General features: G+C 49.4%; 1 protein-coding gene across 1 annotated transcript; it reads left to right on the top strand.

The window, feature by feature from the left end:
* The first annotated feature begins 21,079 nt into the window (after positions 1-21,079).
* On the top strand, positions 21,080-71,048 carry NGEF (neuronal guanine nucleotide exchange factor). Its single transcript, XM_031651716.1, has 14 exons — positions 21,080-21,360; positions 22,064-22,206; positions 28,653-28,951; positions 53,787-53,947; positions 55,645-55,694; positions 55,769-55,962; positions 57,263-57,331; positions 61,021-61,095; positions 63,806-63,895; positions 65,069-65,232; positions 65,902-66,057; positions 67,106-67,185; positions 68,543-68,647; positions 70,070-71,048. The coding sequence occupies exons 1-14, from the start codon at positions 21,254-21,256 to the stop codon at positions 70,258-70,260; spliced, it is 1,884 nt and encodes a 627-aa protein (XP_031507576.1). The 5' UTR covers positions 21,080-21,253; the 3' UTR covers positions 70,261-71,048.
* Positions 71,049-71,587: the final 539 nt, after the last annotated feature.

Raw genomic sequence — 71,587 nt, 5'->3', positions numbered from 1 at the left:
ACCTCAAGTGACCCACCCACCCCAGCCTCCCAAAGTGCTGGGATTACGGGAGTGAGCCACCGTGCCTGGCCAAACTTGATTGTTAATCCATTTCTTTCCATCAAAGTGCTGCTTCTTTAAATACTTGTTTTCCCTTACCTCCAACTTTTTTTTTTTTTTTTTTTTTTTAGACTGAGTCTGGCTCTGTCGCCCAGGCTGGAGTGCGGTGGCCGGATCTCAGCTCACTGCAAGCTCCGCCTCCCGGGTTCACGCCATTCTCCTGCCTCAGCCTCCCGAGTAGCTGGGACCACAGGTGCCCGCCACTTCGCCCGGCTAGTTTTTTGTATTTTTTAGTAGAGACGGGGTTTCACCGTGTTAGCCAGGATGGTCTCGATCTCCTGACCTCGTGATCCGCCCATCTCGGCCTCCCAAAGTGCTGGGATTACAGGCTTGAGCCACCGCGCCCGGCCCTCCAACTTTTTTAAAAGAAAAAATTTTAAACATACAGAAAAATCAAAAGATAGCACAATAAGCTCCCACATGGCCTCAATCTAGAGTCAAAAATTTATTAGCTCCTCGCATGTTGGCATTCTCTTTTCTCTTTCTCCGTCCTTTATTTCCCCTAAACTGTGTGAAACTAAATTGCAGACATCATTATTCTTCACCCCTAAATACCCAGCACACAGCTTTTCAGAATAAGGACATCCTTCTATATAACCACAGTGCCATTATCACACCTAAGAAAGTTAACGATCGTTCTATATTTAATATCCAGGCTGGTCGAGCGTGGTGGCTGACACCTATAATCCCAGTTACTCTGGGATTGTCTGAGGCAGGAGAATCACTTGAACCCAGAAGGCGGAGGTTGCAGTGAGCCAACATTGTGCAATATACTCCAGCCTGGGTGACAGAGTGAGACTCTGTCTCAAAAAAAAATACTAATTTTATATATATATACACACACACACACACACACACGTACATGGATAGATACACACACATACACAAATGTATCTCCAGGCTATATTCAAATGACCCCATGGCCCCCAATTGTCCTCAAAATGTCTTTCACAGCTGGTATTTGTGAATCAAAATTTGGTCATGCCACTTGGGCCATATTGAAAAGATTGAATCAAACTCTAAATGCCCTGACTTTATCATTACACATTCTACATAGGTAACAAAATATCACATGTACCCTATAAGTATGTGTCAATACCTTTTTTAAAAGATGTAGTCAAGTTTCAATCACTGCGTTTGTTGGTATGCTGTCTTTAGATTCCTGTAATCGATAATGGCCTCTTCATCTTTCTTTTTCCATGACTGACTCTTTAAAAATACAGGCCTATCACCTTGTAGAATGGCCCCATTGTGAATTTGTCTGCTTCTTGTTCCTTTATTAACTTGTTCCTTTATTCCCTGTGTTAACTTGTTCCTTTATTCCCTGTGTTAGTCTGTTCTCACACTGCTATAAAGATACTACTCGACACTGGGTAATCTATAAAGGAAAGAGGTTTAGTTGACCCACAGTTTTACGTGGCTGAGGAGGCCTCAGGAAACTTACAATTAAGGCAGAAGGTGAAGTAGACATGTCTTACATGGCAGCGGGTGAGGGAGAGTGTGTGAGAGTGCAGGAAAAACTGCCATTTATAAAATCCTCAGATCTCGTGAGAATTCACTCATTATCATAAGAACAGCATGGGGGAAATCGCCCCCATAATCTGATCACTTCCTCCCTCAACAGGCGGAGATTGCAGATCCTTCCCTCAACATGTGGGGAATACAATTAGAGATGAGATTTGGGTGAGGACACAGAGCCAACCCATATCACGCCCTATGTCTCCTTTCAACTGGGAGTTGCGTCTACGCACTTGATTGGATTCAGGTTAAACATTTTCAGCAAGAACGCATCCAGGTGATGTGTACTTCAAGCTGCATCCCATCTAAGGGCACACATGTCAGCTTGGCCCATTATTTCTGATGCTACGTTTGATCATTTGGTTAATTTGGAAGTTGCCAGATTGCTCCAGAGTAAACGTACAATTTTTCCTTTTGCAACTAATAAGTTATCTGTAGAGTGATGGTTTGAGACCGCACAAATACACTCTTTCCTATTAGCCTTTCAACCAATGGCTTTTAACATCCATTATCAATCTTTCCTAAATCAACTCTTACATTGTTGCAAAATGGGAATGTTCTAGCACTCCTCATACTTACATTAGTTGATTTTCTTCTGTGAAGAAGACCCTTCCTTTGTTTTGTGGTTTGTTTTCTTTTGTTTTTGAGTATGACTGTGGACTCACGGTCATTATATTTTTAATTCAATGTGTTTTAATCCATGATTGTCATATTCCTTCTGAGGCTCAAACTGTCACATAGGAGCCCCTCCCAGCTGGCCACAGTGTCCCTTGACATCTCCCCAGCTGTCTTTGAACACTTCCTTGCTTTCAGACACAGCATGCTTTCATATGCTTTCTGTATCTCGGACATGCAATCAGCCATTTTTCCATGGAGCCCTAGCTCCATTTAGTGGAGAATGGTGTTTAGAAACCAAGATCTGGGCACTAGATGTGTTCATTACTACTGGTACGTCACTGCTTCTAGGACTATTCAGCAATCAGAGCTAGGAAATTGTACCCATATATGTGTGTGTGTGAATTCACATGCATATCCTAATTCCAGTCCTATACACAGTGATGGTTACTCCCTGATTCTGTATCTCACTTTTCTTTTTTTGAAATTTTTTTATTTTTGTAGGTTATTGGGAAACAGGTAGTGTTTGGTTACATGAGTAAGTTCTTTAGTGGTGATTTGTGAGATTTTGGTACACCTATCACCCGAGCAGTATACACTGCACCCAGTTTGTAGTCTTTTATCCCTCACCGCCTTCCCAACCTTCCCCCCAAGTCCCCAAAGCCCACTGTGTCATTCTTATGTCTTTGCATCCTCATAGCTTAGCTCCCATTTATGAGTGAGAACATATGATGTTTGGTTTTCCATTCCTGAGTTACTTCACTTAGAATAATAGTCTCCAGTCTTATCTAGGTTGCTGCAAATGCCATTAATTCATTCCTTTTTGTGGCTGGGTAGTATTCCATTGTGTATATATATTGCATATATATAGCATATATATTGCATATATAACATATATAGCATATATAGTGTATATATTGCATATATAGCATATACTTTGCATATATTGCATATATATATATATGTTCACAGTTTATCCACTAGTTGATTGATGGGCATTTGAGTTTTTTGCAATTGTGAATTGTGCTGCTATAAACATGGGTGTACAAGTATCTTTTTTGTATATGTTGCTTTTCTAACAGTGAGAACCAGGTCCTCAACAATCAGTATGTTGTGAGACATTGTTCTATTCTACAAATGCACACAGAACAATTTCAGAATGACTCCACCTGTGCCGTAATCAGCAGTAAATCTATTGTCTTGGTCGCCAGGGCTTCCGGAACAAAGCACCACAAACTGGGTGGCTTTTAAACAACAGAAATTTGCCCTCTTGCAGTTCTGGAGACGAGAAGTGCCAAAGTAAGACATCATCAGGGCCACACTCCCTCTCAGAGCTGTGGGGAGAAGCTGCTCCCCGCCTCTCTCTGGCTTCTGGTGGCGGCTGGCACCCTTGGCACTCCTTGGCTGGCAGATGCCTCACCCCAAGCTCTGCCAATGTCTTCACATAGCATTCTCCTTTCTCTGTGTCTGTCTGTGCATCCAAATTTCCCTCCTCTCATAAAGACACCAGCCATTGGATTACGGCCCACTCTAATCCACTTCAACAAGGATCCTATTTCCAAATCAAGTCACAAGCATGGGTACCGGGGTTAGGACTTGAGCATATATTTTCACGGAACACAACCCACAACACCAGCTAAACAAAGTGTAAAATTTATCTCTTTTTTTTTTTTAGTCCTAGAATAGACCTCAGTCAGGGTAGAAAAATAGAGTACTATGTTGAAAAATTACTTGAACTAAATATTTTTTTCCTGTGGGGTTATGTTATCAATGACATAATCACTTGGGTTCATTTGTTTTGGTTTATTTTCAATTCTAGAGTTTTTTTCATGCTTTTAGATTTCTTTTATTTGAAGCATAAAAAACATGTGCGTGACTTATAAGTCAAAACTATAGGCCGGGCGTGGTGGCTCATGCCTGTAATCCCAGCAATTTAAGAGGCCAAGATGGATAGATCACCTGAGGTCAGGAGTTCGGGACCAGCCTGACCAACATGGTGAAATGCTGTCTCTACTAAAAATAAAAAATTAGGTGGGTGTGGTAGTAGGCACCTGTAATCCCAGTTACTTGGGAGGCTGAAGCAGGAGAATCACTTTGAACCAGAGAGGTGGCGGTTGCAGTGAGCCGAGATTATGCCGCAGCACTCCAGCCTGGGTGACAGAGCAGGACTCCATCTCCAAAAAGATACATATATATATACTCAGAAAAGTCTTACCCCTAGCCCAACTCTGGAAGTAACCATTTTTATTAATTTCTCTTTTTTTCTTTCCTTATTTCTTTTTGGAAAAAAAAGAAGTGTGTATATAATTGTTTCACTTCCCTTTCCATCATTAGCTCACAAAAGTAGCACACAACACAGATACTCTGTCCTTGGCTTCTCTCACCAAAGGTGGGAAATCACCTCCTTTCAGTCCCAACACACCTTCTTCATTCTTATGTCTGCAACGCCATAGCACTCCCTTGGGTGACTATACCATGGTTTATTCAACCAGTCTCCTTAGGAGGGGTATTTAGGTTGTTTCCAATATGTTACTCTCAAAAATAATGCCACAATGAATAACTCTGTCTATATCTTTTTCTTATTTCAGAGTGTGTGTCTGCAGGGCAATTATTAGATGTGGCGTCACTGGGTGGAAGGGTAAATGCACTTGTAGTTCTTTTTTTCTTCTTTTCTTTTTTTTTTTATTTTTTTCCCAGACGGAGTTTTGTTCTGTCACCCAGGCTGGGGGGCAGTGGTGCAGTCTCAGCTCATTGCAGCCTCTGTCTCCTGGGTTCAAGCAATTCTCCTGCTTCAGCCTCCCGAATAGGTGGGATTACAGGCATGTGACTACCACACCTGGCTAATTTTTGTACTTTTAGTAGAAATGGGGTTTCATGATGTTGGCCAGGCTGGTCTCGAACTCCTGACCTCAGGTGATCCGCCCACCTTGGCCTCCCGAAGTACTGGGATTACAGCCGTGAGCCACCATGCCGGCCTGCACTTGTAGTTCTATTAGTGTCAAATTCCCTTCCCTATGAGGTTGGATAGTTTTGTTCTCCAATCAGGAATGTATTTCAGTGTCCGTTTCCTCTGAGTTTTAGTTTGGTAATCACAAGAGATTTCAACCTTGAAAATGTAGAGCATTCCACCTTTCAAGCAACTATACAATCAGTAGAGACAGCACAGGAAGTACAGAAATTGAGGCCCTGGCTTTAAGGAAGGGACAGGATATATTCTCAGGAGTTTTCAACGAGAAGAAGTTTCCTTTTGTTGTTCTCTTCTGTCATTGCTCTGACTCATGCCTGTGGAGAAGGCTCCCTATTCTCCTGGTAAGAATCTATCACTTCTTAACAGAAAACTCAGCTGGTGACAGGTTACAGACTCTTTTTTTTTTTTTTTTAAGAACAAATGCTAATTTCAAATAGAAACCTGTATTTCTGGCAAGACTTTCCTCTGAAACCCCCATAAAAAAAGAAAGGATGGAGAGACCTATTAAGAGCCATCTATCTTTTTAGCCAAAGCTAAACAGAGAAGCAGGCCTAGACAGCTCGCTGACTCTGTGACAAATAAAAGCTACTCCAAGGGCTGAGCAACATTTTAGAAACAGTAGCAATTTAACATGCAATCTTCACTGCATGGAAAAAATGAGACACGGCTTTAAAATTAGAAAAAGCAGCTGCAACTGGTCAGTTCGGGGGAGGGATGAATAGTAAGTGAAAAAAAAGAAAAAAAGAAATTTCACTTCTCTGCGGGTAAACTGATATCCCCCCTGGAAAATAATGGTACTACTTGAGCTCAAGGCACACTCATCACTTTTCCTTTTTTTTTTTTTTTTTTTTTTCTTCTTGAAATGGAGTCTCACCCTGTCACCAGGCTGGAGTGCAGTGGTGCGATCTTGGCTCACTGCAACCTCCACCTCCTAGGTTCAAGCGATTCTCCTACCTCAGTCTCCCAAGTAGCTGGGATTACAGGCGCGCGCCTCCGCCCCCAGCTAATTTTTGTGTTTTCAGTAGAGACGGGATTTCACCATGTTAGCCAGGCTGGTCTCGAACTCCTGACCTCGTGATACACCTGCCTCGGCCTCCCAAAGTGCTGGGATTACAGGCGTGAGCCACCGTACCCGGTGGTACACCCATCCTTTAAGGGAGTAGGAAGGAGAGAAGATTTACATTAATAAGTGAAAGGAAAAGGGTCTGGAAGATGTCCCTGTGACTATTTATCAAGAGAAGTCCGACAATCCCTAAAGAATGTCGACGTGCTTTCAAGCTTCCCCCAGATCTGCTGATTCAGCAAGTACGTAGAAAGCCTCAAAAGCATACTAGGTGCTCTGCCCCTCACAGCGACAAGTGGGGCAGGCTCACTCAGGCCAGGTCCTGTCTCTTTGCCCAGTCTAATAGGACAGAGTTAACTTCCCAATAAAGTGACCAGGGTTTCTGATAGCCCAGATGAAGTGCTCCAGGAGACCTAAGAGTGAACAAACACAGCCAGCCACAGGATGGGATGGGGGACTTCCTGGAGGAGGTGGCATTGAGCCAGTAAAGGTGGGATGCAGCCATGCAGGAGGGCAGGGAAGGGCTTGTGGTGTTAGGGAAACCTGCCTTTGAGTGGAGGTGGTGATTTCTTTGATGACTCATCTGATGGGACTATGGCTTCTGTTTAAAAGGAAGAAGCATTCTGGTTAGGACTTGTATATGTGGATTTCTGGAAGGAAAAGGGGAATTTCTGGAAAACGGACTATTTTTATAACCAGGCAGATTAGAATATCAGGTAAGTGCTTTAATTTTGACGATGCCAAGAAGTAATTTACTGTAAAATTTGAATTCGTGATTCTTTGCAATATGAAGAGCTCTTGCGGAGGTAGATTTATGTAGTGAATTGCGGTGTTTTTCCCCCAAATAAATCTGGAGACTACAAAGCAGCCCATCATTTTCAAGTGGACCAGGCTCCCTATGGCTATGTGAACGCTTTGAACCCATGCTCTAAATTTATGCGCATTAAGGGATTGATGTTGTTTCTTAAAGTAACTTCCTCCCCTCTTATTACATAAGTGACACATTTATGGTAAAAAAAACACGTATGAGTAAAAGTGAAACCGCCTTTGCAAAATGATGACTGAGACAGTGAAAGAGAGCTAACTTAACTGACTCCATCTTGCTTCTAACCTCCAAGCTGTCCTTGTTCATTCCTGGGCGTAGGCTGAACTAACTTTGGGAGAAACTTATTTTATAGTTTATAGCTTAAACAAAGATGGTAACAGCCCTTTCCCAAAGCAGACCTCCTTCTTGCCTGGGGACTAGACTGCCTTTGTAGGACTAACATTAGCCACAGATTAGAAATTATGGTTCAGAAGTCATGCAACTGGAGGTTACAAGATTCTGACCCTCCCTAAACTGCTCCTAAGATCAGTGCTTGAGATATTTGCAGACCCTGCACTTGATGGATCAGCTGCTCCCACCCAGATCAATAAACTGGCTCATCTGATCCTGTGGCCCCCCACCCAGGAAATGACTGAGCCCAAGAAGACAGCTCCGACTTCCTATGATTTCATCTCTGACCAATCAGCACTCTTGGCTCATTGGCTTTCGCCCACCCACCAAATTATCCTTAAAAACTCTGCTCCCTGAATGCTCCAGGAGACTGATTTGAGTAGCAATAAAACTCCGGTCTCCCGCACAGCCAGCTCTTCCTGAATTACTTTCTCTATTGCAATTCCCCTGTCTTGATGAATCGACTCTGTCTAGGCAGCCAGCAAGGTGAACCCCTTGGGCGGTTACAAAAGGAGGAGAATTCCCTTAGAATCCAACCAACCAGCAACAAGTACTATGAAATATTTTTGGTGATCAATCTTCTAGTCCTTTAAAAAGTATATGTGCATGCTTAAAATTCCACATATAAAAGTCTATTTATAAACAAAGTAAGAGCACACTACCATTCCAGTTTTGCAATCTGCTTTTTTATTTAAAATACTATGGATGTCTTTCCAGATTATTAAATGTTCTTCTAAAATAATGTTTAATGCTGTAGTATTCCATTTGAGAAATATGTGATCATTTAAATAGTCAATCTATTATTGGACATTAAATATTTCCCTGTTATAAATAACACTGTGAAAAACTCCTTGCTGCTCATTTTTTTTTGCACAGACTCTCAATAGTTCACTAGGATATATTCCTAGAAGTAGAATCTCTTTGCCAAAGAGTATGAGCATTTGCAGATTTATGATATGCGTTGTCAGACTGCCCTCTGAAAGGTTGTATCCATTCACACTCCTGCCCCCAGGGGCAAATGACAACTTCCACACTGTGGTGACCTCCATGCCTTGGCGACCTCCACACCTTGGCAACCACTGGCTGTTCATTTTCAAAACTCTTTGATTGATGTGTTTCTGATACGCTTTTGAAATACAGTGTTTTTCTTTATGGTGATATTCATTTATTGTGTGCTAATTTGTACGGTGCTATCACCAGTTTCCTTATGAGATACTCTGAAAGAGAAATATTAATCATAGTGAAAAGCTATGAATTCTTGGGAAGAAAGGAATTCTGTCAACATTACAAAGTCAAGGACCCAGAAACAAGCATTTCAGTGGCACGTCACACCTGTATCTCAAACATCTCTCCTAGAGGGACCCATCCCTACCCGAAACACTCGTCTTCTAATGAGACCTCAATTCTTTGGGTTTTTTTTGTTTTTTTTTGAGATGGAGTCTCACTCTGTTGCTCAGGCTGGATTACAGTGGCATGATCTCGGCCCACTGCAACCTCCGCCTCCCGGGTTCAAGTGATTATCCTGCCTCAGCCTCCTGAGTAACTGGGAGTACAGGCACCCACCACCACACCCAGCTAATTTTGTATTTTTAATAGAAACGGGATTTCACCATGTTGCCCAGGCTGGTCTTGAACTCCTGACCTCAGGTGATCTGCCTGCCTCGTTCTCACAAAGTGGTGGGATTACAGGCATGAGCCACCGTGCCCAGCCGAGACACCAAATTCTTGAACAATTAGTCCTGGTAACTCAACAAAGAACATTCTACAGGACGTTAAGGGCAAGGTAGTTGTTTCTGTTTCAATAGGAAATGTAAAGTTTTCATATTACCTACTAGCTTTTCATTATGGAAGATACTTTTCCAAAATCCAGTCATTTGTAATTTTCAAGGAACAATTTCTAATTATTAAATACATGCTACTTCTTTAAGTCTACTTTGTTTATGAGTGAATATTTTTCTTTCTTGTTTCATAAAGTTTCGCTCCATTTGGTTAATGGTTAAGGCAATGCATTCTCTGTTACCATAGTGAATGCATTTTAGCACTAAATGTAGGCTACTTAATAATAATAATATCACTTTCTATTTGTTTAGTTAACTTACAAATTGATCTCACTACATTATATATAACTATATAGTTTATGAGGTGATTTAAGATGAATAACTCTGAGTGCAAGGAAGTGGAAGTGGGACTATTCATTCCTTTACAGTTTGAGTTCCTTTCTTTTCTTTTTTTTTTCCTTTGAGACTGAGTCTTGCTCTGTCACCCAGGCTGGAGTACAGTGGCGCAATCTCAGCTCACTGCAACCTCTGCCTCCCGGGCTCAAGGGATTCTCCTGCCTCGACCTCCCAAGTAGCTGAGATTACAGGTGCCTGCCACCACACCCAGCTAATTTTTGTATTCTTAGTAGAGACGGAGTTTCACCATGTTCGCCAGGCTGGTCTCGAACTGACCTCATGATCCACCTGCCTCGGCCTCCCAAAGTGCTGGGATTACAGGCGTGAGCCACCATACCTGGCCTAGTTTGAGTTGTAATTAAGAATATAAGAGCCCTGTGCCACAACCAGACATCCAAATTATGTGTACCTAGGCAACTCCTGATCTCATTCACTTCAAATTTCACCCTCAGCATATCCAAGAAATTACACTATTTATTTCCTTTTTTTTTTTTTAAGACAGGGTCTCACTATGTTGCCCGGGTTGGTCTCGAACTCGTGGGCTCAAGGATCCTTCCAAGTGATCCTTCATCTTGGCCTCCCAAGGTGCTGGGATTACAGACATGAGTCACCACACCTGGCCTATAGTATTTACCCCTTAGGTGCTCCTTGCTTCAGGATGCTTCTATTGGTCGAAAGCCCACAGCCAAACCCCCAGACCCTATGTATCCCAGGATCCTTGGTTAGGAATATTCCAGAGAAACCAGTATCTCAGGATGTCCCTCGTTTTCCAGTTTCAGATAAACACATAAGCATCCCGGCATCTTATCCACGAGTTATCTGGGGCAGCCTGTTTTAGGTAATTCGTTTCCATGAAGGCTATTTCTATAGTCTGCATCTCATAATTGGTGATATGGCTGCAATTTGTCCAAGCCTTTTAAGGACACACGAACCACCAAAATGCTTAGGAAATTCCAATGTTTCACTAGCCAAGCAACATCCTCCAGGCTGCTTCTAATGCCCAGAAACAGAGCAAAATTCTTGGCCATCATCTATTTTTGATTCAGAAAATGTATTCAGCATAGCAATCTCCAGTCTTCAGCAATTAAGCCCTGAGATGATGGATCTGCTTCCCATGATCATCGAAACTCGTCCAGTGCTACCATCTCTCCTTAAAGCAGACGAGGGTTTGTAGGTGTCTCCTGATCTCTCTGGCCTTTTCCCTAGTTAACCAAAAGCATGACCGTCCACCAGAGCAACACATCCCAAAAGAACAAAAAACATTCCTCACTTCACTAAAACACTGAATCCAGTTTTGATGGTTTTTTTGGACTCACAAAGACAGATCATAACTAGCTACCTCCTCCAAGCTTTAGGCACCAATCTCAGAAACCATTACCTGCTAGTTCCTAAAGAGATCGGTTGAAGAATCATCACTGACCCAAGACACACAAGATGGGATACCAAGCAAATGCTGATGCTTCAGTCAGTAACTGCAGAGAAGAAAGACTCACACCAAGGGCATGGCACCACCGAGTCCACTGGCTTCCCCGTATTGACTCAGCTTCCCCTTCATGAGTCAGCCCCTTCCCAATGCCTCCTAGAAGTGCTGGTGCTGAGGAAGCAGAGATCAACGGCCTCTTCATAGTTGCCCCCAAAAAGCTCAGGTTCACTGGGAGGAGAAACCGTGCAGGCAGGTGAGAACGCAGCAGTACTAACAGAGGACAGGGCAGGGCCTGGGAGCTGCCAGGAGTGACTCAGCTTTCATCTGGGCAGTCCCAGCCTGGATCGTCCATTAACTCTGTTGAGCAATGAATTACCTACAAGGTACTGAAGATAACAGATGTGTGCGGTCAGACATGTGTGAGGAAAATTAACAGAGCAGCTGCACTTAGGACAGACGGAGGGAGGGACAAAGAGACCAGAGGAAAGGAAGGCTATTAGAGGAAAGTGGTCACTGTGTTCTAAATCAGATTACAGGCTGAGTGCAGTGGCTCACACCTGTAATCCCAGCACTTTGGGAGGCCGAGGCAGGTGGATCACTCGAGGTCAGGAGTTCAAGACCAGCCTGACCAATTGGTGAAACCCCATCTCTACTAAAAATATAAAAGTTAGCCAGGCATGGTGGTGCGCACCTGTAATCCCAGCTACTCAGGAGGCTGAGGCAGGAGAATTGCTTGAACCTGGGAGGCAGAGGTGGCCGTGAGCCGAGATTGCACCATTGCATTCTAGCCTGGGCTACAAGAGTGAAACTCTGTCTCAAAAATAAATAAATTAATTAATTAAATAAATCAGATTAGAGACCTGCAAAGTTAGAGGACAGTCTACAAGACCACTCTCACTTTTGACATGAATGGCAGAGTTTGGGGGTGCCCAAATTCACCCTCAGTTTCAATAAATTGCTAGGACTCACAGAACTTACTGAAAGCTGTTATACTCACCATTACAGTTTATTGCGGTGAAAGGATGCAGAGTTAAATCAGCCAAGGGAAGAGATGCATGGGGAGAATCCAGAAAAGTTCTACTCACAAAGCTTCCAGTGGTCTTCTCCCTGGGGAGTCACAGACAGCGCTAACCTTCCCCTCAGCAATGTGTGACAACATGCATGGCACATCATCACCCAGAGACACCCACCTGCGCATTGGTGTCCAGAGTTCTTACTGGGGCTTGGTCACAAAGATCTGGTTGGCTGCCCAGGTGGCTGACCTCAGTCTCCAGCCCTTCTGGAGGCAAAGCTGATATCACATGACCCAGAGACCCCACCCTATCCAGTGTGGCCCAAGGCTCCTGGGTAAGGAAAGACCCTCTTTTCAGACACCACATTCCAACAGCTTAGAGAGCACCTCCCAAGAGCCCAGGGCAAAAGCCAGACCTCTCTTTGGGTAAAGTTAATTCTTTATCACACAGGGATAGACTGATTTTGTTTTTAACTTATTTCCATAACATGATACGATCCCACATTGATAAATTATCTTCTTGATGAAAAGTAAGGGAAAATCTCCACCTCCACCTCACCGGTAAAGTACTTCCAGCCACCCAACAAAACAGTTTATTTTTGGAAAGTCTCCTTGTGGCGAAATCTTTTCATCCACAGAGTGTGGGTTTCTGGGCACCTCAGTGCCGCAGCGACAGAGGCGGTCCCTTCCTGGGCATTTATCCTATCCTTTTCCTCACCTTCCCCCTAGATTTGGGGGTCCATTTAACTCTTGATGCTGTAGCCTTCTGTGGGTCGACTGCTGGTTCTGCCTCTGTGAATTAAATTTGTTGATTTTCAAAGCGAGTAGAAAATGTGTTCTGAGAGTGATAAAAATAAACTACTGTGTTTATGGATTTAAAAGACACAGTTAATTAAAAGCTACCACATTTCCTATATATATTTGAGAAATGTCTTCTCACTACCAAAAAGAAAAAAAGAAAATTCAATGCATTTCCCTACTAAATATAACAATACAAATGTTTTTAAACATTCGATAGTCTGGTGACATACCATGTGACCCTGAAAATAGAATAAGTGAATAGCAATGTGCAGTTCCTTATTTTATACAATATAGTGTTGACTCACTATCCTATATTTCCAGATCTGCCATTAGCCAGCTATGTGGTCTTCAGTTTCTTTTTTTTTTTCGAAATGGAGTCTCACTTTGTCAACCAGGCTGGAGTGTGGTGGTGCGATCTTGGCTCACTGTAACCTCCACCTCCTGGGCTCGAGCAATTCTCCTGCCTCAGCCTCCCGAGTAGCTGGAATTACAAGCATGTGCCACCACACCTGCCTAATTTTTGTATTTTTAGTAGAGACGGGGTTTCACCATGTTGGCCAGGCTGATCTTGAACTCCTGACCTCAAGTGATCTGCCCGCCTCAGCCTCCCAAAATGCTGGGATTACAGGCATGAGCCACCAATCCTGGCAGGTCTTGAGTTTCTAATTTAACTCTTTGGTCTTGTTCTTTTGGTAAAATAAAAGTATTGAACCAGATAATCTCAGCTTCCATCCACTTCCTTCCAATTCCAGAGATTCTCCCTCAGGATCAAGAAAAACTGTATAACAATAACCAAGAATCCTGAAGGCTGAAGTTACTATGTAAATAAGAAAGCACTTTGCTTCCAATATTTAACTTTTATAACCCAAAGGAAAAAAAAAATCTTTAGATAAAACACCTAAAATAACTAAATACTTATTTTAAAAAATATAACATTACTTCATTCACCAATTATTTTTTTTCTTTTTGAGACAGAGTCTCACCCTGTTGCCCAGGCTGCAGTGTAGTAGTGCGATCTTGGCATACTTCAAACTTCGCCTCCTGGGCTCAAGTGATCCTCTCTCCTTAGCCTCTTGAGTAGCTGGAACTATAGGCGCATGCTACCATGCTTGGCTAATTTTGTCGTTTTTTCTTTTTTAGAGACGAGGTTTCGCCATGTTGCCCAGGCTAGTCTTGAACTCCTGGGCTCAAGCGACCCACCCACCTTGGCTTCCCCAGGTGCTGGGATTACAGGTGTGAGCCACTGCATCCGGCCCATTCTCAGATATTTATACAGCACCTACTACGTGCCAGTCAGGTATAAATATTTGAAATATTTATCAGTACTTTATTTTGTGAATGATTCAGAACAAAATGTCAGTTAAAAGGAGATTTTAATAACAGCCTGCCTAATAAGCACTAAACGCAATGGAAAATGGAACAGGTAGAATTTAGTTGAAGGTTACATGCCTTAGAACTCAGTGACTTTCTAAACTGATTTTATAATTACATAGATATTTTTAGCTTATTTTTTACTGGAAGACTTTATGCTCATCTTAATATACGTAATTTCACTTTAATATTTTCTTTTTTTTTAAAAAAAAAAAAAAGAACCTTCCTCTTTGGTGCACCAGAGCATAAAAGGAATAGCTCCCATTTAGTGCTACACCAAATTCAGGGACGGTGAAGCCACACAAACCAGGCGGTCCTATGTTTGCCCATAGAGTGTTTTTCTTTTTCTTTCCTTTCCTTTTTCTTTTTTTTTTTTTTTTTTTTGAGATGGAGTCTCACTTTGTCACCCAAGCTGAAGTGCAGTGGTGCAATCTCGGCTCACTGCAACCCCTGCCTCCCGGATTCAAGCGATTCTCTTGCCTCAGCCCCCCAAGTAGCTGTGACTACAGGTGCGTGCCACCACGCCCAGCTAATTTTTGTATTTTCACTAGAGACAGGGTTTCACCATGTTGGCCAGAATGGTCTCAATCTCCTGACCTTGTGATCCGCCTGCCTCGGCCTCCCAAAGTGCTGGGATTTCAGGCATGAGCCACTGTGCCTGGCCTCATAAAGTGTTTTTCTCTGGCCCCTGATGAAAGATGAGTGAGGCAGCAGGGTGCCCATCCTGAGGAGCCCATGGCTTCCTGGAAGGATGCCCTTGTGACAGAACATCCCAGTGCCAGGCAGCAACTGCAGGTCAGAAAGCAGAAGGGGCCTGGTGGGGACATCCAATGTGCCTAGACCTGGAAGGGCGAGGGTGTCAATAGGAGAGCACAATACTAGGGGAGGGAACAGCACTTGGAAAAGCCAGAACCTGGAAAAGTGTGGAGAGGCCAAAGCCTCAGAGAGCTAGGGAGGCCAGTAATCCCCACCAAGATCACAAAGGCATGGGACAGCTGATGAGGGACCTGTCAGAGCACAAGGGGCTGGGCTTCACCCTTGGTGGGATGGAATTCCAACCAAGATGTTTGAACAAGGGAGGGACAAAATCAGACCCATATTGCCAGAAAGGGGCAGAGGGATGGCCTGGGGAGAAGAGGGATTTGCAATAGTCCAGATACCAGGGAAAGAGACCACTTGTGGGATCCAGGGAGCTTGGTGAGCCACTGGCACACCAGGTGACAGGAAGTACAGAAGCGGAGGCCACCGCCCAAGTTCTATGTGGCTCCTGGTTTGCCACAGGGGAGGGGAACTGGGGGAGACGGTGGGTGCACTGTCAGGTATACTGAGTTTTAGTTGTTTAGGGGCTACTGTGGACTGAATATTTATCTCTCCTGCAAAATTCCTTTGTTGAAATCCTACCCCACGAGGTGATGATATTGGAAGGTAGGGACTTTGAGAAGTTGGGTTTAGAAGGCAGAGTCCTCATGAATGGGTTTAGTGCCATTTATTTATTTATTTACTTACTTACTTACTTATTTATGAGATGGAGTTTCACTCTTGTTCCCCCGGCTGGAGCGCAATGGCACGACTTCAGCTTACTGCAACATCCGCCTCCTGGGTTCAAGTGATTCTCTTGCCTCAGCCCCCTGAGTAGCGGGATTACAGGCACCTGCCACCATGCTCAGCTAATTTTTTTTTTTTTTGCATTTTTAGTAGAGACAAGGTTTCACCTTGTTGGCCAGGCTGGTCTCGAACTCCTGACCTCAGGTGATCCACCCACCTCAGTCTTCCAAAGTGCTGGGATTACAGGTGTGAGCCACCATACTCGGCCCTTAGTGCCCTTTAAAAGAGACCTCAGAGAGCTCCCAAGCCCTCTTTCTAACACATGAGGATACAAGAAATCAGCTGTCCGCAGCCAGGAAGTGAGCCCTTCACAGAACCAGCCCATGCTGGCACCATGATCTCAGACTTCCGGCCTCCAGACTGGGAGAAATAAATTTATATTCTTTTTTTTTTTTTTTTTTTTTTTTGAGACGGAGTCTCGCTCTGCCGCCCAGGCTGGAGTGCAGTGGCCGGATCTCAGCTCACTGCAAGCTCCGCCTCCCGGGTTCCCGCCATTCTCCTGCCTCAGCCTCCCGAGTAGCTGGGACTACAGGCGCCCGCCACCTCGCCCGGCTAGTTTTTTGTATTTTAGTAGAGACGGGGTTTCACCGTGTCAGCCAGGACGGTCTCGATCTCCTGACCTCGTGATCCGCCCGTCTCGGCCTCCCAAAGTGCTGGGATTACAGGCTTGAGCCACCGCGCCCGGCCATAAATTTATATTCTTTATAGGCCCCCAGACTACAGCACTTTGCCTGAACTAAGACAGAAATTGATACTAAGAAGTGAAGGTGCTGCTTAAAATGTGGTAGTGGTAATGGGTAGAGGCTAGAAGAGTTTTGAGGCACGTGCTAGGAAAAAAGCCTAGATTGCCATGGATGGAATTTGAAAGGTGATTCTGGGCCAGGCCTGGTGACTCATGCCTGTAATCCCAGCACTTTGGGAGGCCGAGGCAGGTGGATCATGAGGTCGGGAGTTTGAGACCAGCCTGGCCAACATGGTGAAACCCTGTTTCTACTAAAAATACAAAAAGTTTAGCCAGGCATGATGGTGCGCACCTTTAATCCCAGCTACTTGGGAGGCTGAGGCAGGAGAATCACTTGAACCCAGGAGGTGGAGGTTGCAGTGAACCGAGATCGTGCCACTGCACTCCAACCTGGGCAATAGAGCGAGACTCTGTCTCCAAAAAGAAAAAAAGAAAAGAAAAAAGAAAGGTGATTCAGGAGAGAATTCATAAAGAATAGAGGTGAGCTGTCGAGAACATTTGTATCTTCTTAGCCAATACTAATTCATCATGAACAGAATGTTGGTTGGTAGAAGTATGGAGTTTACCATACCAGTTACCATTCTAATGAAGCCTCGGAAAATAATGAGGAGCATGTCATTGGACACTGGAGAAAAGGCCATCCTTGTTATAAAGTGGCAAAGAACCGGGCTGAATTGTGCTTTGTGGAAGGTAGAAATTGGATGTTTAGCTGAGCGGATTTCTGGGCAAAGTGTTGAAGGAGTGGCAGCCAAATGATTTCTGAATAGCCTTTTGAGTCATTCTCCCCTTGTCTGGAAGAATCGCATGTGTTTTCAGCCAAATGGTTCTATGTCCAGTCCTGTAGGGTCTAAGAAGTCCAACAATCTTCCTTCCTTCATTTTGTTCCACTTTCTCAGTTTCCTCAGGCCCAGCTGGCACTGTTTCTGCTGGTAGAATCTCACCTCTATTCTTGGCTTTTGTTGGGACGGTTAAGTCTGTGATTCACACCCACACTCATCTCCTTATCAAATGGTCTGTCCATCACACGCTTGGTGTTTTCTTCTGAATGTTTTCTCATAGTTTGTAATATAGAAAGGCTGAGAATTCTTTCAAATCTTTGAGTTCTGCTTACTTTTTGCCTAACAGTTGCATCTTCAAATTATTTCTCTCTTCTCAAATTTTACTATGTTTGTCAGGAAGAACCAAGCCACTCCTTCGACACTTTGCCCAGAAATCCACTCAACTAAATATTCAATGTCTACTTTCCACAAAACACGGTAGCTTCACACCTCTGACAGAGAAGCATAGTATGAGCCACCAAATAATGGACAGGCACAGAGTAGACAGTGCCCTGCCCAGCTGTGGGGGTGACAGTGCCACGCCAGTGAACACTGAAGGCAGAGCATCAAGGCAGAGAGCATTATTCTCCAGCTTTGGAGAATCTTCCTCATGGAATTTGCCTTGCTAGGCTTTAAACTTACTTGGGACCTGTCACCTCTTTCCTGTTCTCTTCCTTCCTCCCTCTCTCTCTTTCTCTCTTTTTTCTATTTCTTCCTTTTGGAATGGGATTTTTTATCCTCTGCCTGTCTCACCATTGCATTTTGGAAACATAGAATTTGTCTAGTTTCACACGTTCACAGCTGGAAAGGAATTTTTGCCTCCAGATAAATCACACCTTGGGTGTCACCCACATTTGATTGAGATGATATTTGGATGAGACTTTGGACTTCAGACTTTAGAGTTGATGCTGGAACAAGTTAAAACTTTTGGGTTGTTAAGATGGAATGAATGTATTTTACATGCAAGAAGCACATGACTTTTGGGGGACCAGGGGTGGAATATTATGGACTGACTGTCTGTGTCCCTCCTTCCCCCAACATTCACATGTTGAAATCCTAACTCCCAGGGTGATGGGTATTAGGTGGTGGGGCCTTTGAGAGGTGACCAGGCCATAAGGGTGGATCCCTCATGAATGGGATTAGTACCCTATAAAAGAGACCCCAGAGAGGCCAGGCACGGTGGCTCATGCCTGTAATCCCAGCACTTTGGGAGGCCGAGGCGGGTGGATCACAAGGTCTGGAGATTAAGACCACCCTGGCCGATATGGTGAAACCCTGTCTCTATAACATGGTGAAACCCCATCTCTACTAAAAATACAAAAATTAGCTAGGCATGGTGGCGGGCACCTGTAGTCCCAGCAACTGGGGAGCCTGAGGCAGGAGAATCACTTGAACCCGCGAGGTGGAGGTTGCAGTGAGCCCAGATCAAGCCACTGCACTCCAGCCTGGGGAACAGAGTGAGACTCCATTTCAAAAAAGAGAGAGAGAGAGAGAGAGAGCGCCCAGAGTGCTCTCGCCCTCTCTTTGCATCATATGGGGCTACCATGAGAAGTCGGCACCATGAGAAGTTGGCACCATGAGAAGTCGGCAGTCGGTGACACAGAGGAGGGCCTTACCAGCATGAGACCATAGTGTCACTCTGAGCTCAGCCTTCCAGCCTCTGGAACTAAGAGAAATGTATCTGTTGTTTACACTGGGTTCTGTTGACACCCTGTATTAGCCTGCTCTCACGCTGCTGATAAAGACATACCTGGGACTGGGTAATTTATAAAGAAAAAGAGATTTAATGGACTCACAATTCCACTTGGCCTCACAATCACGGCAGAAGGCGAAAGGCAGGTCTTACATGGCAGCAGGCAAGAGAGAGAATGAGAACCAAGCAAAAGGGGTTTCCCTTTATAAAACCGTCAGATCTCGTGAGACTTATTCACTACCAGGAGAACAGTATGGGGAAACCACCCCCATGATTCAGTTACCTCCCACCGGGTCCCTCCCACAACACATGGGAATTATAGGAGCTAGATTCAAGATGCGATTTGGGTGGGGACACAGCCAAACCATATCACACCCAGTCTATGGTATTTTGTTATAGCAGCCAGGACAGCCTAAGATGTGTCATGGCCCGATGGAGATGGCCAGTGAACAGGAACACACCAAGGGCAGGAGATGGCTGCCTGGAGGTACCTGGGTCCATGAGCGTGAGTCAAGGAAGGGCGGTGCTTGGCTTGGGAAAAGACCAGATGGTTGTCTCAAATATTCTCAGAATATTCTCAGGCCGTAAGGGCATGAAGCGATCAGACCTGCCCGTTCTGCCCCAAACGAGGAACCAGGGCTAAGTGGCAGCTTTAGGGACTGGCTTTGAGTCTACCGGAGCACGAGCACGCTTTTCTAGAGTCAGAGCTGGGGAAGTCAGACCAAGTGGGAAGGAGACCTCCCTTCCAGGCAAAAAGTTTAATGCTTCTCAGCTTCCTCCGCAACCCTCCCATGATCACAACTGCCTTATTCAAGACTAGTTAAGGATCCATTAAAGCCAAACAATTAACGAGTAACTGCACCGCTGCCACTAGGAACGTTTACATCCCCCCCAACTAAGAATTTGTTAATTTAAACAAAGGTCAGGTGGGTGGAGCCTGCAGGGGACTATCCTCCACACTCCACCCCTGCCCCTCGGGGCGTAAACAGGACGGGGCCCGGCTGCAGGCGCAGGCCGCGGTCACCCAAGGGCCCACCCAGGTGAGCCGGCAGGCCTCCGGAAAAGGACACCGGGGCAGCGTGCCAGGGGCCTTTGGGCGGCGGGGCGGGGTGGAGGGGGCATCTTGTTAGATGTCCTCGCCACACCTGAGCAGACAGCATGATCCCTAAGCAGAGGGCGGCTTGGCTCGGTCCGCAGGCACCTCCAGGCCTCGCTCTTCCAGCTGGCCTTTCTGCTCTTTCTGATCCGCGAGCATACTGACCCAGCTAACGCGAAGGCGCAGAGTCCAGGAGTCGATGTCACCGGGCAGGGCAACCCGGCAGAGGTTTCGGGCACTTGGTTTCTCCTCCTCTCGTGCCCCCAAACCCACCCCGGACCCGCCAGGGTCATGCGTAGCTCAGGGTAGCTCGTCGTGCGACCAGACTCGCCCGGGAGAGACCTCCGGGCTGGCCCCCTCCCCACCGAGAGGCTCAGGAGCGGCCTTGCATGGAGCCCCTGAGACCCCAGTCTCCGCCTGGAGCAGAGACAAGACGGAGACCCCCTCCAGCGGGGACACATTCCCCGAGGCCAGGCTCGAAGCTCCAGAGCCGGTCACCGAGCTGCGACCCTGCGGGAGACCGCAGGGGGTGCCCGGCTTGGGCAAGGAGGAGGTCTGAGGGGACTGGGGGGCCGAGGGTGGCCTCGCCCGCCCCTTCCAGGCACGCCCCGCCGCGAGGAGGGAGCGGGCAGGCAAAGGCGCAGCTCCTGGGCCCCCACAGCTCTGCCCCTCTCCGGGTCGGGGCACAGCGGCGAGGGGAGGAAGGTGCGAGGGCCCGCGGGAAGCCCCGACCCGCAGTCGGCGCCCGCGGGGCCGGGTCGCGCCCAGCCCGGGCGCCCCCGCCACTGCCGCCGCCCGGCCCGCCCCTGCCCCGCCGCGCGCCCCTCCGCCTCCCTGCTGCCGTGGGCAAACCCCGGGAGCCTCCAGGCGCGCGCCCGCCCGCGGGAGTGCTCGGCAGCGGTGGTGGCGGCGGCGGCAGCTCCGGTCGAGCCGCGCGCGCTGCGACCCCGCTCCGCAGCCCGCTTGTCGCCCCTGACTCAGCCCCTGGCCCCGGCGTGGCCCCCAACCAGGCCCCCGCACCCGCCCCGCCGCCGGCCCCATGGAGCTGCTGGCCGCTGCCTTCAGCGCCGCCTGCGCCGTGGACCACGACAGTTCCACCTCGGAAAGCGACGCGCGCGACTCGGCGGCGGGACACCTGCCCGGCAGGTGAGGACAGGCGCCCGTCCCGGCCCCGGCGCGCCGCCCCCGCGTGCCTCCTTACCAGCTTGCGCCCCGGGTCCCGGGCACCCCCTGCGAGGCCTATCCCCACTCCCCCGTCGCGGGCCCCCGCCGCCCCCGCTCCCACCCCCGGGCCTCGTCGGGCCCGTACCCCATCGGGTGGGTGATGAGCCCCGACCCGGGCCCCTGGGACCCCGGTCCCTGCCCGGAGTCTCCTCCAGCGCCCTCGTCCCGGGCGCCCTGGTCGTGCGCGTCCCGCTCGGCATCCCCTTTCCGTGCCGCGTGGCCTGGGGACGGGAGGATCGGAATCCGAAAGGGACCGGGAACCGAGGGACGGCGAGGGACGCCGGGTGGCTTCCTGGCCGCGGGACCCGTCGGGCTGTCGGAGCGGCGCCGGAGAGTGGGCACGGTGCGCCAAGTTTCCACCGCCTGCCCGGGAGCTCCAAAACCATGGAGGTTTGGGCGGGCATGTGTGGAAATGAATCACCCAGTCGCGCCCTGGTGCGGTGACAAAAAGGGCTTTTGGGGCCCGCCTGGCCTGGAGGGGCTGCGGCGGCTGTGGTCGCTGCCCCTGGACGGTCCCGGGTAAGGTCCGGCTGGCCAGCAGCCGCCTGTGCCCACGCCCCTCGCGAGCCAGCCGAGGTGAATCCTCGCTTAAAAATAACCAGCCGCTGTCCTCCCTCTCTGGCAGCGAGTCGTCCTCCACCCCGGGAAATGGGGCCACGCCCGAGGAGTGGCCGGCCCTGGCTGACAGCCCCACCACGCTCACCGAGGCCCTGCGGATGATCCACCCCATTCCCGCCGACTCCTGGAGAAACCTCATTGAACAAATAGGTGGGTGTCTTCGTGGTAGCCGGGCTTTATTTGGGAAACGCGGGTCCCTGGAGGACTCTCAGGGTCCTCCTGCTCATGGGAAGCCGTTGTGTTTCATACGAAGGAATGCGTCTGACATAGGTAAGGAAAGCTTTTGACATGTTTGGCTCTAAATGGTTCCGCAGGCAAAACTGCTGCATTTTAATAGCGCTGCACAAGGGGGCTTTAGCGAACATTTCTGTCCTGCTCTCTGCGGAGAGGTCTGTTTACCCAGCTCTTGTCTGGTGGGAGGACTCTCTGACCCCTTATCACTCCTGCCAGAAAGAAGGGATGAAGCAGCACTGCTGAGCTGTGTAGTGGGGAGGACTCCACTATCCCCCATCAGGGAAGACCTGGGAGCCAAACTGGCTGCTGGGAGCAGAGTTGGGCTAGAGGGGGAGGTATGTGAAGGGGGTGGAGGGGTTCTGGGAAAAGCCTGGTGCAATTCAAGAAGAGGAGGCGGTGGCCAACTTTGCACAGGGGAAGGAAAGGCGAAGCGGGGAGGAAGCAAGAGCCCCAGAGGCCCTTGGCTTAGGAAGGGAAGCCTCTCCAGGAATAAGCCGAGGCTCAGCCTGTGTGGTCCAACTGCTACATAACTGCACCTGAAGCGCTGTGAATAGGGAAAAATGGATTCAATAGTGACCCAAGAACTTTAATACTTGCATTTAAAAAAATCACTAGTGACATCAAGCTAGTTCTCATGTCGTCACGAGAGGCACCCGGGAATGAATAATATAGGCTCCCTTACTCTGAAAATGGTTCCGGCTGCTTAGAAAGTCTTTTGGTTCTTCATTGTTGTCAGAGCAGCCAACAGTCTATCTGTTAAACAAAAATTCTAGGTTTGGAAGATTTCTTCACTAAATGTATAATTACTGTCCTCCAGTCCGAAATGCTTGGACAGACACAACGTGTCTCCAGTGGGGAAGTGGAGCTTCCATCGCCACAGGAGACCCCGTGCTTGGGAGTCCTTTCCCGGGCAGCCCACTCTTCCCTAGCAAGGATCTTTCTAAACTGAGCCCAGAGAGGAGCTCAGCCCTTGCGAAGCTGAGGGGGTGGAGCGCACACTGCATGCTGTTAAGCCGCGCTGACTCCAGGAATTTTGTTCCCAGTGGGCCCCCTCCACGTGTCAGGCTGGGTGGTGGTGGTGGTGGCGGTGGCAGCTTTTCCTTTTGTTTGCTGGGGGAATGGAGAAGGTCTGATCTGAAACTGATGCCAATTAGAAAATCTTTATTTTAAAACAAAGGCCCCTGACAACCCCTTTCTCCCAGCTCTGCCACGCTGTCACATCTGACTTAGCATACACTGTAGACTTTGACCTCCACCCTCTTGAAAGGACTCCTCTTCTGCTAAGATCAGTGTCATGACCAGGAAGAACATCCAGGTTGGGGAGGAGATCGCGCCTCCCTTCTGCACTATGGGTGTGTGGAGCTATCTTTCTTGGAGACGGCTGAACCTGCTGGGCCGGTGGCAGAAGTCCGAAGCTGGCAGGCAGGGTCCTGAGCTCTAGTGCCTGGTCGCCTGGGGCGTCACTGTGCTCAACTGGGAAGCAGCAGGGCCTCTGATGTTCCTCCCGCTACCTCCTGCAGGTGTCTGCTGCTGTCATGGTGAATGTCTTTTCCTGGCTCCTGGGCCTGACCCATAGTAGCTCAACAGATGTGTTGATTGACAGCCCAGGGCTGTCCCTGCCCTCTTCTCACCTCTGTCATAGACTTGAGGTCTGTGCTAAACAGATCCCTGCAACAATCTAGCTGCCTTCAGCTCTGTGAGTTCAGCAATTCTTTGCCAAGTGTTAGGAAAGGACGGCAGCTTCCTAAAGCTGATTAAGGGGGAAGAAAAGTGGGAGTCTTCAGTTCCACTTGGAGGTAATTCCAAGCGCAAACCTTTACAGGTAAAGTTTATTTCCATTTAAAATGTTGCCAACTAAATGTACAATATATAAAATATATAAAATAGGAAAGCATGATCTATTGACAGTACGTTGACTACAGAAATTTAATATGTTAGTATAGTTTCTCAGGTAAAGAAAACTTACTCGTTTTGTAATCTGAATTTAAGGCAAATAAAAATGAAAGGTTATGAGAAATGGTTACACACTGTATCAGGTAACTGTCTAACACCATAACTCCAGAAACATTGGTGTCTAAATTTGTATTCTCAATACCGCAGAAAAAAGTATAAAGTTTTGAGAAGACTCTAAGGTTACTTGTATTGACAGTCTTTGTCTGCAGGTAACAATATCTAACAAAAAGTGATCTTAAACAACAAAATGCCCCATCTCAGTTAATGAGTCCAAAGGTAGGAAGTCCCAGAGTTGGTTCATGCAGCCAAACAGTCACCTGGCTGCTTGCCTCCTCCAGGTGGGCCTTATGTTACAAGATGGCTGCCATAGCTCCAGGCATCACATCCTCAGGGAGCCATGTGTGAAACAGGAAGGGCAGTTTGTCTTCAAGTGTCTGTAGGGGAGGGACAGCTTTTTGACAAGCCTTTAGAAGATGTGCCCTTACTCTCCTTGACCAGTATCTTAATCAGTTCCGGTTGCTGTAACAAGATACCGTATACAGAATGGCTTATAAATAACAGAAGTTTATTTCTTACGGTTCTGGAGGCTGGGAAGTCCAAGATCATGGTGCCAACAGATTCAGCATCTGCTGAGGGCTGGCTCTCTCTGCTTCAAAAATGATGCCTTCTTTGGTGCATCCTTACAGGACGGAAGGGGCCAGGCAGCTCCCTTCCACCGCTTTTTTAAAAATTATTTATTTATTTATTTTGGGGACGGAGCCTTGCTCTGTCACCCGGACTGGAGTACAGTAGCGCAATCTCTGCTCACTGCAGCCTCCCCCTCCTGTGTTCAAGCGATTCTCCTACCTCAGCTTCCTGAGTAGCTGGGATTATAGGCGCCTGCCAATACACCCAGCTAATTTTTGTATTTTTAGTAAAGATGAGGTTTTGCCATGTTGTCCAAGCTGGTCTCAAACTCCTGACCTCGTGATCCACCCACCTCAGCCTCCCAAAGTGCTGGAATTACAGGCATGAGCCACTCTGCCTGGCCCTATCCACCTCTTTTATAAGGGAGGGCATGAATCCCTCTCACAGAGGCAGTGCCCTCATGTCTTAGTCACTTTCCAAAGGCTCCATCTCTTAAAACTCTCACACTGGGTATTAGGTTCCAACGTATGAATCTAGGGGGACACCAGCACTCACACCACTGCAGCCAGGCTATGCCTCATGCCTGTGTCTAACCCACCACTAGCAAGGGGCAAGGAACTATCCTGGTAGGTTTTCGCTCTTTGGCCCAGGCTGGTGTGAAGTGGCACAATCTTGGTTCATTGCAACCTCCGCCCCCTGGATTCAAGTGATTCTCCTGCCTCAGCCTCCCGAGTAGCTGGGATTACAGGTGCCTGCCACCACACCTGGCTGATTTTTGTATTTTTAGTAGAGATAGGATTTCTCCATGTTGCCCAGGCTGGTCTCGAACTCCTGACCTCAAGTGATCTGCCCGCGTTGGCCTCCCAAAGTGCTAGGATTACAGGTGTGAGCCACTGCCCCCGACCTTATGGTAGGTTTTGATCAGTCAGTCTTTACTCACTTCTCCGAGCACAGATTGGGTCAGCACCCAAACAGAGGCCCTCCCCTTACAACCGGGGAGAGGGGCGCGAGGGGGTGCGGGAGAGGCAGTCAACAGCGTCTGCCATGGGGTGACTTAAGAACTATTATTTTCAACCCAGCTACCCACAATGCTGATATTTTTGTCTTTGTTCAGCATATGTATCACAGTGAGATGTTCAAGATAGTATTCACCCATGATTTACCGACTATAGCACACATAAGACATATTTTTGAGCCTTCAAAAATATGCCAAGTGAGACACTTTTGTGAAGCTTGGAAACTGTTTTTTTTTTTTTTTTTTTGGTTTTGTTTTGTTTTTTGAGACGGAGTTTTGCTGTTTTGCCCAGGCTAGTGTGAAGTGGCACGATCTCAGCCCACTGCAACCTCCACCAGGCGCCTGGGTTCAAGCTATTCTCCTGCCATAGCCTCCTGAATAGCTGGGATTATAGGTGCCTGCCACCACACCCTGCTAATTTTTGTATTTTTAGTAGAGACGGAGTTTTGCCATGTTGGCCAGGCTGGTCTCGAACTCCTGACTTCAAGTGATCCACCTGCCTCAGCCTCCCAAAGTGCTAGGATTGCAGGCGTGAACCACCACACCCAGCCTTGGCAACCGCATTTTTAAAAGGTGTTCAACAAGTAGTTGAGTACCTACCATGTGGGAGACACTGCACTATGCACTGAAAAGTGAATTCAAGTGAACCCCTGAAACTTGGTTTCTTTAAACCTCTGTAACCGCAGTGTCAGAATCACAGGATAGTGATAGCCTGACGTCGAAACAGTCGGCCTACCTTAGGCTCATTATTGAACTGATGTGGGTGGTGACGTCAGACCTGTCTTTATGGGTCTTCAGTCAGGGTTGCATTTAGCTTAGAGTTGGATTTTCTTTTTTATTCCTTTGTCGAATCAACTCCATGTTGTGTCCGGCTGGGCTGCATCATTGGCAAAGCACGGGCTTTTAGCTTGCTGAAGTGGACGCTCTGGTTACCTTGGCAGAGAAGCTTTGTAATTTGGAGTTACAGAGCCTGGAAACCAAGTCATTTAATCCATAGGGCCGCCTTATTAGGTTCCTGTTCATGAATATAATTTCTCCAGCCTCATTCAGGATTTTGAAGGTTATCTGTTTTTCTTTTCTTCCTTTTTCTACAGTTTAGATATGTTTAACAATTAAAGAAGGAATAATAGCTAACAGTTGTACTGCGTTGTAAGAGCAAGTGCTTATCAAGTGCTATATTCATCCATATTGCAACTTTCTGGGAATCATCTTTGTCTCATAGTTGCACATATCAAGGGGCCTCGGCCACTGTCCCAAGGGCCAGACCAGGACATCCTGATACCCACGAGACCTCCACCTGGGTGCCTGGGTACATCTCGATCCTCACCACCCCGACGCCACCCTCAGCCAGACCTTCATCTGCTCCAGTGGGACCTCTGGTCTCTGCTGCCTCACTGGTCACCTGAATGTTATGCATGGCCCAGGGCCTGTCCTGTATCTTGTAACTGTGCGCGAATCAGGCACTTGGCTTCATCCCCTTCCCAGTCCTTCAGTGCAGGCCTCCATCCTGGCTCTCCCAGGGAGCTGCTGCAGCCCGTTTCTCCCAGTCCATGCTTCTAAAATGTAGACAGGACCAGGCACAGGGGTTCAGGTCTGTAATCCAGCACTGTGGGAGGCTGAGGGGAGAGGTGTTCAAGACCAGGAACTAAGGCTTGAGGCCAGAAATTCAAGACCAGCCTGGGCAACATAGCAAGTCCTCATCTCTACCAAAAAATAAAAAAGAGGAGAAAACTAGCTGGCCATGGTGGCACACACCTGTAGTCCTAGCTACTCAGGATGCCGAGGCAGGAGAATCACTGGAGCCCAGGAGATGGAGCCTGCAGTGAGCTATGATTGTACCACTGCCCTCCAGCCTGGGTGACAGAGTGAGGCCCAATCTCAAAATAAATACATTTTAAAACAATAAAATGTAGAACAGAGTGTTTTTGCTCTGTCTAGCCCTTGCCCTCGGGCTAGCCTCCTGCCTCTGTGGCACCGTGGACAAGACCTTGGGGTCTGACCTCTTTCCTCCCAGCCTGCAGCAGGCAGGATTACCCCTCACCGTCCCACCCAGCCATGGCAACCCCCCACCCTGACATGGCTGCCTGTGCGGAGAGGAAGTCCCTGTGTCCCAAGGCCAGGACATCGGAAATGGGGTTATCCCTTTGGAGGTGCTCCATTTGCACTGATTCAGCCACACCCCCAAATCTACCTGAGAGACTAGAAAGCATTCATTGCAAGTACAGTTGGTCAGTGAAGTCTGCAGCTGTGAAAGCAAAAAGGGAATATTTCCCTTTTTAAATCATAAGATGGATAAAACGCTGATTTTTCCTTCAAAATGAGAATTTACAGCTACCCCCACTGCACAAATGAATATTCCTGAGTTTGAATATTGAAGCATTTAGGGCTACGGAAATTACCCTGCTGGGATAATGAGACACAGTTGGGACATTCCCATCAACTTGGTGGTGGACACATCAGGTTCTAGGTTCTTGTTTGCCAAGTGTGTGTGGGGAAAGCATATATTGGATTTTGAGTCCATTCGGGCATTTCTTTATGTGTTGGGAAAAAACATAAGCATGCTGGTCTTTCCCAAGAAATGAAGACAACGACAGTGTATCCGGTGGCCTGGAGCCTGCCGCTGAGACAGGTGCAGGGCTGGCTTGCACTGTGTATTCCTGGACACAGCAGCCACCCTTGATAAGAACATGAAGCCTTGACTTAGGGATTTGGAATGATTGTCATCTGAGATCTTTTCCTTTTCTTTTTTACAACTCTTTGATTTCAGGGCTCCTGTATCAGGAATACCGAGATAAATCGACTCTCCAAGAAATTGAAACCAGGAGGCAACAGGACGCAGAAATAGAAGACAATACCAATGGGTCCCCGGCCAGTGAGGACACCCCGGAGGAGGAAGAGGAAGAGGAGGAGGAGGAGCCAGCCAGCCCACCAGAGAGGAAGGCTCTGCCCCAGATCTGCCTGCTCAGTAACCCTCACTCAAGGTTCAACCTCTGGCAGGATCTCCCCGAGATCCGGAGCAGTGGGGTGCTTGAGATCCTACAGCCTGAGGAGATTAAGCTGCAAGAGGTAACAAGCGCCGAGGGGTGGGGGCTCCCCCACAGCACACAGGAGTGACCCTCACTGCTGGGGGTGAGGCTTCCTCTAAGGGGTGAGGTGCCCTAGCTGGTTCACCAGAGGAATTGCCGACAGGGTTGTCCATCTAGAACATGTAGAAAAATAAACATGGTTTTACAGGCAGCAAGAGACACCCATTTACCTTCTAGGATAGCTCACCCCCAGTATTGAGCATCTGAAGCATTGCTGTCTGATCGCAGTTTTTCCACCCTTCGTTATCATCGTTGCATATTTCCGTCACACGTGAATGCCACGGCACTAGGCAATGCTGAGCTCACTGTGACCGTGCCATAGCTGCAGTGATCTGTGGTTGACGGAGGTCTGCCATATCTCTTTGCGTTCACAATCTTATCGCACCACTTTCTTTTGGGGCTGTCTGAACTTTGGATGAATGGGGTCTCTGAAGGAGGTCCTTCAGCTTGCCCACCTGCTCCTGAAATGCTGCAGAAATCTGGGATTCATGTCTCTGGCCCCTTTGTTTGATAGTTCAGGTGGACTTCAGTGACTGTCAATTAGGCTGAGGCGAAATCGTTGAGTTGCCTGATGGTTTGTTGCTAGCAGGGAGAAATAATCAATTAAAAACAGTAACAAATGAATAAGAAATTTAAGTGTTTGTTTTAGCGGAACAAAGATCATTTGAGTATTAAGGGAAAATTTGTGGTACTGAGAAACAAGCATATGGTCAGGAGTAAACAGGAAGAATGGTGGAGAGAAATTGTGAATACGCAAGTTCGAGTTAATTGTGAAATTTAGAAAGTGGGCACAGAAGGGAAAAACAAAAGAAGAGATTTGGTTTTTATAAGCACTTGGTCCACCCAGTTCCATCATCTGTGTCCTCTTCCGCTCCGTCTCACCCCCACCACACTCACCTGCATTTCTGAGCACTCTCACGTGCTTGTCCAAGCTCATCCTTGTGCTTGTTTCTTGTGGCAGCTGTGGCTCCAGAAGTCCTGCCTTTCCCTACCCCCCCATTACTCCTGTGCTAGATTCTACAGAAACATTTGCTCTTGTTTATTTAAAACATGAAACAGTAGCCTATATACACTATTAATGACCAAAACTGTGAATTGTTCCTGACCAGCATCATATACCTGAGACTTGGGTTTTACGATGAATGGAGTTGCTACTAGGGAAGGCTTGATAAAAGTGGATTTTTGAAGGGCCACCTAGGCTTCACCTGGGTGTCATGCCCAGTAGAGTATGGAAAATGTTTAGACTTTGGCATCCTTCCTAACTTGTGAGCAGTGATTTGTAAATGGCTACATCGATTTATTTTTAATAAAACTTCTAATGTAAAACTTAGAAATAAGACTGGGTGCGGTGACTCACACCTGTAATCCCAGCACTTTGGGAGGCTGAGGCTGGTGGATCACGAGGTCATGAGTTCGAGACCAGCCTGGCCAAGATGGTGAAACCCTGTCCCCACTAAAAATACAAAAGTTAGCCGGGCACGGTGGCAGGCGCCTGTAACGCCAGCACTGTGGGAGGCCGAGGCTGGTGGATCACAAGGTCAGGAGTTCGAAACCAACCTGGCCAAGATGGTGAAACCCCGTCTCTACTAAAAATACAAAAGTTAGCCAGGCATGGTGGCAGGCGCCTGTAATCCCAGCTACTCGGGAGGCTGAGGCAGGAGAATCGCTTGAACTCAGAGGCAGAGGTTGCAGTGAGCCGAGATCGTGCCTCTGCACTCTAGCCTGGGCGACAGAGCAAGACCCCATCTCAAAAAAAAAACAAACTTAGAAATAAATCCTAGTAGAACTTAAACACATGTTAGAAACCTTTTACAACATAAGCAAAGCTGAAAGCAGAGAAAAGGCCCTTGTCATAAACGGACAGCAAAAAGTGAAGAAGCATGAAAAACAAACAGCACCAAATTAGTGGCAAATTTAACAGCAAACAAATCCGTTACAACAATACATGTGAACGGCTGAAACTCCTCTATTAAAGGACGGAAGTTCTTCAACTGAAGCTCAGTGTGGTGGCTGACACCTGTAATCCCAGCACTTTCGGAGGCCGGGGTGGGAGATCACCTGAGGTCAGGAGTTCAAGACCACTCTGGCCAACATGGCAAAACCACAGCTCTACAAAAATATAAAAATTAGCCGGGTGGGCCAGGCACGGTGCCTCATGCCTGTAATCCCAGCACTTTGGGAGGCCGAGGTGGGTGAATCACTTGAGGTCAGGAGTTCAAGACCAGCCTGGCAAATGTCGTGAAACACCATGTTTACTAAAAATACAAAAATTAGCCTAGTATGGTGTGCCCACCTATAGTCCCAGCTACTCTACTCAGGAGGCTGAGGCAGGAGAATCCCTTGAACTCAGGAGGCAGAGGTTGCAGTGAGCCAATATCATGCACCTGCACTCCAACCTGGGCCATAGAGTGAGGCTCTGTCTCAAAAAAAAAAAAAAAAATTAGCTGGGCATAGTGTCGGGTGCCTGTAATCCCAGCTACTCGGGAGGCTGAGGCAGGAGAATCGTTTGAACCCAGGAGGTGGAGAGGTTGCAGTGCACCGAGATGGTGTCACTGCCCTCTGGCCTGGGTGACAGAGCAAGACTCTGTCTCGAAAAAAATAAAAATAAAAAAAGAAATTATCCAATTGATTAGAAATCTAAACCCATTATATTATCAGACAGAGTAGAGTTCAGGGCAAGAAAAATTACCCAAGTGAGCAGAGTCATCTTGTTTTGTCATCTTATTCATCTACTAAAAATACAAAAAATTAGCCAGGTATGGTGGCGGGTCCCTGTAGTTCCAGCTACGTGGGAGGCTGAGGCAGGAGAATCGCTTGAACCCGGGAGGCGGAGGTTGCAGTGAGCCAAGATCACACCATTGCACTCCAGCCCGGGCAACAATGCAAGAGTCCGTCTCAGAAGAAAAAAAAAAAAAGAGTTTTGCAATGAAATACATGACTCCTCTGTGTATTTTCGTTGTTTAAAAAAATATAAACTGCAAACGTGTCCAGCCCATTTCTTGGATCATGGGTTTTCACTGGAGGACCAGCTTTATCTATTTTCTCTCTCCTGATTAGACACAGCCAGAATGCACCATTTAAGTTTGGAGTTTAGACACCTATGCAGGCTAAGGGCAAAATCCTCATAGATTTTTACAGTGTTTTACACTTCTTCTAGTTTCAGCACATTCTGTAGCAGCTTGGTTTTGGTGATGGTTTTTTAGCAACTTGCCTTTCTTGGACTCGTCAGAGCTTTCAGCTCAGTTTTCATTAAAACAACTCCCTTTCCACTGAGAATTCACTGGTTTTTATCATTAAATGATACAACTGCATCGCAGGTGCCACTGGCTTGAGTAAGTTTGAGGAATGCAAGTGACAGTGGGTGCATCCTCGCCAGATGGGGAGAGAGGCAGGCAGGTAGCCTCTGCCCTGAGTGCCTGGGGGGTAGCAGAGTACGGGGTATTCAGCCAGTGAGTTGAGTGGAGGTTGCTCAGGAGAGTTTGTGTGTGTGAACATCTCTGTGCGCGTCTGAGACCAGCTGTAGCCTGGAAGTGGAACTGCTGGTCCCGAATGAAGTGCATTTTAAATGGTGATGGACTCTGCCCAATTGCCATTCAAAAAGGCAGTACAAGTGTCACGTTGCTACCAGCAGTGCAAGAGAGGCTATTTGTACTCACCGTCCCTAGCCCTGCTGTCAAACTTCTAACCTGTTGGGTGAAACATTGTATCTTGTCTTACCCTGCCCTCCTTGATGGCTTGTAAATTTGAGCATCTTTTCACATGTTTACTGGCTGTATCCATTTCTTTATCTATCAGTGCCTGTTCTTATCTTTTCCCCCTTTTCTATTGGGTTCTTTACATTTATCTTCTTGATTTGTAGTAGCTTTTTATACATTCTGGATTTTCTTTTTCTTTTTTTAAGATTTTCAAATGTTTTCTCCTGCATGATAATATAAGGGACGCAATTTATGCAGAGTCACTGGTGCCCAACTGCCTAGGTTTCTCAGCTCAGCTGCTTCTTAGCTGTGTGACCTTATGCAAATTACTTAACTTCTCTATGCCTTATCTGTAAGATGGGAATCCTAGTACCTACTTCTCAGGCTTGTGCAGATTGAATAAATAACACAGATAAGGAGCTGAAGACAGTGTGCAGCAAAAAGCTGACATTATCAAGAGCTTATGTGCCCTCTTACTTGGTCCACGACATCTTCTTTTTGGATAAAAATCTCTTTTCCATTTTGATAGCAAATCTGTCAGTACTTTTATTCATTTAAACCTAATCTTCGGATATTGTGTCTTATGATTAGAAAGGCTGTTCCCAAGAGGTACACTTTACAGTGAAAAGGTAATCGCTGGGAAGTGTTATGAACTGGACAAAAAAATAGAGCAGAAGGCCGGGCCCAGCGGCTCACGCCTGTAATCCCTGCACTTTGGGAGGCCAAGGCAGGTAGATCACCTGAGGTCAGGAGTTCAAGACCAGCCTGGTCAATGTGGTGAAACCCTGTCTCTACTAAAAGTACAAAAATTAGCCAGGCGTGGTGGTGCGCGCCTGTAGTCCCAGCTACTTGGGAGGCTGAGGCAAGAGAATCGCTTGAACCTGGGAAGCAGAGGTTGCAGTGAGCCAAGATCACACTACTGCACTCCAGCCTGGGCGACAGAACGAGACTCCCCCCCCCCCCCCCAAAAAAAGCAGAATCTGTCAGAAACAAGAGGAGACGTTGCCATGCACATTCCACTATCTTATAGGAGTGGGACAGAGCAGGGAGATGGGGAATCAGAAAGAAATAATTAGGTTGGTTGAAAAGATTTGTACTGAACTTTGTACTCTCTGGAGCTGCCCTGCCCGCTCTGGCGGCCACTAGCCACATGTGGCTGCTGAGCACAACATGTGGTGAGTCCAGTTGACTTGCAGTGTGTGTGTAAAATGCACACCAAATTCCAAAGAATAGAAAGAATCAAAAGAGATAAATACAAAATTAAATGAACTTCTGAGATGCCAGCTTGAGACATCAGGGGAAAACACACAACAAACCGAAGGAGAACAGAGAGGACAGAGATCCAAGAAGATACTGTGCAAAAGTCTTGATAAGATAAAAAACAGATGAATGATTTTCTAGGAAAATATAAGCTACTAACAATGGAATCAAAAGTAAAACTTTTAAATGTGCAAAAATATACCAGTAACCCCAAGAAATCACCTACAGGAAAGATGTTGCACCCAGAGGACTCATATTCAAATCCCAGGACAGTCTGGTGTTACTTAGGCTGGCCTGCAGCAGAGCTGTCCGGTGGAATTCCCTGCCATGATGGAAATGTTCGTTTTTTTTTTTTTGAGACAGTCTTGCTCTGTAGCCCAGGCTGGAGAGCAATGGCATGATCTCGGCTTGCTGCAGCTTCTGCCTCCCAGGCTCAAGTGATTCTTCTGCCTCAGCCTCCTGAGTAGCTGGGATTACAGGTGTGCACCACCACCCCCGTCTAATTTTTGTATTTTTAGTAGAGAAGAGGTTTCACCATGTTGCTCAGGCTGGTCTTAAACTCCTCACCTTGTGATCCTCCCACCTCGGCCTCCCAAAGTGCTGAGATTACAGGCTTGAGCCACTGCGCCTGGCCTTTTTTTTTTTTTTTTTTTTGAGACAGAATTTCACTCTTGTTGCCCAGGCTGGAGTGCAATGGCTCGATCTCTGCTGACCACAACCTCCGCCTCCCAGGCTCAAGCGATTCTCCTGCCTCAACCTCCTGAGTAGCTGGGATTACAGGCATGTGCCACCATGCCCAGCTAATTTTGTATTTTTAGTAGAGATGGGGTTTCTCCATGTTGCTCAGGCTGGTCTTGAACTCCCAACCTCAGATGATGCCCTGGCCTTGGCCTCCCAAAGTGCTGGGATTACAGGCATGAGCCACTGCACCTGGGTAAAAATGCTCTTTTGTATTTTTTTTTTTATTATTGTTTTTTGAGACAGTCTCACTCTGTCACCCAGGCTGGAGTGCAGTGGCACAATCTTGGCTTGCTGTAACCTCAGCCTCCTGGGTTCAAGCGATTCTCATGCCTCAGCCTCCAGAGTGGCTGAGACTACAGGTGCACACCACTATGCTAGGATAATTTTTCTATTTTTGGTAGAGATAGGGTTTTGCCTTGTTGACCAGGCTGATCTCAAACTCCTGAGCCCAAGTGATCTGCCTGCCTCAGCCTCCCAAAGTGCTGAGACAGGTGTGAGGCACCATGCCCAGCAATGATGGAACGTTCTACATCATGTCTCCAATAGTCACTAGCTCTACGTGGCTACTGAGCATTTGAAACTGGTCAGTGCAACTAAGGAACAGAATGTTTAACTCCACCCAGTTTAAACAAATATTAGTTGCTACTGTATTGATCAGCATTAAGTCTGAGCAGAGATCATCAAACTTTCTGTTAAAGGGCCAGATAATAAATACGTCAGGCTTTGTGGACCATACTGTCTGTCAAAACTACTCAGCTCTGTCGTTGTGGTGTGATGGCAGCTATAGACACTATGTAAAGGAATGAGTGTGGCTGTGTTCCAGTAAAACTTTATTTACAAATACAAGTGGCCAGCCCATGGGCTGTAGTTTGCCGACCCCTGGTCTAAAGCATGGAAATGAGAGAAATACACAAATTATTTGAACATAGTATAATATTGATAACCAAATCTGAAAATTAAAGTACAAACACATACAAAATTATTTTATTTTATTTTAGTTTTATTTTTTGAGATAGAGTCTTACTCTGTTGCCCAGACTGGAGTGCAGTGGCAGGATCTCGGCTCACTGCAACCTCTGCCTCCCGGGTTCAAGTGATTCTCCTGCCTCAGCCCCCCAAGTAACTGGGATTACAGGCGCGTGCCACCATGCCTGGCTAATTTTTTGTGTTTTTAGTAGAGGCAGGATTTCACCTTGTTAGCCAAGATGATCTCAATCTCCTGACCTCGTCGTGATCCGCCTGCCTCAGGCCTCCCAAAGTGCTGGGATTGCAGGCGTGAGTCACCACACCCGGTTACAAAATTATTGTAATCCACAATAATAATAGAAGAGTATATATATATAGTCAATATACAGTCAAGAACACTGTTCTCTCAGTAATCAACAGAACTGGGAGACATAAAATCAGTAAGGTTATAAAAGAATGGGCCACCATCAACCAAACGGAACTGATAAACATTCCTAGAACGCTCTACCCAACAGTAGCAGAATACACATTATTTTCAAGTGCAAAGAGAACTGTCACCAAGGTAAAGCACAACTCTCCCTAACACATTTAAAAGAACTGAAGCCATAGAAAGTATGTTCTCTGACCCTAATGGAATTACACTAGAAATCAGTAACAAAGATAACAGAAAATCTCCAAACACTTGGAAATTAACACACTTCTCAATAATCCCTGGGTCAAGGAGGAAGTTGCAAGGAGAGTTATAAATATTTTGAAATGACTGAAAATGAATCCGCAGCATACCAAAGTTGGTGGGAGGCAGCAAAAGCAATGTTTTGAAGCAGATTTATAGCATTATACTTATTTAGGAAAGCAGACAGCTTTCAAAACAATAGCCTAAGCTTTCACATTAAGAAACTGGGCCGGGGAAAGGGCAAAACCAAAGCAAGTGGAAGGAAAGAAATAATACATATGAGAGCAAGAATCAACAACGTGGAAAATTTTTTTAAATATAGAGAAAATCAGTGAAACCAAAATTGAATTCTTTGAAAAGATTAATAAAATTAATAAATCTCTATCAAGATTGACCAAAAAGAAGAAGATATAAATGACCAATATCAGAAACGAAAAAGGAGACATGATGAATCCTCGAGACATTTAAAGGGTAATAAGGAAATATTATAAACAATTCTACATACATAAATTTGGCAACTTAAATGAAAGAGACCAATGTCCCAAAGTGAAAGCTACCAAAACTCACCCCAAGTGAAATAAATAACCTGAATAGTCTTGTAACTGTTAAAGAAATTGACTTCTTATGTAAAATCTTTCAAAATATGCAATCTCTAGGCCCGTAAGTTTACACTGGTGAATTCTACCAACCATTTAAAGTAGAAAATAGTATCAGTTTTCCCCATTCTTTTCCAAAATATGGAAGAAGGAATGCTTCCCAACTTTTTAGAAGACCAGCATCACCTGATAGAAAAATCAGAGAAGGACAGTATAATAGTAAACTACAAACCAATATTCCTCATGAATGTTTATTTTTAAATTCTCAGTAAAAAAATAATAGCAATTCAAATCCAGCAATGTATAAAAAGAGCAATATGGCATGACTGAGTGGAGTTTATCCTGGGAATGCAAGGTTAGTTAAATATTTGAAAAATCAATTAATGTAACCCACCATATTAACAGTCTAAAGAAAAAAAAAAAACAAACTACATGGTTACTCCAATAATTGATGCTGTAAAAGCATTTGACAAAATTCAGTATTCAGCCATCATTAAAATTTTCAGCAAAGGAGGAAAACAAGGGAAATTCCTGGACCTGATAAGGAACATCTACCAAAAACCTAGGGCAAACCTCATACTTAATGGTGAAGGACTGAATGCTTTTCCCGTAAGATTAGGAACAAGGGAAGGCTGTCTGTCCCTTCACCACTCCCATTCCTATTCAACATCATTGTGAAAATCCTAGCCAGTGCAGTAAGGCAAGAAAAAGAAATAAAAGGCATATAGATTAGAAAGGAATAAGTAAAACTGCTCCAGTCACAGATGACATGTTTACTTGAAAAATCCCAAAGAATCTACCACAAAAACCTCTTAGAACTAATAGTGATTTTTAGCAAGGTTGCCAGATACGAGGCCAACATACAAATATCAGTCATATCTCTGTATTCTAGCAGTGAACAATTAGAAACTGAAATTAAAATTCTCATACCATTTACAATAGCTGCTCCCAAAATGAAATATTTAGGCATAAATCTAACGAAACATGTAGAGGATCTCTGTGCTGAAAACCGCAAATCAGTGAGGAGAGAAATCAAATAAAATGTAAATAAATCAAGAGACAAACTGTTCATGGATTGAAAGATTCAACATAGTAAAGATGTTAATTCTCTTCCCATATTGATCTATACATTCAGTGCAACTCAATCAAAATCTCAGTATTTTCTCTGGTCATAGACAAAATTATCCTAAAATTTATCAGAAAAGGCAAGATAACTAGAATAGCCCTGAACAGTTTTGAAAAATAATAAAGCTGAAGGGGTCATACTATCTGATTTTAAGACAACTAACAAGTTTACAGTAGTCAAGGCACTGGGGTATTCATGAAATTACAGACGCATAGATCACTGGAATAGAATAGAAAGTTCAGAAATAAACCCACACAAATATGGCTGATTGATTTTTGGCAAAAGGACAAAAGCAAATTAATGGAAAAAAGACAGTCTTTTCAACAAATATTGAACGTTGATGCTGGAACCATTGGATACATATATGCAAAAACATTAACCTCAACTTAAACCTCATGCCTTATACAAAAATTAACTCAAAATGGATCATGAATCTAAATGTAAAATGCAAAACTTTAAAACTTTTAGAGGAAAACATAGGAGAAACCTTTATAACCTGAGGTTAAACAAAAAAAATTGATCAATTGGTCTTGATCAAAGTTAAAAACTTTTGCTCTGCAAAAGACACTTAAGAGAATGAAAAGAGAAGCTACAGATGGGGAGGAAATATTTGTAAATTACTTAACTGATAAAGAACTTGCATCCAGAATACACAAAAGAACTCGAAACTCAACAGTAAAAAAAGAGCAATCCAGTTTAAAAATGGGCAAAAGACTTAAATAGATACTTCACCAAAGGAGATATACAGAAGGCAAGTAAGTGCTACACACTTGCTTACAAAAAGCTTTAAAATCAGGTCAGTCCCAAGTGCTGGTGTGCACACACAGCATACATTGCTGGAACTCTCCTACATGGCTGGTGAGGTCACAAAATGTTGCAGCCACGATGAGAGTTGGTGGTTTCTTATCAAGTTAAACATGCGTTTATCATACTACCACACAGCCCCGCCCCGCCCTGTAGCAGCATCTCATCAGTGGCCCTCTTGACTTTGGGGTTGGATAATTCTTTGTTGCAGGGGCTGTCTTGTGTGTCACGGGATGTCTAGCACAGGGGTCCCCAACCCCCACCCCCATTACCCCTCCACCCTCACCCCTCACCGTACAGCAGGAGGTGAGTGGCAGGTGAGCAACCAAAGCTTCATCTGTATTTACGGCTATATTTCTCATAGGAGTGCGAACCCTACTGTGAACTGCACATGCGAGGGATCTAGGTCGTGCGCTCCTTATGAGACTCTAATTGCACCTTATGAAAATCTAATACCTGATGATCTGAGGTGGAACAGTTTCATCCAGCTCCCTCTGACTCCTGGTCTGTGGAAGAATTGTCTTTCACAAAACCAGTCCCTGATGTTCAAAAAATTGGGGACCATTGGTCTAGCAGCATCCTTGGCCACTACTCACTAGATGCAACCCTCCCCCCAATCGTGACAAGCAAAATTGTCTCTAAACTTAGCTGAATGTCCCCTGGAGACCAAAATTGCTCCTGGTTGGGAATCACTGCCCTAGAGAAATAATAACTTACGTTCACAGAAAAACGTGTACATGAATGCATGCTTATAATCACCGAAGACTGGAAACGAGCCAAAGGTCCTTCAACAGATAGAGAGAAAATAAACCAGTATATCCATATGGTGGTGTGTACCATGCAATAAAAAGGATGAAACTACTGATATGTGACAACATCGACGTTTCTCAAAGGCATCTTGTTGAGCGAAAGAAACAAGAAAGGTTCCACACGGTGTGGTTCCATTTCTATGACATTCTGAAAGAGACCACACTAGTGGCAGAAAACAGATCTCGTTGGCAAAGAGTGGGTGCCAGGAGTGAAGGATGCGGGAAGTGTGGCAAGATGGGATGGTTGCCCAGGGGTTAGGTGTTGGGGGAACTTGGGGAGATGGGATGGTTGCCCAAGGGTTAGGTGTGGGGGAAGCATGGGGAGACGGGATGGCTGAGTGGGTTGTGGGGAGTGTTAGAACTGTTGAGCATCCTGATTATATTGTGGGTTACACAAACCTGCAGATATGTTAGAATTCATAGAACTGTACACCCCCCAAAAGTCCACTTTTTACTGCATGATAATTTTATCATGCAGTAAAACATCAAAAAGATTGAATATGTTCCATTTTATTGTATATGACCTAACAAAATAAGTATTACCCCCTCCAAAAAAAATTAAAATGCAGATCTATCTCGCCGTGAGTTAAGGTAAAAAAAAAATACATAAAACATAAGCAAATCAAATCTGGAGATAGATTAAATGAATAATATACATTAAGCAAGGATGAATTAATGCAAAGATAGGTTAATATTTAGATATTTGGGGCCAAAATTTCATACTAATAGGTCAGAGGAGAAAAATGCATGAATCTTCAAAGAGGATGGAAAAGAAAGGAGTACACTATTACCATCTAGATAAAACTCAGAGGGATACTTTTTTGAGATTTATAAAGAAAATTTCAAATTTATAGCTAAAATCATACATAATAAGAAACTGTTGGTGGCAATAAAGGCAAGACGCAGTGCCTACTAACACGATTCAGTGTTGCCCTGGAAGCTCTGTCCAAGGTAATAAGATGAGGAAAGGAGTAGGAGAGAAAGCCAGAAAGAAGGAATGTCTTTATCTACCATTATCTACCAGTTATGGTTTCCCGCTTAAAAAACCCGAGGGAATCAAATAAAAGTACCGGACCTGGGAAGGCAGTTCCAGGAGGTGCTGGTTGTAAGATAAACATGCAAAAATTAGTTGCTTTCATATACATCAGCAAGACCCAGATTTCAGTCAATTAGAAAGCTCTGTCAATAAGAAAAACATGAGTACCCCAAATAAAACTGGGCAAAGCAATTCACATTTTAAAAGTACAAATGGGTCAGATGAGAATATGTCCTGGCAGTGAAAAAAAAAAAAAAAAAAACAAGAACAAAAGCAAAAAAAGTACAAATGGTGCAGAGTATGGTGGCTCATGCTTATAATCCCAGCACTTTAGGAGGCTGAGGTAGGAGGAGTGGTTTTAGCCCAGGAGTTCGAGACCAGCCTGGGCAACATCACAAGACCCTATCTCCACAAAAATAAATAAATAAATAAAATTTTAATACAAATGGCCAATGAGTACATGAAAAAAGAAAGAAAAATCAAACTCACTAACAGTCATAGAGACTTAAATATATATATTTAAAACCTACTGTTGAGGGACTCTAAATGAGCACTTTCAAACACAGCCAATAGAAGAGTATATTTGTATCAAAACCCCAGTGATAGTATATTTGCTTACTTTCTAGTGCTTCTATTTCTAGAAATTTATCTTGCAAAATAATCAGACGTGTATAAATATTTATTAGCATGTTCATCACAGCAAAGTTACGGGAATAATAAGGAGAAGAAACCTATATGCCCAATGGCAGGGGGATTGTTTAGTAAGATGATATACAGTTGTTTAAAGATGCAAACATTGTATTTATTTATTTATTTATTTATTTTTTGTGACTGAGTCTCACTCTGTTGTCCAGACTGGAGTGCAGTGGTGCGATCTCGGCTCACTGAAGCCTCCGCCTCCCAGGTTCGAGCGATTCTCCTGCCTCAGCCTTGTGAGTAGCTGGGATTATAAGCACTCACCACAACACCTGGCTAATTTTTTGTATTTTTGGTAGAGATGGAATTTCACCATGTTGGCCAGGCTGGTGTCGAACTCTTGACCTCAGGTGATCTCCTGCCTCGGCCCCCGAAAGTGCTGAGATTACAGGCGTGAGCCACTGTGCCCGGCCCAAAGAGGCAAACATTTAAAAACGTGTTTTTAAAAAATGAATAACGTGAATGTTCAAGATATATAAAGTTTTTTAAAAAGCAAAATAGAACATTTCATCTATAGTGAGAAGGCGTAGAAAATAAAGATTTTTTAACTTTCTTTTATGCATATTTGCAAGTTCCAGTTAATCAGATGTAGATTTTTAAAAATAAATGAGGATGACCGAACTGATGCGCAATCCAGTCACATTTCGTAGTGAATAATGTGAGCACGTGGGCTTCAGCGTGTCACTCTGATTTTTTATCGTCTGACTTTTTATGTTAAAGACCTTTCATGTGCTTCTCTTTTGTTAATATCTGATAATGGACACAAAACTGGGATCTTCAGATTGCGTGTTCCAAATCAGTGACTTCTGTATCAGATCTTTTTTTTTAGTCTATTTATTAAAGCAAGACAGGCAACTTGGACTGTCAGCACAATCTATTGTCAGGAACTCTCCTCTTTTTCTTTAGCTACAAAAGCAGCAGGTCGCGCTGAATTACTGTTCACACAAGGAAAACACCCTACAATGATGGCCTTTTGGTAGGCTTAATCAGTCACGGGGGAGCCAGGATTTCAGAACAAAATACTATAGTATGTTTCCCTCCTTTTAAAGTAAAAGTTATCTAGTTGAAATGGGAAAGAGTTCCCGTGTAGGACTTTTTCAATTTATTAATAGTTTGTTGTTGTTGTTGTTGTTTGTTTGTTTATTTAGAGACAAGGTCTCACTCTGTGGCCCAGGTGGGAGTGCAGTGGTGTGATCACAGCTCACTGAAGCCTTGAACTCCTGGGTTCAAGTGATCCTCCTGCCTCAGCCTTTCAAGTAACTGGGACTACAGGTGTGCACCACCACCACCCCAGGCTAACTTTTAAAATTATTTTGAAGAGATGGGGTCTTGCTGTGTTGCCTGGGCTATTCTTGAACTCCTGGGCTCAAGCAATCCTCCTGCCTCAGCCTCCCAAAGCGCTGGGATTATAGGTGTGAGCCACCATGCTAGGCCTCAGTTTTTGTTTTTTAATTTGGTCCCACCCTTTTGGGGATGGTGTTTTAGTTACTGTTTGAGAACCCAACAGTTGGAGGAAATAATTAGGCATAGATTCAAATGAAAAGGTTGGGAAGGGGCTGGGCGCGGTGGCTCACACCTGTAATCCCAGCACTTTGGGAGACCGAAGGCAGTGGATCACCTGAGGTCAGGAGTTGGAGACCAGCCTGGCCAACATGGTGAAACCCCATCTCTACTAAAAATACAAAAATTAGCCTGGTATGGTGGTGCATGCCTGTAGTCCCAGCTACTCCAGAGGCTGAGGCAGGAGAATCACTTGAACCCAGGAGGCAGAGGTTGCAGTGAGCTGAGATTGCTCCACTGTACTCCAGCCTGGGTGACAGAGCCAGATTCCATCTCAAAAAAAGAAAAAGAAAGGTTCGGAAGGAGACAAGTGTAGAAAGGGTAGGGTGTCCCAAGATGGGAGGGCAGGGGGCTTTCCTGGAAAGTGGTGGGAAGTGAGGGACACAGAATTGTCCTGATGGACAATAAGAGGCAAAGAGAAGAGAGTAGGACTATAGCGGGTGGGGACCATCATCCCAGCTGACAGAATGTCAGTTGCACTCAACCCTTCCAACACTGGGAACCTGGTGTCAAGAAATGAAGGAGAAACTGGAGGTGCCCGGAGCAGCCACTCCTTTGGTGATGCTGGGTCACGTCCCCAGCCTCTGCAAGAACCTGCCTCTGCAAAGGAGCTAGAGAAAGATGGACTTGCCACGGTCCCTGGTCTTGGTGGGCTGGGCGTGGAGCTGGAAAAGTGAGCGGGGGTGATGTGAGGCTCTCCGGGGAGCAGGGACACACGCTCGAATGTGCACAGCCTGCCCAGGCTGGGGGTGCGGCTCGGCCCCTGCATGCCCAGACAGGACTCATGGCTAACCACACATGCAGCCTAACCACAGGGCAGCGAATTGTCTTTTGTTTCGGTAGATGCTGGGTCTTGCTCTGTTGCCCGGACTGTAGTTTTTGCAGCTGTAAGTTGCGATGCAGCTCAGTCTGCATCTGTGCAGCCTCTGACATACAGAGTTGTATTTTGGTTGTTTTCTAGCCTGTTTTCACAACTTAGAACTTAAACGTATTTACTTTCCCCACTCCCAAAAGAAAATTGTGCCTTTTAGACAGAAATTACTTAGGATTTTAATATGATGTTCGTCTATCCAAAAAATTAAATTGTGATTATTATTTAATTTACCAACTGTTACTGAATTATATGTTTTTCTGTTTAGATTAAACCCTCAGCAATTCAGCAGATGAGTCCTACAGTGGCAGATGGCTGGGAGTTTTTCTTGATGCTTTGAGGTGGATGTGGCCATTACCTAAAATATCAGCTAGGCATTAGAAAGCAAATACCAAGCCGGGCGCGGTGGCTCAAGCCTGTAATCCCAGCACTTTGGGAGGCCGAGGCGGGTGGATCAGGTCAGGAGATCGAGACCATCCTGGCTAACACAGTGAAACCCCATCTCTACTAAAAAATACAGAAAGCAAATACCAATACCTATTTTAACAAAGTAGCAAAGTAGGCAAGTAGCATTTTTTTTTTTTAAATTCATCTTTTGGTTAACAAATGTATGCGCCTGATAGGAAGTTCAAACGGTACAAAAGGACTCTCAGTGAAAGTCTCCCAGTCCTGTCCCTGGGCCACCCAGTTCCCTCGTTGGACACATATTCAGGGGTGTGTGTGTGTGTGTGTGTGTGTGCCCGCCCTCATGCCACACAAATATAAACTACTATCAAAATATTCATCATAACTTTCCATCTCCATCCAAATAGAGCACCCTCATTTTGGCAGTTTTCTGGGCTCCATTGTTTAGATGTTCCATAATGTATTTAACCCATCCCCGTTGATGGAAATACCGGGTACCGAGGGTGTTCGTTGCAGCATTATTTTTACTAATGGAAGATTGAACCTCTACACAGTGGAATGCTAAGGGAATTGCTAAGTGGGATTGTTGGGTGAAAGGTAAATGTTCTTTAAATTTTGAGAGGGTATCACCTAATTGCCTTTACACACTAGCCACATGTGAGTGTGCCTATCCCCTGCCAGTAACGTGGTGCATGACCCAGCTGTTTCATCTTTACCCAATGTGCTAGATTAAAAATTGTATCTCATTATGGTTTTTGTTTTGTTTTGTATTAAGACAGAGTCTCACTCTGTCACTTAGGCTGAAGTGCAGTGGCGCGATCTCAGCTCACTGCAACCTCCACTTCCCGGGTTCAAGCGCTTCTTCCACTACAGCCTCCCGAGTAGCTGGGATTACAGACACCCGCCACCATGACTGGCTAATTTTTTCTATTTTCAGTAGAGGCAGGGTTTCACCATATTGGCCAAGATGGTCTCAAACGCCTGGTCTCAGGTGATCCACCTACCTGGGCCTCCTGAAGTATTGGGATTACAGGCGTGAGCCACCACGCCAGGCTTCGTTGTGGTTTCAACATAACATTTCTCTTGCCATGAGGCAGGCTGGACATGTTCTCAAGCATGTGTCTTTTTAAATGTATACATACTTATTTTAGTATGTAAACATTTTTGCAAATGATTTTATTAACAGGTCATCTTGAGAAAGCTTAGTAATTGGCATTTGTGATGCGTGTGAACGCTGAGGCTTGGGTTTGGGCCCCCAGTGCCAGCATCCCATGGTTACATTGAATATGTGACTCCCCTCATCCCTTAGCAACCCGAGGGGGTAGCTGTCGCTCCTCCATCAGACAGCTGAGCCCCTACTCCCCACGCTGCTCACGGGACCTGCTCAGTCCGGCCTTGAATTCACTAAAGACTGCACTGCAGGCGGCTGGGCTCGGGCTCTGGAGTTCGACTTCATCATCACTGTTTGCAGAAGAAGGATAGCCTTTGAGGGGTTTCTTCTTAACTGGAAGCCTTTTAAAGTCACTTCTGTGCATCCAGATGCCTGCAGCGTATAAATGACTGCACCAGCAGCAGGCACCGAGGCAACTTGGTGACCTTGCTGCTGAGTCATCCTGGGGAACAGAGGATATGAATCACCGCAGGGGCAGGGCGGCTGCAGTGAGAGGACCCTGAGGGGCCGGAGCAGACAGTGGAGAGCTTGGGAGCGCCTGGCCACCCCTGGCTCTGGCTCTGGCTCTGTCCCCAGCTGCTAGAGGAGAGAGAGGAGTGGGCTGTGGTGGTCCCCACACCACAACTTAGTAATTGGCATTTGTGATGTATGTGAGTGCTGAGGCTTGGGTTTGGGCCCCCAGCGCCTGCCTCCCATGGCTACGTTGAATATGCGACTCCCCTTGTGCCTTAGCAACCCTCAGCACACCCCAGCCACTGCCCTGCCGAGGACAGACTCAGGCCAGGTCTTCAGCAGGCCCAGGTGGCCCTGATAGCTCCCACCAGCATACTGGAGACAGGGAGCCTGGATGGTAGGGCCTGTGCTGAGGTGCCACGGTGACATCCCCACGGCCTCTAAGGGAGCCCAGGAGGGACATCTTAGACCCTCAGCATTCTGCCTGGCCTTCTCTTCGTCCCTTCCCTCCCTCCAGGCAAAAGCCAGTGAACTAAGTTGGGTTCCAGGCCAGCGCCCTGATGCCCAGGACTGGGGGTGACCCGTGTGGGGAGGGTCTGGCACACGGGTGGATGGGAAGGGACCTCCCAGAACCCTTGCAGGGAAGGGGCTACGTTTTGTTTCCTGCTCGTGAGGAAGGTGGGGGGCAGCCAGTGCGCCCGCCCTTCAGTCCACGGTCTGCTGGCCTTTGGCTCCGACCCCGGCAGATGTCACCCTGGTGGGGCAGCCGCATCACCACATCACAGCGCATCGAAGTTCGCAGCATCAGAGACAGCAGTGACTTGTTAACACAGGGGTCGGGAGAAGCCACAAACAACCCAAATCAGGCTGGAATGCACGGCTCAGGGGTCCACGGTGAACCCTGGATCATAAGGAGACCGTGTAGGTAAAGAGCCAGGAGGAGAAATCGTGCGGCCTCGAGCTTTGCTGATGGTGGGGAACGAAGGGTTGATCTGAGTGCGGAGGTAGGAGTGGGACTCCGAGGACAGACGCTGTGGGCCTGGCCGGCCAGGCAGCATGGCCCGTGCTTGACCATGACCTGCAGGACAAGCTGAACTGCTTTCAATAACAGGGAGTTGGGGCCTGCGGGCTGCGTGAAAGCCCATCGCTCTGTGGGTGTTAGGCCTGGCCTTCCGCCTTTCTCCAGCAGAAGTAGGTAGGCTTCCTCCAGACTTTTTTTGGTGTCCAGGTTCCTCTTTTGTGACCTCCTGCTGATGGGTTGGGGGTCTCCTTTGTTTTTCAAATGTGTCACTTGAACAGGCTGGTGTAGGCGGCCCTAACTCCGGGACCTGGCTGGTCCTGAGGCCACAGGACGTCACCACCCCAGAGCAGCCCAGTGACCCGTGCTGCCTGAGAGGGGGCCTGCCCACCTGGCCTCAGGCCCTGGTCCTGCCCCCACAGGCAGCGTGGCTCCCGGTGCCTCTTTGGGCCGCTCTCCATCCCATGGGCGCCATGCTGGCCCAGGGTCCCCAGTCTTGGAATTCTCTGGACTCCCTGTCACTGGAGGGCCGGGGAGATGCTCCCTGAATGAGGCTAACCCCCTGTTATCTGCGACTCTCCACAGTGAGGGGCAAAGCCGTGTCAGTCAGAGAAAATCAAGATTTCCTGAGAAAAAACAACCCAGCTCTCCCTGAACGTGGCAGGTGAGCGCCACGGGGTACAGACCCGGCTTCTCCCCATGGGCTGGCTGGCCACTAGCTCAGGCCGTGCAATTCCAGCCATCTGTGATCCATCCTCACACGGCGGTCAGAGGGGATGGACTTAAAATTGGGAGCCAGAGCCTGCAGGTCCCTGCTCAGTCCTCACAGTGGTGGTGCTGTTGCACCTGCACATGCCTAGCGCCCCTGCCTCCCACCCGCTCCCGCCTCCCGCACGGCCGTCCATCTCCCGCCCCTCGTGGCGCCCGCCCCTTCTCTGCACAGGCCTTGGTGTCCCTGGGAATGGGTTTTCCTGCCCGTCTTTGGGAGTCAGCCCCAATGCCAGAGCAGCGTCCCATCCCACCCTTGGTGAAGGCGGTTCCCAGATGCTGGATCAATCATAACCCCAGAACATCTGTCGGGGCTCTGAGACGGCCAGGCCCCAGGCTGAGCGTTTCTCATTGTGCACCCCACTTCCTGGCAACAGCCTGATGAGGCCAGGACTGTTCTTCCCATTTGGCAAATATGGAAACTGAGGCTTAGCGGGATTGAGGAATCCCATCCACAGCAGACACTCTGGCTCAGTCCCAAGGTCCATCCATAGCAGAGACTCTGGCTCAGTCCCAAGGTCAAGGCTGTGGCCATTTGCTGTTCAGCTGCCCATGGTGGACTCCAGGCGTGCCTCAGTCCTGGCGAATTGCAGGGCCACCTGGGCTGAGCCCCCTGAAGAAAGTCCAGGCTTGATCGGAGTTTAATCTTCACGAGGAATCCAAGCCAGGAATGGGCTTAGGAAAGCCAGGAAGTGTGACAAGAATACTGGCAGATAGCAACGGAGCTGAGAGCGCCGTTCGGAGACCAAACGGAGATTCAGACAGTCGGGTCCAGGCTACCTGGGCATTCCCTGAGAAGGAGCTTCTGTAGCAGTGATACATATGTTCACACGCACCCTGATACACACACATTCACACACACAGTCACATACTGTCATTCACACACATTCTCACACCATACACATTCACCCACTGTCATCCGCTCACACTCTTTCACATGCAGCCACACATTAACACTCACACATTCACACCCACCTTCATACACACTCATTTACACCGTCACACATAATGCATTCACACACATTTACACCCACCCTCATACACACATTCACTCACATACTCATTCCCACATGTTCACACACTCATACACCACTTCACACTCCCCATTTAAGACTCCAGTCACACCCACCACATTCACTTCACCCTCACACAAGACCTATCTATTCACACCCACCCTAAAAGCCACCTATTCACACACTGTCACATTCACCACATTCACACCCCTCATACTTGCATGTCTATTCACCTATACATCTATACACTCATACACACTACTACGTGCCCCCCCCACACACACATCTACTCTTACACACTTTGCCAGCCACAATCTTGACCCACATTCATTTTACATTATTAAAGAGTACACACCCCTCACACACATGCTCTCACACACCCATATACACATTCACTCACAATCACTTATACACATGCTCTCACACACCCATATACACATTCACTCACAATCACTTATACACATGCTCTCACACACCCATATACACATTCACTCACATTCACTTACATGCTCTCACACACTCATATACACATTCACCCACAATCACTTATACACATGCTCTCACACACCCATATACACACTCACATTCACTTACATGCTCTCACTCATATACACATTCACCCACAATCACACACACTCACACAGCCACACCCATATACACATTCACTCACAGTCACTTACATGCTCTCACACACCCATATTCACATTCACTTACAATCACTTGTGCACATGCTCTCACACACCCATATACACATTCACTCACAATCACTTATACACATGCTCTCACATACTCATATACACATTCACTCACAATCACACACGCTCTCACAGCCACACCCATATACTCATTCACCCACAATCTCCCACATACGCACCCTCATTCCTTCACACTCACACCCTGACTCGCATATGTGTATGCACACATATGCTCATTCCCACTCGCCCTCACAGGCTCACACTGCCTTCCACTACCCTGGGACGAAAGTGCCATGGGAGGGCAGTCTTGCCGTGTTCATGGCTGAGTGCCCAGTGCCTAGACCAGTGCCTGGTGCTCAGCAGATGCTCTGAGCATTTGTGGAGTGAAGGAATGAACGAGTGAATGAATGAAGAGTGGCAGAGCCTGGATCCCTTGTCAGCGCTCTGATGCCATGCAGAGGCTTAAATGAGAGCAACAGTAATACTGACAAGGGAAAGATAGCCATATCGACATGACAAATAATTTGACATACAAAATGAAGACAAACAGCCTGGAAGCTAAAATTCACAGGTGACATTGCCTGTAAGTGGATGTGGAGGGGTGAGAGGTCCAGGAAATGAGATTCAGCCATACCGATTAGCGGGGATTCAGGCCAAGGCCCACAGCTGAAAGGCCCTACCTGCCATTGCCCCCGGCCCTGAAGATCAGGACAGAGATACTGTCGGCCAGAAGATCCGGGTGATCCAGAGCCAGGCTGTCACCCCAGGTGTCTCTAGCACGCGTCCTTCGGGGCCATATGGTTTAATGGCATGCTTTTCTACGATGTGGCACTGTGGGCATGGGGGTTTCCCCTTGGTATCGTTAGTATCAGTTTTGTGAGTTATGTTTGCTTAGAACTTGGGAGCTGTAACTGCTTGACATTTTCTTAGGAGACTTAAATTTAGCAGCAGGAAAATGAATTCATAACAGCATCTGTAGCAGAGAAGCTTCCGGGAAACTGGCTGCCCGTCATAGCCTCACTTTTGTGTTGGCGGACACTGGCCGACCCGGGGTCTGCTGCCAGTCAGCGCTGGGCTGCAGTCTGCTGCTCTGAGGCCCGCTGTGTGTGCTTGCTGTGGCTGCTTTTTAGGTAGATGAGGCAGACGTGACGTGGGGATGGCCGCGGAGAGGCCACAGGCTCATTTGAGCGTCTCATCTCTGACCATTGCTGACTCAAGTCAGGTGCAGACCCTGGGGGCCGGGTGGGCCCTGGCTGCTAATGGTGGTTCGGGGTCTGCAGTTGGCCGCTGGTCCTGGAATAACATCACTGTGAACGCTCTGTGGGGTGTTCCCAGCTTCCAGATTTGTCGCTTATTTTAGAGTGCTCTGTCAGGTGGGTGGGTGGGCAGAGCTTTGCAGGGAAGCAGCAGTGAGAGCTCCTGCAGGCGGGCATCAAATGCCCAGCAAACCCCTGCGCTGCCTGGGAGGTGGCAGCATCTCCGCTCCTCCAGCATCCAGCCATGTGACTTTGGGGACGCAACTTCCTCTTCTCTGTGTCTGTTTCCTTTTGGTAAAACGGGAGCTTCTGTCTGTCCTTCCTGGGGGACCTGGGAGGATTAAGTGAAACGGCCTGCAAAACCCCACCACTCCAGAGCCCATGCGTTCGGGGAACAAATGCCTCTAATCCTGGAGCTCCTGCGTTCATGCCAAAGCCCTGAGCCCCTGGTCAGCCTCCTGAGCTTTGAGGGGAAACCGGGCTGCCTCAAAGGAGTGAGAGGCAGGACAGACTTGGGAGCAGCCAGACCCCATCCTGCCCCCACCAAGCCCTCCCCAAACTCCCTGCCCCTGCCCCACCGCCATTCCCCTCACCGGCCCCCACCCTCATGATCCCACCTTCATCCCCCTCTACCTCTACCTCACCCTTCTACTCCCCACCCTTATCCCTATCCTCACCTCCACTCCTACCCTCCCACCCTGTCCTCCCTACCCTCTATCTCACTCCTAACCCCTCAGCCCCTAATTCCCCCACTCCCTACCCTGCTTTCCGATTTTTGATCTGATTTCGATGCGCGATTTTGGATTTTATTTCCGGATTGGATTTTTATTTTTATTTTTGATTTTGATTTCTGGTTTCATTCTTTTGATGGATTTTGTGATGATTTTATTTTGACTGGATTTTATTTCTGATTTTATTTATGAGATTTGATTTTTACTTCGCGATCTGACTTTGTTTTATCTGATTTTGATTTTTACTTTCGGATTCTTGACTTTATTTTTATTTATTTTATTTTTATTTGCGGATTTCGATTTTTTGACTTCGATTTTTATCTCCTTTGATTTTCCGCGATTTTTACGATTTTGATTTTTAAGATTTTTGATTTCTGATTTTGATTTTTATTTGATTTTTGATGCGCGACTTGACTTTTAGATTTTTATTTGATTCTTTTAGATTTTTATCTCTCGACTTTCGATAAAGATTTTTGATTTTATTTTGATTTTTTGATTTTGATTTTGATTTTGATTTTATCTTTGACAAATGATGATTTTTGATTTTGATTTTTTTCTTTATTTTTATTTGATTTTTGATTTTTGATTTGATTTTTTACTTTTATTTTATTCTTATTTTATTTTGATTTTACTTTGACGATTTTTGATTTTTATTTTGATTTTGATTTTGATTTTTGATTTTGATTTTTTATTTATGATTTTTGACTTTGATTTTTATTTTTGTGATTTTGATTTTTATTTTATTTTATTTTGTTTTGATTTTGATCCTCGGATTTTATTTCTGATTTTACGCGATTTTGATTTCGAGTACTGCCTTGCTCCTGTCCCTCCTCTGTAGCTGCAACAAAATTACCAGGAGGTCCTCGGGCAGAGGATGAATTGATTCCCACGGCCTGGGTATCGCTCCTCCCGGGACAGCTCTGCGGAGGATCCTTCTGGCCAACTCCAGCTGCTGGTGGCTGCATCAGTCCCATCTCTGCCTGTGCCTTCTCTTTGTGTCTGTGTCACACTGTCAGATCTCCCTCGGTCTCTTTTATGAAGAACCAGCCTTAACCCAGGGTGATCTCATCTTGAACTCCTTGACTCAATTATGTCTGTACAGACCCTTTTCCCAAATAAGGTTCCACTCACGGGCACTGGGGTTAGGACGTGGATGTAGCTTCTGCGGGGGCCACAGTTCAACCCCCTGTGCTGTCCCTCCTGGGAAGCGACTGAGGGACCTGAACCTGCCCTAAGTCGAGGAGTATCAGAGGGTGATGGGGAAGAGGAAGGTGGGTCATTGTGTTGATTTGTAAACAAGGGAGGAAGGTGAGCTGGGATCTGCCACCTGCCCTTACAGAATGACCGGTGAGATGCAGAGCTGCTGTTAGTTCCTAGTCAGCTATTCAGAGGCTCAGTAATCAGGTAATAATAATGACATCAAATAAAGGTACCTCCAGAAAATTGATCAGGTTATGTATGGATTTCTTTCTCTCTTCCAAAATGAAAATTGCCTTATTGGTTCCATTATAAAATCAGACCATGATACATGTTCATTGTTAAATTATCAGGTGATTCAAAAGGTAAAAAGAGTAAACATCCCCCCAGATTCCACCCCTGTGATGCTCGTGCTTGACACTGGCCCGTTTCCTCCTGATGTTTTTCTGGGTGTGGAAGAACAGGATTCCTCCCACCTGTGGGTGTGCACCCACTCATGGGCTGAACCGCCACACCCAGCTCCACACCCACTTCCACACCCACTGCCACACCCAGCGCACAGGCGGAACCACTACACCCAGCGCATGGGCCGAGCCACCCTTGGCAGCTATTGTGTGGCTGACGTCTCTTTTTTTTTCAGACAGAGTATCACTCTGTCACCCAGGCTGGAGTGCAGTGGCGTAATCTGGGCTCACTGCAGCCTCTGCCTCCCAGGTTCAAGTGATTCTCACGCCTCAGCCTCCCAAGCAGCTGGGATTACAGGCACGTGCCACCACACCCAGCTAAGTTTTGTATTTTTAGTAGAGACAGGGTTTTACCACGTTGGCCTGGGTGGTCTTGCACTCCTGACCTCAAGTGATCTGCTCACCTCGGCCTCCTAAAGTGCTGGGATTACAAGAGTGAGTCGCCACGCCCAGTCTGACCTCTCTTGTTTTTGTCTTGTTTCATATTTTGGATCTTAGGCTGTGTGCAGGTGTCAGTGTGGCAAGTGTTCTCTCACAGGGAGTAGCCCCTGTGCCCTGTCACCTTAGGGGCAGTGTGCTCCCCAGGAAGAGCGGCCTGACTGCCATCTCCGGAAGAGCGGCCTGACTGCCATCCCCGGCCGCAGGTGTTACCAGCTGCTCCCGCCGCAGCCATCCCAGGCCCCAGCAGGAGGCGATTTTTCCCTTTCAGCGCCCTGCTGAGCGTCTCTCTGCTCCTCTCTGTCTCAGCACGAGGCTAGTGCCTTCGTGGAAGGCCAACTTCGGGCGGTAACCGTGGGGTCTCCCTGCCACAGGCCATGTTTGAGCTGGTCACTTCCGAGGCGTCCTACTACAAGAGCCTGAACCTGCTCGTGTCCCACTTCATGGAGAACGAGCGGATGAGGAAGATCCTGCACCCGTCCGAGGCGCACATCCTCTTCTCCAACGTCCTGGACGTGCTGGCCGTCAGTGAGCGGTGAGGACAGGGGAGATAGTCACCTCCCTCAGGGCCCTTCTTCATCCCGGGGCACATGCTTGAGACACTGGTGACAAGTGCTTGATACTGGCTTCTCTATGTCCAGATGTTTGGAATGTTCCATAATAAAATATAAATAAATGAACACATAAATCCAAACCTCACCACCTCTCCTGGCAGGGTGGCCAGTCACGTCCCCTTGCGTCCCTTCTCATGAGCACCTGTGCCCCACACAAAGCTCTGCGCTGAGCATCCTGCTGGCCCCAGGGTGAAGTGACACTGAGTCCAGCTCTCTCAAGCATCATACCCATGGTTGGACAGGTTTAAACCAGGCAGGTCCATGGGAGTCTTGTGACAGGGACAGAAGGTGTCCGTGTAAGCTGCTCCTTACCCTAGCAGAAAGTCCCAATGGCGCATGCAGGGCCCCCAGGCCCTGTGCAGGTGCAGCCCTGGATTCCCACGTCCTCACCTCCCGAGTGCGTTTGCCATGGCTGGTGGAAGTGGTCTGGGAGCTGTGCTTCCAGCAGGGACTGTGTGAAGCCTGGGCTGAGCTGCAGCGGAGGAAAAGTAGACAGACATCTGTCCATTGAATCCTGTGAAAAGGAAAGGAACCGAATTGTGTGGCCAGGGTGAAAGAGCACTTACCTTCCCCAGGGCAGGCCACGGAGTTCTGCAGCCAGAAGCCACATGGGCTTAGCTGGGACAGGGCCTGGTGATCAGATGGGAAACCGAGGCGGGGCCCAGCGCAGCCCCGCTCTGAGCAGTGGGGATCTGCTCAGCATCACATGTGGCACCCTGGGAGCTGCTCGCTGTCTGTGGGCCTCCAAGTGGGTCTCTTCTCCGCATTGACACTCTCACTTCTGTTTGCAGGCCCCTCACCCCCTCATGGCAGCCTATTCTAGTGGATTTGGGAGGTGATGGCTGACTGGGGTCAGAGTGGCCTGTGAGACCCCTGGGCTTCTGCCGCGGCACTTTTTTTTTGGGGTGCGTTTCACTCTTGTTGCCCGGGCTGGAGTTGCAATGGCTGTTCCCGACTCATGGCAACCTCCGCCTCCTGGGTTTCAATTCTCCTGCCTCGATCTCCTGAGTAGCTGGGACTACAGACGTCCACCACCACGCTCGGCTAATTTTTTGTATTTTTAGTAGAGACAGGGTTTCACCATGTTGGCCAGGCTGGTCTCAAACTCCTGACCTCAGATGATCCACCAGCCTTGGCCTCTGAAAGTGTTGGGATTACAGGCATGAGCCACCGCGCCTGGCCCTGCCACGGCACTTCTGTCTTATGTACTTATTTGTATTTTACTGTGGAAAATTCCAAGCATGCAGAGGTAGACATCCATGTGCGCTGGTCACCAGCATCAGCAGTGGTCAGCCCAGGGGCCAGTCCCCACCCCAGGGGACCCTTCTGAAGCAGATTCCCATGGTCATCTATTTTATCTTCAAACACATCAGCACACACCTGAAAGGTAAGGGCTCTCGGTGCTCCCAGCGCTATCAGCCCTGTGAAAACACAGTAATTCTTCAAGATGACCAAATACACCACCAGTGCTCGGTGGCCCTGCCGACGGATCTTGTCGGCCTGTACACTCACCACGCGCACTGGTATGTCTAAGTCAGGCTCTCACGCTGCCCTTGGTGAGACAATCCCCCACCCTCCCCCCTGGGCACCCTCCACCCCAAGCCGCTGCCTCTCGCAGGTTCCTCCTGGAGCTGGAGCACCGGATGGAGGAGAACATTGTCATCTCTGGCTGATGGCCCAGGCATGGTGTGTACGGATGCCCAGCGTGACCACCACTTCTCCGTCTACATCACCTATGTCAGCAATCAGACCTACCAGGAGCGGGCCTACAAGCAGCTGCTGTGAGTGTGCCCGGCGAAGGGCTGGGGCAGGGGTGGCGCCCAGCACAGCCATACCAGTGCTGGCCCAGGCTCCTTACGCGGTGGTGCTTCATGGTCCTTCACCTCTGCGTTCCCAAGGTCCACATAGGCCACCCGAGTTGGCCAGGCTGGTGACAGTATCCCAACCCGACACGTTCCGGGGTGTTTTGGTGTCACTAGAGAAACAGTAGCCCAGCCAGACCCCAAGAGAATCAGCGTAGCATCCACTGGACCTGGATCCAACGGCTGCGCAGAGCACTGTGCAGTTAGAAAAGACAGCGTGAGGTCAAGTGAGGTCACGTGGACAATTCAGAACCCTGGACATCAGAGACTGGGTTTGAACTAGCGACAGGGGCAGGGACGGGGTGGGAAGGAGCCTTGGTGGGCCTCTTGAGCAGCACCGGGGCATTGATTGCTAAGCTGCCCGTTTTGAAACTCGGTTTGGTGCTGACCGAGTAATTTTCCAGCCAGCATGCCTCTTCTGAATTCTCTGCACTGAGGTTCGGGCTTCAGTGACTGGGGTTAGCCGGGGAGGCCATCCGGCTCCCGCGCACAAACTTTTCGGGTTTTCCCGAGTCACTTGGCGTCTGCACATTGCACCTCACTGGCTTTTCCACCAAGACATGGAGTTCATGGTGCCCGTTTCGAGCCTGAGTCTTTGGGCATTTGGATATTTTGGTTGAGGTGGAAGGGAGAAGGGGTGGAACTGGAGGGAATCAGGATGCAATTTTGGGGGGATAAACATTGAGAAGGCAAGCACATGGCAGATTAGGAAGCACTCACAGCCCCCAAGAGCCCGTGCTGTGGCCCCCGCCAGGCCTCGTGAGCACAGAGGCTGAGTGACAGGCAGAGAGCCCGACCCTGCCGTCCCGCTGTCCCTGCCCTCCCACTGTCCCTGCCGTCCCGCTGTCCCTGCCATTCCTGCTGACATGCATGGGGCTGAGCTCACCTCCAGCTCTCCCAGCCCTCATCCGCGCTGCAGCCCGGCCCACCGCCAAGCCCCCCTGTCAGAAATAGTGCAGGCTGTCCTGTCGATGTCTATAGCCTGCTGCCCATTCCTGTCACTATGTGGGTTTACCTTGCCACAGTTTCCTGCTGGGTGAAATCATCTAATTGTGCGTCTTGGCCACACGAGGAATCCTTGTCCTCCCACAGACAGCATATTGTGCCAAGTCTTCAAGGCCAGGCATGTGAAACCACTATTGTTACTTGACTTGTACGTGAACAGTCTATTTTCCTTTTGAAAAAAAACCCAAAGAAAGAAATCAACATGTTTTCTGAGCCCGTGGGTCGTCTGGATCCTGGGAGGCTGTGAAGGGGGAGGAGGAGTCTCCAGTTCATGCCTCCTGCAGCCCAGAGACCTACTCCACGTGTCTGTGTCCCCAGCCAGGAGAGGCACCCCGGAGCTGATGGCAATGGGGCTCGACCCCAAGGTAGGGGCTGCCCTTCTCCTCCTTCCTTATCCTGCCTTTCCAGAGGATCACACGCCTCAAGCTATTGGTCCAGGTACAGCCTCCTCCACCTGACCCACAGACGGGGTTTCCCAGGCTTTCCTGTGGTCATTTCGGGGCCCTGTTCCGGGTCATTGGCTTTCTAGGAGGTCTATTGGTTCAACAGATACTATCTAAGCTCCTCCCATGCGTGCCAAGCACGTTCCTGGGCAGTGAGGGCACCACCCCTGCTCCCAGGGAGCCCCATCGCAGGGGGGACAGACTGATCCATGCACAGCCAGGAAGTGGGCATGGCTGTGGGGACAGCCAAATGGGCCCACATGACAGGGGTGGCTGGCTGGCCACTGCCAGTTGCAGGGGTGGGGGCGGGTCAGGAAAGACACGTGGAAGTCAATGTAAGTGGGACCTGGCTGGCAGGGAGGAGGAGCTGGTGGGGCAGGTGAAAAGGAAAAAAGGCTATTCAATACAGAGGAACACGCTTGTGCAAAGGCTGGGGCAAAGGTTGTATTAGAAAGGCCAGCAGCGAGCTCGGGAGCATGATGGGGATGGGAGTGGGTGTGGAGAGACAGGGAGACAGAGAGCAGGTCAGGGGAAGACATGGGGTCTGTCCTCCGTGGTCCTGAGTTGAACTGCACAGGAGCCAGCCCTGGCTGCTCCAGGAGTGGCGGAAACTGGGGCAGGAGTTACACTGGCTGCATGGGGGCTGGAATTAGAGGAGTGAGGCCGGCAGAGATATAGAATTGAAATCAGTGACTGGATGAGAGGGGCGGAAGTGACTCGCCGGTTTTACCTTGAGCAGTTTAAGTGTCTGACCATTGCTGAGAGATGGGGAAGTCTTGGGACATGAGACTCAGGATTCAGGCAGAGATGAGCCCTGATTTGAGAGTGACTTTAAGACAGTTCAGTCTCCAGAGGTCAGGGTGCAAGGAGAGAAACTCCGGGCAGGACCCGTTGGCATCAAGGTGGTGTGGGAGGAGGCCATGTAAGGGGAGGGAGAAGGGGCCTGAGATCAGAGAGAGCTCAGGGGGCGCTAGCCGAGGCCTGGGAAGGAACTTGGGGGAGGGAGAAACCCACAGGAGGCTGGAGGCGTGGGGGGAGCTGCGGGGCATGGGGCTTCCCAGAAAGGGAGGCAGCCGGAACAGAAGTGAAGCCTAAGACCCCCTCCGCCTGACAGGCCCAGAGGCAGGAGCGAGACCCCCTCCGCCTGACAGGCCCAGTGGGCTGGGGCCGGAAGTCCCTCGCCTGACAGGCCTAGTGAGACAGGAGGCCGGGGCTTCTGCACAACCCAGGCCCCTGAGTGAGGCGGACGAGGCGTCCTCATGGCAGGCTGAGGCGGGACAGGGGCCCCTCCATACAGCAGGCTGGTGAACTAGGACGGGGCCTCCTTTCAGCGTGGGCTGGTGGGGGCAGGGGCTCACTAGCCACAGCAGGCCCACAGTGAGACAGGATGGAGACCCCCTCTGCCTGACAGGCCTAGTGAGGCAGGACGGAGACCCCCTCTGCCTGACAGGCCCAGTGAGACAGGACAGAGACCTCCTCCGCCTGACAGGCCCAGTGAGACAAGGAGTCCTCAGCCTGGGCCAGTGAGGTGGGGCGGGACCCCCTCCACCCACAGCAAGGCCCAGTGAGGCAGGACAGAGATCCCCTCTGCCTCACAGGTGCTGGGGCCCTGTCTACTGACGCCCTGGGCAGAGGGAGCTATTGGCAGCTGGGCTGGTGAAGTGGACGGTGTAGAGTGCAGCTGTAGTCCTGAGGGGCATGAGCTGAGGGGGACCTTAGAGCCACAGGTAGCAGAGGTCAGAGGTCAGACAGGTGAGCGGCCAAAGACCTAGAGGCAGCTACTCCAAAAGAGCAGAATTAGAGAGGAGGCCCGTCCCAGGAGGAAAGGGCTTGGGAGCATGAGGCCAAGGAAGCAGGTGTCAGGAGGAGCTAACAGAGATACCAACGTGAGGCACAGCCGGGATGGCGACCCCAAACCAGAAGACACCTGTGGTGAACGCAATTCCATGGGAATTTTTTTTTTAACTTAGAAAAAGTGAAACAGAAGACAGTAACATTTCCTAATTATGCAGTGAAAAATATTTTAGGACATTTTATAGGGAAAGTGCATATGGATATATTAAAACCTTAGCTTCTGTAAGATGAAAACCAACAATAAGATTAAAAGCAATGGGAATGCAGTGATTAGGAAATGGTGGAATGGGGACAGCTGGGGTGGGCGCTCAGGGAAGGGCTCAGAGAAAGGGGTGGTGGGTCAGGGACCATTCCAGAGAGAACAGCAAGTCTCCGCATCAGGCAGCATGCTGGGGACATACTGAGAGGAGGCTGGCGTGGGAGAGCACGCACCAGGCTAAGGAACCCATACTGTCCTCCATTTGAGGCCACCCATGCCACCTGGTCAGATGCAGCTTTTATGCCTGTGAGAAAAGATGCGCCTGGACTGTGCTGTTTAGCCAGGATTTGGAAGTAGGGGGACAGTTAATGACAGGCGAGATGACCACATACAGGGCGGAAGAAACAGGAAGGCGGCTGTGGGTCTCGAAGGTCTCTGGCTTGGCTGCCAGGCAGAGGCGGGCAAGTGACCACAGGAGAGGCTTGGGCTGCTCTCAGGGGAGGCGTCTGTGCTGCCGTGGCACCCAGCAGCCAGGAGGACAGGTGGTTGGTGCTCAGATGCACCCAGCCTACCTACAGGACAAAAGCCAGTTGGAAAACGTGGGCATGGTGGTGATTGCTAGGAGGAAACCAGGTAGAGTTTATAGAGCAATGCCAAAATCATAATTTACAGGTGAAAGCAGTGTGGGCATAATTTTTCGTTAATTGAAGAAAACTGAACAATTGGAGAAAAGACTCTTTCATACACTTTCATGGATAAGACCAAAGTTAACAAAGTTTCGGGGCCCAATGACAGTCCCAGGGAGGAGAGGGAAGCCCTTGGTCTCCCTACCCCTGTCCCGTAAGCATTTAGCTCCCCTTGGGGACAGAGCTGACCCTGGCTGAGTGCGTGACAGTCCTCACTGCTGGATGCTGGATGCGGGCTCTCTTGCCCTCCATTTGTCAGATGGAGACTGTGTGCATGTGTGTGTGTGCATGCATGTGTGTGTGCAGGTATGCATGTGTGTGTGTGCAGGTATGCATGTGTGTAGGTGCATGTATGTATGTATGTGCATGTGTGCTTGTATGCCTGTTTGTACACGTGTGTGCTTGTGTGTGCACTGTGTTTGCAGGTGTGCAAGCATCGTGTGCGCGTGTGCGCAAGTATGTATGCACGTATGTGTGCACACAGGTCTGCATGCATGTGTGTGTGTGCGTGCTGCAGCATGGGGCTGGACTGGTGCAGTAGGGAGGCAGTTACGGTCAAGATGAGAAATGGGGCCGGGCGCGGTGGCTCAAGCCTGTAATCCCAGCACTTTGGGAGGCCGAGACGGGCGGATCATGAGGTCAGGAGATCGAGACTATCCTGGCTAACACGGTGAAACCCCATCTCTACTAAAAAATACAAAAAACTAGCTAGCCGGGCGAAGTGGCGGGCGCCTGTGGTCCCAGCATCTCGGGAGGCTGAGGCAGGAGAATGGTGTAAACCTGGGAGGCGGAGCTTGCAGTGAGCTGAGATCCGGCCACTGCACTCCAGCCTGGGCGACAGAGCCAGACTCAGTCTCAAAAAAAAAAAAAAAAAAAAAAAAAGATGAGAAATGGGAGGAAAGATCAAAAAAGATTAAAGTTAACGCAGCCTTTCCCTGTGCGTAGAACATCCTGAAGAGGGTAGAAGAGAGGTCTGAGCGGGAGTGCACTGCCTTGGATGCCCACAAGGAGCTGGAAATGGTGAGTTTCGCCGCCTCTTGTGCTATATCCCAATGTACTGCTTTCCTTATCCAGGCGCACCTTTCGGGCCCTGCTCCCCACGTGGCCATGTGTCTTTTTAGAAAATGCAAATTTATTTTAAAATTCACTTTTACAATCCAGAAAAGTCACTGGGACTTAAAAAATATACACCAGGTGTGGCTTGTGTAGAGCCTTCTTCACCCTGCTTCCTGGCTCCAGCCTTACCTACCCTGTCTGTTACTGTACTGCAGCACGGCCCTCAGGACACTCTACACCGGTGTGGAGCTCTGCGATCATGCACAGGCCCTGACTCCTCTCATCAGCCGCCTGGTATTGTTCTATGCAGGCATCTGGGGTGCACACAGACCCCAGGCTTGCCTTTGCCTGTTTCTCCATGTCAGAAGCAGTCTCTCCTCCCTCCTGTGAGGCTCACCAAGGCTGGTTCCCACTCTCCCTGTGCCCTGACGTAGCCCTTTACTCTGAACCCATCCCTCCACGCCACTGTCCGTTCCCTGGAGCTCAGTCGCGCCTGTGCATCTCTGTGAGGGGATTCACTGGCGCTGCCCAAGAGTGCAAGGACCGTCTCCTGACTCTCAGAGAGAGACGGCTCCTCCTAGAGGTTTGGAGCAGAGCAGGGGTTGTGCAGGAAGGGCCAGCGAGTACGTTTCAGTCCTCAGGAGCTCTTACCATGCGCTCTGCCGCGTTTGGCTCCTGGCATCAGCTGGAGCTGAGAGCCAGCTTTTGGCAGCTGTGCCAGGGCACCTCCATTGAGCCAGTGATGCCGTCATGGCGGAGAGCAAGGCGGGGGACATCCATATTCCACTTCTTTGTCACCCCATGGCAGAAGCTTAGCAAAAAGAGTATCACCCTCAGTGGGCATCTGATGGTCATTCTCAGCCACACTGAGACATGAGGACTTCCTACCCTAATGCAGTTGGTTCCCACCTCGGGCCTCTCCTCCTGTCCCTTTCCCAGACCAGTTGGCCACCAAAATTCCTCTGGTAGTGACACGCTGTGCCTAGTGGGGAAAGGCTGGAGCCTCAAGCAGGGTAACAGGGGACATCCGCGACCTGTGAGCCAGGCAGCATCTCTAGGGGCCCATGCCCACCTCTGGAAGCAGAGCTTCCCTTTTTAAAGTTCTTTTCTACTTTCATCTTCATTTTCCTTATAATGAAAGGTATTCTCTGTTTCTAACAGGCTTGTTTTTTAAAAATAAAGGTTTGTTTTTTCTCTGATTTATAAAAGTAATTATACTCAATACCAGGAAACTCAGAAAATGCTTGTAAGTAAAAAGAAAACAATAAACTTCAGTAGCCACTTCGCCCTCCCTGCCAACAGGCTGCAGCTCGCCCTAAACAGACACCTGTGCACGCACACCTGTGCACAGCACACTCGCAGGGCACGGACATGCTGCAGCTCGCCCCGAAACAGACATACACATGACACACGCCCAGCACATACATGCCCATACATATCACACACGATACACACTGCACACACACATACACGGCCCCTATAGATCACACAGTACACACTGCACACACACACAGTACACACTGCACACATACACAGCCCCTATATATCACACACAGTACACACTGCACACATACACGGCCCCTATATATCACACAGTACACACTGCACATACACACAGCACATGCTTATCACACACAGTACACGCAGCACACATGCATGGCACGTACATATCACACACAGTACACAGTGCACATGCATACAGCACACACATGCACACACTGCAAATATGCACAGCACACACACACAATACTGCACACACTGCATATACACAGCACACATGCACACACATGGCACACACATATCACACACAGTACACTGCACATGCATACACAGCACACATACACATATGACACTGCACATATGCACAGCACACACTGTATATACACAGCACACGCATGCACCACGGCACGCATGGCACACACAGCACACACACCCCACTGTATTCTTTACAAAAAGGGCTTGTGGTTTAGAAACAGCTGTGCCCCGCATTCGAGTGGAGCATGTGGAGTCCCCGCATTCACGCGGAGTCCCTGCCTCTTTCCTGGATTTCTGTCCTTGCATATATGCATAGATCATAATCATTTTAATCAAATCTGTTGCTGACTCTTGAGGCTGACAATCGTGTTTCTCATTCTAGACAACACAGCAGGGAGCCCCTTGCACACACTTCTGAGGGCATGGTGCTCATTTATGTGCCTGACTGAGAGCCTGCGGCGAGCCTGGCCCTGTGCCAGACCCCATGCGTCAGTGCGGAATTTTCTTTCTTCAGTACGAGTCCTCAGGAGTCCCAGAAAGAGTGGAATTGTTAGGCCCCTTGGTGCCTGGGTTGCCTCCCAGGAGGGTGTGGGGAGAACAGCCCGGAGCCCTGCCGGGCCGTGCAACCTGCGGAGGAGGAGGGCTGCCCCACGCGTGTCTTTTCTGGAGTTTGCTTCCTAGCGAGGACAAGGCACCAACTTTCTCCACCGAAACTAACAGGTTTTCCCGCTTGCCATTGTCCCACAAGGTGCTAGAAAGAGGAGCTCCAGCCCGATTGAGACTGGCCGGCCAGCCTCAGCTGTGGGCACAGTGCTTGGTCACAGTGGTCACTGAGCCCTCTCTGTGGCCTGACGGAGTGGGAGGAAGGGGCTGGGACAGCTGGCTCTGGTGGCCTGATGGGCCCTCCTTCTTGTCCCAGGTGGTGAAGGCATGCAATGAGGGCGTGAGGAAGATGAGCCGCACGGAGCAGATGATCTGCATTCAGAAGAAGATGGAGTTCAAGATCAAGGTGAACTGGAGCGATTGGTGTCAGCCTGTACCTATGCACGGGCCCCTGGCCCCGCCCTGCCCCAGAGGCACAGATCACCACGCCTGGCTGGCCTTCCTTAGGTCCTTGGTCACTGGCCACACTTAGGATCCCCTCTGCCCCCTCCCCAGCTGAAGCCACCCAACCTGCCACCAGGCATGAAACACCACCACGGTGGCCCAGACCTGTCTCCTGAGAGACGGGAGTGCAGGGCTAGTGTGCAGCCTAGAGCCGCGCGGGGTGTGGATCCTGCTCTCACCTGCCAGCCGCGTGGCCTGGAGCAGTCAGTTTACGTGGAGGACGTGGTGGGGGCTACTCCAGGGATCCTCAAACCAGGAGGATTTGGAAGTGACCAGCCTCCCCCAAACTTCACAGGAAACTTTAGGCACTTGTGAGCCCCTAAGGTCCCCTGGGGCCTGACTTTCTGGGAACTCGGCCACAGCAGCACACTGTGCCCGCAGCGGATCCCTGAGACCAGGTTTGGTTTGGGAGCTGAGCCCCACTCGAGGAGGCAGAGGCGGTCTTCTGGGCATCCCATGGAGCTCGGCTGACTGCTGGGTGCCAGGCGCCTGCCCCTGAGTTGCATCACCTGTTGAGCGGCCGTTCAGCTGCAGGCCTGGCCTCCTGGCCCCGTGGGTCCCATTCTTTCCCCTCCACTGTGAACTCAGCCCCTTCTCTGATTCTGCATCCCACAGGCAGAGCTTGGTGGGGGCAATGATGACACACACTAGCTGCCACATTCACAGGCACACACACGGTATCCACACAGCAGTGCACACACGTAAACAGCAGTGTACATGCACGCAGGCACATGCACACACATGCACATACACTTAAAGCTCACATGGGGGTACACAGAACACAGTCCACACACATAGACACAAGTCCACATGTACAGCACACACACATGCACAGCACACTCACGCCCGCAGGGTGCACCTTCACACACACACACACACACACACACCCACACACACACACACAGTCCTGCCATTTCTCTGCATCCGTCCAGAACTCAGCCATTCTGCCCACTTGTGCCTCATGTGTCGGGGCCCTGGGCAGGTGTCAGGGAATGTGACAGATGCAGCACTGGGGGCGTGTCCTGGGGAGGGACACTGTGGGCACAGCCTGCCTGACGCCCTTTCCCCGCCGCAGTCGGTACCCATCATCTCCCACTCCCGCTGGCTGCTAAAGCAGGGTGAGCTGCAGCAGATGTCAGGCCCCAAGACCTCCCGGACCCTGCGAACCAAGAAGCTCTTCCACGAAATTTACCTCTTCCTGTTCAATGACCTGCTGGTGATCTGCCGGCAGATTCCAGGGTGAGTCGGGGCCCGGGGCGCCAGGCGCTCTGGTGGGCGGGGAGTGTGCTGGGCACTGGGTTTGACTGGGGCCGGGGTGCTGGGCGCTCTGGTGGGCGGAGGAGTGTGCTGGGCACTGGGTTTGATTGGGGCTGGGGTGCCAGGCGCTCTGGCGGGCGGGGAGTGTGCTGGGCACTGGGTTTGATTGGGGCTGGGGTGCCAGGCGCTCTGGCGGGCGGAGGAGTGTGCTGGGCACTGGGTTTGATTGGGGCCCGGAGGTTGGGGGTTCGGGACAGAGCTTGGACTTTTGGATCGGGTTTAAAGGTCTGTTCTGCAGAGGCCCAGCTTTGGGCCTTTAGCCAAGGTTATTTCACGTTCCTAAGCCTCAGTTTCCCCTCCTGTAAAGTGGGGGTTTTACTGCTAGGGCCGTGAAGGGCCCAGTCCAGCAGCAGGGTGGCCATGGTAAGGTCATCAGGGTTGGCAGGACCATGGTGCTGTCCACTGTCCGCACCTGGGATGGGTCGCCCTTTTGGGGTGCGGGAGACAGGCGTTCAGGTGGGAGCTTCGGAAGGAGGTGAAGATGAGCCAGTGCCATGGAGCCAGGCTTGCTGGCCTGCCAAGTGGGGCTCTCCTGGGACCTCCATGGGCCTCCTTGGGGCTGACACACCTGCCCTTCTCCCTGATCTCCAGAGACAAGTACCAGGTATTCGACTCAGCTCCACGGGGACTGCTGCGTGTGGAGGAGCTGGAGGACCAGGGCCAGACGCTGGCCAATGTGTTCATCCTGCGGCTGCTGGAGAACGCAGATGACCGGGAGGCCACCTACATGCTAAAGGCATCCTCTCAGTGAGTGCCTCGCCGCCACATGCCCAGTGCCTCCCGTGGCACCTTTCCGTGTGGCCTCAATCCCTACAGGCCTGTCCCCAGGTGGAACAAGGCACCATACGCTCTGCATGGGGCCAACCTGCCCATCCAGACCCTGCGCCAGTACTTTCTGTGGCACCTCTGGGGGTGGCTGCAGGTTCCTGGATGCGTGTACCTGTGTGTGCACGTGTGTATGTGTGTGCATGTGTGTACCTGTGTGTGCACGTGTGTGTGTGTGTGTGTTCATTCCCGTGGGGCTTCAGACTCTGGGCAAGTCCCTCTTTTTGGATGAGCCCTTTTAGAGCCCTTGAGTCAGGCTAAGTAGGGAACCACCATCCTCCTCCTCCCTGCTGCCACTTGCTTGTGGCCTTGAGCTCATTTCACCTCTCTGAGCAGCTGGGACCCCTGCCCTGCAGCCCTAGGCCCCCCAAGAGGGACAAGCAAGCTAAATGTGGGGAGAGATGCTTTGCAGGCCCTGAGCCTGGGACTGTGGAGGTTGCAGTGAGCTGAGATTGCACTGCACTCGTGGAGTGGAACTCCCTTGTGGCCTGCGGAGCTGAGGCTCTGCCCTCCTCCCGCTATGGCCCCAAAGCTGCCCCTTACGCACAACTCACCAGATATCCTCCCCTGCCCAGACCTGGGGCTGCAGCTGACATGGACCAGGGCAGGACCTGTCGGGATGAGAAACTGTGGCTTTGGTGGTGTGGCTGTGGCCACGGAATGCGCTCTTACGCGTTACTTGGTGGGAATTGTTACCTTGTGGGCTCACTCTTACTGCTTGACTTTTGAAAGCATCACACGGGAACATGATTGAGGGGCTCCCCCGTGCCCTTCCGTGGGTTCGTGTGTGTGTCAGACCCTGGACCAGCCCGTTTCTGTGGCTCCCCCAAGCTGTCCCTGGGGTGGGCTGGAGTGGTGCTCAGGATGGTGGACGCAGATCCGAGGGGCGGCTAGCTGGGAAGCCTCGTGCCACATCGTGGGGGGTCGCCGCTGAGCTGCAGCTGGGGCACTGTCTTCTTCCCTGCGCCAGGAGTGAGATGAAGCGTTGGATGACCTCGCTGGCCCCTAACAGGAGGACCAAGTTTGTTTCGTTCACATCCCGGCTGCTGGGTAAGTCACCAGTGGGTAAGGGGGCGCCATTTGTGCTTGGGCTGGCCCTGCCTGATGCCGCAGGTGCACGGTGTGCCCTGCCTGGAGGGAAGACCTCCCTGAGCTGGCGGTCTTAGAGGCCTGCACGGGCCTCCAGGGGCTGCTTCCTACTGGAAGCTTAGTACGGGCCAGCAACGCGGCATGGCCACACTGTGTGAATGTTGGATGGGCCTTAGGTGACAGTACCACCAAGTCACCAGGAGGAATTTGGACCAAACTCCACTGCTGTTTTTAGGTTTGCCAGTTGTCCGAAAAGCGTATTAAATAGAAAAAAGCCAGGTGCAGTGGCTCATGCCTGTAATCCCAGAACTTTGGAGGCCGAGGTGGGTGGATCACCTGAGGTCAGGAGCTCGAGACAAGCCTGGCCAACACAGCGAAACCCTGTCTCTACTAAAAATACAAAAATTAGCCAGGTGTGGTGGTGCGTGCCGGTAGCCCTAACTACCTGGAAGCTGAGGCATGAGAATCGCTTGAACCTGGGATATGGAGGTTGCAGTGAGCTGAGATTGCACTGGGATATGGAGGCTGCAGTGAACTGAGATTGCACTGGGATATGGAGGCTGCAGTGAGCTGAGACTGCACTGGGATATGGAGGCTGCAGTGAGCTGAGACTGCACTGGGATATGGAGGCTGCAGTGAGCTGAGACTGCACTGGGATATGGAGGCTGCAGTGAGCTGAGACTGCACTGGGATATGGAGGTTGCAGTGAGCTGAGACTGCACTGGGATATAGGCTGCAGTAGGCTGGAGACTGCACTGGGATATGGAGGTTGCAGTGAGCTGAGACTGCACTGGGATATATGGAGGAGTTGCGGACTGAGACTGCACTGGGATATGGAGGTTGCAGTGAGCTGAGACTGCACTGGGATATGGAGGTTGCAGTGAGCTGAGACTGCACTGGGATATGGAGGTTGCAGTGAGCTGAGATTGCACTGCACTCCAGCCTGGTGACAGAGGGAGACTCTGTCTCACAAAGAAAAAAGCGCAAGTCCAGCAGCCTTATGGAGAAGCTGCTAACCCTGATCACATGAACCTGTCCTGACCACCCCAAACCACTCCCAGGGCCATATCCCAGGTACAAAAAGTTCCTTCTGAAGGTAGGCTAGGAGGCCCTCACAGCCTTGTCATGTATTTCTTCCCAGAACTCTATTTTATGTATGCGTTTCTTTGGAAACAAATCCTCCTCTTCCTCAGATGAGCCCTTCTCCAGTTGCTGTGGGAGTTTTCTTATTCTAGGCAGAGCTCAGCTGCGGGCTTGGTGGGAGCAGGCAGGTGAGTGCCGCGGTGGTGGGGACGTACCTGTGCCTCTTGTCCCTCAGACTGCCCCCAGGTCCAGTGCGTGCACCCATACGTGGCTCAGCAGCCAGACGAGCTGACGCTGGAGCTCGCCGACATCCTCAACATCCTGGACAAGACTGACGACGGTGAGGCCCAGGGACCTCCCCTCGGGGCCCCCAGGGGACGCTGCACGGAGCCTTGCCCGGCAAGAGATGACGGGGAGGTGGAGAAGCATCACCACTGGCTGAGGGGCGGGTGCCCTGCCATGTCTCTTGCTCCCTGAGACGTTCTGCTTGGACACCGTCCATCCTGGCTTCATTGGCCTTTCCTCAGCATAAAGGAGGAATTGTTTTCAGTGTCTCCCTGTCCTCCCCTAGAGCCGGGAGGGCCCACCTTTCCTCCTTCACAGTGGGCCCAGCCCAAGCGGGTGGCTTCGTGTCCCCTTCCCCTGGTCCTGGCCTCAGCGCCTCCATCACAGTGTGAGGGGACAACCAGGAACATCCTAACCCTGACCTCACCCAGACCCGACCCTGCCCTCACCCAGACCCGTACTTGCAGCTTCAGGTAAGCCTGTGACCACCAGGCTCGGTGCCCCATGTGGGCCAAGAAGCCGCCCCCAGCTCCTGGCCACCCCTGCTGGTGTCATCAGTACCAAGTGAAGTTCCTCCCAGCCCCTGTAGAATTGAACACAGACCGCCTTTCCCTTTTCAAATCACATCCCTGTCTCTACAGTAATTGCTCCTGATCCAAATCCCCAAAGTATACAACCGCATCTTCCCCGCCTCCTCCTCTCCTGCTGGGTCCTGGTGGAAGGCCTCAGGCTGGGACCTCCAGGGGAGGCCTTCTCCAAGGAGTCCCTCTTGTGAGCTGTTCCCAAAGGCCCAGGGGCTCTCCTGCCCTCTTCCCATGGAATATAACTAGCCTGCTCCCCTCCCAAATGAGACCTGCAGAGGGCATGCCCCAGGCTTCTTAGCTCCGATCAGCCACAAGGTCTGAGCAAAGACCTGGTGATCTCCAGGGGAGGGGAGGGGAGAGGTGGAGAAACAGGGCAGGGAGAAGCCAGGTGACGCTGAGACTACTGGTGTTGCCAGTTCACGATGGGCCCTCTCCACTGACCACACTGGCCCTGAGGAGGCCAAGCCTGGGAGGATCTGCTCAGCAAGAGGCTAATGACACAGTCCAGACCGGCTAACCACGCACTCAGCTGCCACCCCCACCAGCCCCTTGAATGCCCCCAGCTCTTTGGAGTGGCCCTTGGGGTCTCCTGGGCTCGTGTAGGGCAGCACAGAATTGCCGAGGGTCCCAGAGCGGGTTCCAAAGTCAATGTGGAACTGCGTGGCACGGAGCAGGTCTTGTTCTGTGCAGATGCCCACGCACCTCCCAGCTTATGGGGGTGAATCCGGTCTGAGCATCTCGGCAGAGGTGTGCAGAGCTGCTGCGTTTTGGGAAAGGCCAGCTGGATCCCTAGTGTCCTGCACACAGATGGGGGCCCTGGCTGGGAGGGAGCCTCTGTGCAGCCTGCGCCCTGCAGGGGCACCTAACTTTCCCTCCCTCCCCTCCCTGCACAGGGTGGATCTTTGGCGAGCGTCTGCACGACCAGGAGAGAGGCTGGTTCCCCAGCTCCATGACTGAGGAGATCTTGAATCCCAAGATCCGGTCCCAGAACCTCAAGGAATGTTTCCGTGTCCACAAGATGGATGACCCTCAGCGCAGCCAGAACAAGGACCGCAGGAAGCTGGGCAGCCGGAATCGGCAATGACCCCCCCCCCCGGGGGGGGGCCGGCGCGAGCAGGGCCTGCATGAGACCCTGACAGAAGGTGGGGGCTCTGGGAAGCACAGGCCAGCGCCTCCCCAGGTGGCAGGATCTGGCTTGGGGTGCCCGGCCCTCATCCCTGCCCACACAGTGCGTGCTCACGTGTCTTGGCCCCTTGCTCGCAAACTGGATAAAGGGTGCCCAAGCCTCTCCTGATGCATTTGTAAACAAGAAGGTTTCAGCAGTATTACACCATCTCCCTCGTGCCTCCGAGGGGGTGGAAGGGGGTTGGCACGCTCCAGGGCCCCCCGCGCCCCTGGCCCCCGGGACTAGAAGAGGCTCCCAACCCAGAGTGTCCCCGTGGGAGGCAGGCAGAAGGTGACAATTGACATGATTTCCTGCACGCGTCCTCCTCTACCTTGGAAGCAGTTAGAATCCACCAGGCACAGATGGGGCCGCCCTTGCCTGACGGAGCTTGATGAGCAGCCCTTGGTCTCCAGTTCCCAGGACTGAGAGCCCAGCTGCCCCTGTTCACCCTTCCCCGGGCCTCTGCCAGCCTCTGGCTGCACGGTCAGGCCCTGCTCCACAGCAGGCCTGCCAGAGCTTGGCTGGGGACCCCTCCCACCTCTGGCTCCCTGATGGGCTGGAGGTAACTTGTGTCTTCTAGCCCCTTAAGGAGCCCAGGTGTTTTAAGGAATGAATTGGTCACTGCATCTTGTATCGATTATGGTTCTGAGAAAAGCAAATATCACTTTTGGCTGCATTAAAAGAAGCATCATATATAAAATAAAAGAGATGAAGGTCTACTCTTTATTGCCCTGGTACACAAAGGAAGGGGGCGTTTGGTTCCAGGCAGTGAGAGAGGGGCACCCCTTCAAGGCGGGTGGAGGAGGCACTCCCCAAAGGAAGGGCTCGAGGCGGTTTCCCGAGGAGGAAGGAGCAGCCGGGGCCTTGTCTCAGCATGGGAGCAGATTTGGGCCTCCACTTGTAGGACTCCAGAAGCAGAAAGGGCTGTTTGACAGAGCCGGGGACGCCCCTCTGCTGCAGTGGAAGTGAGGACACAGCTTTGGAAGACCGCAGAGGCCCCGAAGTGTCCATGGTGGGGGGCCCTATGGGGATCTTACCACAGGCGTGGGGCTGGGACTTCCGCACTGCCCAGACACAGGCCCTGGGCCCTTCACACCCTCAGCTACCCAGAGCTCCACTCCCGCCCCTCGCCCCAGCTCCACCTCAGCCTGCCGAGAGGTCCTGTGTGCCCAGGACCACACTCTCTGCCAGGACACAGTTTCCCTGCTCTCCAGAACAGGCCTCTGGTTCAGATCCAGTGGGACTT

The sequence above is a fragment of the Papio anubis genome, chromosome 10 (assembly GCF_008728515.1).
Source record: "Papio anubis isolate 15944 chromosome 10, Panubis1.0, whole genome shotgun sequence".
Classification (NCBI taxonomy): Eukaryota; Metazoa; Chordata; class Mammalia; order Primates; family Cercopithecidae; genus Papio; species Papio anubis.
The sequence above is the reverse complement of the archived record's forward strand: the minus strand, read 5'-3'. Positions and strand labels throughout refer to the sequence as shown.

Bases quoted from the DNA above. Each gene is read 5' to 3' on its own strand.
- NGEF (XM_031651716.1), top strand. From the start codon at position 21,254: ATGGAGCTGCTGGCCGCTGCCTTCAGCGCCGCCTGCGCCGTGGACCAC. The intron at 28,952-53,786 runs GTAACAAGCGCC...TCCCTGCCACAG, and splicing joins AGGAGATTAAGCTGCAAGAG to GCCATGTTTGAGCTGGTCAC. The intron at 57,332-61,020 runs GTACAGCCTCCT...CCCTGTGCGTAG, and splicing joins GCCTCAAGCTATTGGTCCAG to AACATCCTGAAGAGGGTAGA.